At 36.5% G+C, this 72,089-nt stretch overlaps 4 protein-coding genes across 4 annotated transcripts; 2 read left to right on the top strand and 2 right to left on the bottom strand.

Annotated features, from left to right (window-relative positions):
- The first annotated feature begins 339 nt into the window (after positions 1 to 339).
- LOC114319229 (uncharacterized) lies at positions 340 to 4,702 on the top strand. Its single transcript, XM_082900359.1, has 8 exons — positions 340 to 1,233; positions 1,650 to 1,837; positions 1,897 to 2,341; positions 2,549 to 3,055; positions 3,244 to 3,493; positions 3,893 to 3,963; positions 4,271 to 4,400; positions 4,623 to 4,702. The coding sequence occupies exons 1-8, from the start codon at positions 340 to 342 to the stop codon at positions 4,700 to 4,702; spliced, it is 2,565 nt and encodes an 854-aa protein (XP_082756485.1).
- An 8,709-nt stretch (positions 4,703 to 13,411) lies between these two features.
- On the top strand, positions 13,412 to 16,851 carry LOC114319205 (LOB domain-containing protein 22). The gene is made up of 2 exons (XM_028266212.2): positions 13,412 to 14,230; positions 15,775 to 16,851. Exons 1-2 carry the CDS (start codon positions 13,458 to 13,460, stop codon positions 15,872 to 15,874), a joined length of 873 nt encoding a protein of 290 aa, XP_028122013.2. The 5' UTR covers positions 13,412 to 13,457; the 3' UTR covers positions 15,875 to 16,851.
- A 3,112-nt stretch (positions 16,852 to 19,963) lies between these two features.
- Positions 19,964 to 22,793, bottom strand: LOC114319213 (putative leucine-rich repeat receptor-like protein kinase At1g68400). Its single transcript, XM_028266221.2, has 2 exons — positions 21,457 to 22,793; positions 19,964 to 20,833 (listed from the first exon to the last, which is right to left on the bottom strand). Exons 1-2 carry the CDS (start codon positions 22,739 to 22,741, stop codon positions 20,196 to 20,198), a joined length of 1,923 nt encoding a protein of 640 aa, XP_028122022.2. The 5' UTR covers positions 22,742 to 22,793; the 3' UTR covers positions 19,964 to 20,195.
- Positions 22,794 to 37,026: 14,233 nt separating this feature from the next.
- On the bottom strand, positions 37,027 to 38,381 carry LOC114319214 (NDR1/HIN1-like protein 13). Its single transcript, XM_082901785.1, has one exon. It carries the CDS (start codon positions 38,079 to 38,081, stop codon positions 37,299 to 37,301), a length of 783 nt encoding a protein of 260 aa, XP_082757911.1. The 5' UTR covers positions 38,082 to 38,381; the 3' UTR covers positions 37,027 to 37,298.
- Between the last annotated feature and the right edge of the window lie 33,708 nt (positions 38,382 to 72,089).

Here is a 72,089-nt window from a genome sequence, read left to right as displayed (position 1 = left end):
ACCAGCAGTCTCCATATCAACCTCTACTAATATTGGGGTTGATAATGGGAGACTTCTCCTGGAGGAAGCCCAAGCAACGTTGGAAATGGGGGAAATTTTGGGCGTGAAGTACAATATAAAGGAGGATGTTGTGCTAAACAAAATAATTGAGCTCGAGGTAAAGGATCAAGGTAGAATTGGAAGGGGAGCTTCAACTGGGTTATGAAGAATACCTGCTAGGGGGCTGTCGAGGTGTATGAATATGTTCTTATAAAGATATTATCGTAGAACATTAGAGGGCTGGGGAAAAAAGGGAAGCAAAGCAAGCTTAGGGAGCTCTTTTAGGAAAGAAATGTGGACATGGTGCTCCTCCAAGAAACAAAAAAATCTGAAATCTCTGAAGCAGAAATAAAATCCATGTGGATGAGAGACAAAGTAGAGTTTTTGGCTGTGGATTCTGAAGGTTCAGCTGGTGGTTTACTCTGTGTCTGGGATCCAGATGTTTTTCAAATTTCAGAAAGCTGCAGCAACAAGAGATTTTTTCTTCTATTAGGTACATTTTTTCATTCCTTTGAGTGTGTTATTTTAAACATTTATGCACCTAATGATGTAGGCTTAAGAGGAAAGCTATGGGAGTGTTTAGTAAAGCTAAAGGAGGAATTCTCTAAGCCTCGGTGCATGGGTGGGGACTTCAATGAAATAACAAACATTGGTGAAAGAAAAGGGTGTTCAAGAAGGGATAAGGGCATGAGGGAATTGACTGAGTTCATCAATAAATGCGAAGTATCTAATCTGCCTTTCCTAGGAAGAAAGTATACCTGGTGCAATTCATGTGAAGGTGAAAAGTGGAGTCGAATTGACAGAGTTTTAGTAGACCCGAAATGGTTAGAGTCTTTCAAGTTAAAATTATGGGGATTGCCAAGGTTGCTGTCTGATCACAGTCCTCTTTTACTAATGGAGGATGAAAGGGACTGGGGCCCTAAACCCTTCAGGGTCCAGAATGCATGGTTCCTACACAAAAACCTTCACTCTTTTTGGGAAAACAGCTGGAAAGAGGCCAGAATAGAAGGCTGGGCTGGGTTTATTTTGTTAAATAAATTGAAGACTTTGAAGGCAGGCCTAAAAAAATGGAATGTAGAGGTCTTTGGTAATGTAATCAGTAATCTAAAAGCAACTGAGAGTGAATTGCACAACTTTGAACTTGTTGTTGAGAATAGAGACCTTGATGAACCTGAAAAAACAAGAAGAATGGAGGTTAGAGGAGAAATGCGGAGGCTAAGCAAGATGGTGGAGAGACTATGACTTCAAAAGTCAAGATTAAATTGGGCTTTAAATGGAGATAAGAATAAAAGGTTCTTTCATGTTATGACTAAATGTAGACAAATAAGGAATGAAATCAATTCAATTACAGAGGGGGAGGTGATGTATGAAGACCCAGTCAAGTGAAGAAAAGAGTGTTTGAGTTCTTCGAAACTCATTTTTCTGAGGATTGGGTAGGGAGACCTGAATTATGAGGCTCATTCAAATCAATGCAAGGATGCTATGGGTTTGAAAGGCTGGAGGCAGAATTCTCAAAAGATGAAATTAAATCTGCAGTGATGGATTGTGATGGCAACAAAGCACCAGGGCCAGATGGTTTTAATATGGGGTGTTTTCAGAAATTCTGGTAGGTGATGAAGTGTGAAGTCATTAATTTTGTGAATGAGTTCCATAAGAATAGAAGGCTGGTAAAGGGTATAAACAGTTCCTTCATAACCCTGGTACCGAAAAAGGAGAATCCACAAGGGCTAGCAGATTATCGACCCATAAGCTTGGTGAGGTCAAGCTATAAGATCATAGCAAAGCTATTGGCTCACAGGTTAAAATTAGTGATGCCTCACATAATTAGTGAAACACAGTCAGCTTTTTTATCTGTAGGAACATTTTGGATGGGGTGTTAATTACTAATGAGGTCGTAGAGGTGTGGAAAAAAGCAAAGAAGAAGGGCATAATTATAAAGTTGGATTTTGAGAAGGCATACGACTCCATCAATTGGGGATTTTTGTTCTCTATGATCTCTAAGTTTGGGTTTGGTGCTAAATGGTCTAGCTGGGTGAAGGAGTGTGTAACCTCTGCTAGGGTCTCTGTGCTTGTCAATGGGTCTCAAACTGAAGAGTTCAGCCCACAAAGGGGGTTAAGGCAAGGTGATCCCTTGTCCCCTTTCTTGTTTAACATAGCTGCTGAAGGTTTGAATATTTTATTATCTAGAGCCCAGGATTTAGGAACGATCAAGGGTGTGAAAGTGGGCTCAAATAGGGTAGTCCTATCTCACCTCCAATTTGCAGATGATGCAATTTTATTCTGTGAAGCAGCTATAAAAGAGGTGAGCCATATGAAAAGAGTGTTGAGATGTTTTGAATTAATGTCAGGGTTAAGAATTAATTACCACAAAAGTGTTGTGTGTGGGGTGGGGGTTTCAGATGAAACAATGCTCAGTTGTGCTTCAGTGCTGAATTGTAAGTTGAAGTCACTGCCACTCACTTACCTTGGGCTACCCCTTGGGGCTAATCCTAAGAAGAAATCCACATAGAAACCTGTGCTGGATAAAGTCAGAGGTAGGCTGGCTGGGTGGAAAAGGAAGTTGCTGTCCTTCCCTGGAAGGTTGACTCTCGTTAAAGCTGGGACATCCTCACTACTAGTGTATTATCTGTCCCTGTTTAGATTACCTAAAGGGGTTGCTAAAGAGTTTGAGAGGCTTCAAGCTTCATTTCTGTGGGGTGGTTCAACTCTAAGGAGGAAGATTCACATGGCTCGCTATGAGGAACTATGTAAAAGTGTGGAGCAAGGAGAGCTAGGCATTAGGAAGGTGTGTGATGTTAATAAGTGTTTATTGTTAAAATGGTGGTGGAGGTTTGGTTGTGAATTTGGGACTCTGTGGAAGAAGATTATCTGCAGCAGATATAAATTAGAGGAGGGTAGCTGGCTTCCATCCCTTGTTGCTAGTAATAATTATTCAACTGTATGGAGAGGAATCACAACAATTGATGAGCAGTCCACCAGCTTACAACAGATTTATTTAAATAATTACCAGTTGAAGGTTAGTGATGGAAGAATAATTATTTTTTGGACTGATAAATGGTGTAATCACCTTTCCCTTAAAGATGAGTTCCCTGGTCTTTATAGGTTATCCCTAGAGAAAAGTGCTACATTGAAATATATTTATGACAGAAAAGATGCAGTAGTTGTGTGGAACCTAGCTTTCAGAATAGAGTTGTATGACTGGAGGAGGCTCAGTTGCAGAACCTCCTTAACCAATTAGCAGCAGGTCCTGTGCTATGGCCTGATCAGGTGGATAGGCCTGTGTGGTCAGCCTCTAATTTTGGTGAGTTTTCTGTAGCATCATTGTATAAGTTTGTGGTTGGTAACCTTGGTCCAACCCTCAGTGTTAGTAAGTTGGTGTGGTTAAAGTTTATTCCTCCCAAGGTGCAAGAGGATCAAGACAAAGGAGTTTCTACAAAGACTAGGGATCGTAACAGTGAATGGGTCTAATCTATGTAATCTGTGTGTGTTCTGTAAGAGTGAGTTGGAATCTGTGAATCATGTTTTAGTCTGCTGCCCTTTTGTGTGGAGTGTCTGGTCTCATATGTTGAATTGGTGGGGAACCCAAGGAGCATTACCAGGTGTTATGGATCAGTTATTGTTATGGTGGGTAGGTGGGAAGGTGAAAAAGAGGGAAAGGAAAATCTGGAGTGCTATCCCTTTAGCTGTATTGTGGTCAATTTGGAAGCTTAGAAATGAATGCATCTTTAGATTATCTACTCCAAGCAGGGCTGAAGTGTGTGAGTTTATTAAGACCAGGGTAGCCCTGCAGTTGAGGCCACATCTGAAGGACTTTAATTTCTCAATCACTGATTTTATCTTTAACTTCACTCAGATTCGGGTGTGCTTGGGTGGAACTGTGTAGCAGCAGAAGTGCAACAGAAGTTCTACAGCTGTGGGTTGCTGGTGTGTGTGTGTTAGTGTTGTGTGACCTGTATGCTGTGGTGTGATCTGTTGCTAGGGTGGGTGCTAGTGTCCTGGTTGTGTGTTAAGTCTTTGTGACCTCTCTGCCAAGTGTGAAATGCTACACTAATATGGTGAATGTCAAGGTCACTGCTGGTGTGAGTGTTAGTGTTGTGTGATCTATATGTATTTTGTTGCTGTGCCTTGTGTGTGCTAGTGCTGTGTGATCTGTATGATGTATTTTGGTTATGTGTTAAGTCTTGGTGGTTTCCATAAGGGCTTGGTCTACACTGGTCTCAATTTAATTTAGGCAGGGGAGGTGTCTCTAGCCCTATCATCTATCATCTGCTGCTATTTGCTTTCAGTGGTTGGGTATGGCTGTTACTGGAACTCAAGATTCAGTGGTTTGCTGTTGGTGTCTGTGAACTCAGGATTGAGTGGTAAGCCAAAAGGAAAAGCCAGATTCTGTAGAGTTGGCTGAAGAGGTGCAGGCATGCTAATGCTCTGCTGGTTGCTATGTTATCTGCTTGTGTCTGCTCTACTAATTGTGAAATGTTGCACTGATATGGTGAATGCTGGTAATTGTGAAATGCTGGTTGCTATGTTATCAATGGATCTGCTACTATCTGCTATCTGCTATCTGCTATCTTAGATGTTTGCAGTGGTTTTGAGTGGTATGCCAAGAGGAAAGCCAGATTCTGTAGAGTTGGCTGGTTGCTCTGTTGGTCTCTATTGTGTGTAGTAGCGGTGTTGGCATGCTACTGTGTGTAGTAGATTTAGTGGTTCAAAATTCATATCATCAACATTTCATTCAGTATATGTCAATGCTCTGCTAGTTGCTTTGTTGGTCTCTCACCAACTCTAGAGGTGCTTGCAAATGATAGGATGAGCTAGATGGTGCCAACCTCGTTAGGATGATCTAGCCCATTGTGATGTTCTGCACCTCCATTTATCTTTATTGATGTAATTCGCTTGCTCTATGTACTTGTTTATTCCATCAATAAAATTCTTCTTTGCTGATAAAAAAAAAACAACAGCTTACAATGCCTTAAGGCACCACAGGAACCCAACTCTGTCTAAATACATCCCTCAATAAATTTATCATAAAAAAAATCCCAGTAGAATCTTTCAAAATGGCATGCTAGCTCCATCATCATATCTAAATATTTAGCATAACAATCATTAAAACAATAAAGTTATGAATCCAAAATTCATATGTAGATTTTTTTTTTTTTAAACAATAATAATGTGTGGTTGATATTGGATGCTTGAATGCTAAGATTCATATCTAAATAAATTTAGGATAAATTATATTGATAGTCTTTATATTTTATTTTTTATATTATTTTGATTCTTTCACAATTTTGACTTTTAATTTTAAATTTTGTGTCAATTTGGTTCAATTAATAATATTATTAGTGTTTTTAAAAAAAATTATCACTAAATTACACTACAAGAATTAACACTTTTGGCAACAAAAAAATTGGTCGCTAAAAGTCTATTTTTGGTCGGCAAAAGTTATTCGCGCCCAATTTTTTTGGTCGCTACTTTGGTCGCCAATTGAGGGTCGGCAAAAGTAATTCGCGACCAAAATTTTGGTTGGTCGGCAAAAGTTGGATTTGCCGACTAAATTTTTGGTTGCTAATTATTTAATTACCGCGACTAATTTATTTTGTCGCTAAAACACTTTAGTCGCGAAAAGTCGCCTTTTGTCGGCCAAATTTCTTAGTCGCCAATTGACACATTTCACGACCAAAAAGTTTGGTCACCAATTGTGACATTCCGCGATCAAAAATTTTGGTCACCAATCGTGACATTCCGCGACCAAAAAGTTTGGTCACCAATTGTGACATTCCACGACCAAAAAAGGTTTTGGTCGCCATTTGTTACTTTTCGCGACCAAAACTTTTGGTCGGCAAAAGTGAGTTTCCACGACCAAGAACTGTTTTGGTCAGCAATAGATGTATTTTTTGCGACCAAAACTCTTGGTCGGCAATTGTCATTTTTTGTGAAAAAATTATTTATTTGTTGCAACTAATAAATTGGTCGCCAAAGCAGGAAAACAATACACCTGTAATTCCTAATAATTCATTCAATCCATAATAAACCTATAATGTTAAAGCATCATTCAAATTAACTGAATCATTAACATTCAATCATAATGCATAATTCATTAACATTCGACACAATACAACTATTCTAAGTTTTCATTCACAAGTCACATCCATCTAGCATAACAATTTGAAACATAACTATTTGTTATCCATGCGCAGCTATCAACAAATAAAACTACTAATATTTGCTATAAACAAGTAAGGTGCTTAGTAGCTGCTTTAGCATCCTTTATGTTCCTAATGCACTCCACTGCCTCCTGATTTGTCATTACCTGATACCAAAAGTCCAGTCTGTTCAGAGCATACATTACAGGGAAAAAGTGAAATACACACACAAAAAAAATAGGTGCCAATAGAAACCAAACATGGAATGGGACACAAAACTCTGTGTTCCTAGCATGACTGATATGATACAGATCAATTACAGCACCAAATTTCACAAGCAGCAATAGCTAGAAAATGTTTAATATCAGTTGAATCAGCACAGACAGTGAACTGATATGTACCAATGATAACAAATGATTTAGTAAGAGAATTTTAAAATTTGTAGACAAAGTAGAAATGTATATATATATATATATATATATATATATATATATATATATATAATCACAATCTACAATATAAACAGAGTAATTAACACCAAATGACCCCTAATACAGTGATGACGATAGTTTTTACCTTATCCGCTAGTTGAAAGCTCATGATTGCATGATATGAACTCATCAACTTAAAAAGGGCAGCTAGTGTTGTCAATAAACATTGCCTAAACTTGGATTCAGGTATTTGATGGCATAGATCACTGTAGGTAAGTCTGGAACTGGAAAATATTTAAAAACTAAATCAGAACTAGCATGGTTTATGCTAAAACCAAACAATGTATGCAGAGACATAAAAGTAATACCTACTACTTTGCATATTGGAAGGTTTCAGATCCTGCCAAATTTAAATAGTATCTCAGTGAGAATGTCGTTCAATGAAAAAGTGTCTGCGTGTGTGTGTGTGTGTGTCATTCAACCATTATTTAATTATCCACTCCATCAAGGGCTATATGCTCACATAATTAAATAATTCATATATTCCGCTTCTACCATTTCCATTTACGGTGATCATCACTTGTAGATGACTCAAGGTTATAATTTTGCATGTAATACAGTGGCATCAAAATGATAAACATAATGATATACTTGGTTCTATTGATCTTAAGGAAATGTAACACACAAACCACGCCTAGGCCAAAGAAGTCCAAACCCACAAACTATCTCCAAAAGGGCCTGACTCACGAAAGAGTGATGGAGACTTATTGGCTCACTAGGGTGGGACAACTACTGGATGTGGGCCAAATACACTTTTCTGTCCTTTGATCTTAAAGAAGTATAAAAGAAACAGAGAGAAACCATATCGGAACAAAAATAAGTCCAAACTCATGCACTACCTCCAGAAGGGCATAACACTAAGATGACTGGAGAGTTATAAGACCCACTAAAGTGAGACAACTATGCGATGAGGGACGGGATACAGTTTTCTTTCTTTTGTTCTTAAGGAAATCTACAGACTGACAAACTACACCTGGCCCAAAGAAGTCCAAACCAACACACAAACACAATGATATGCAAGTATTGTTTCTTTTCACTTTGTTTATCTCCAGCTGCTTCAGTAATGAATTCAATTGATAATAGAATGCAGCAGCATACCTCCTGCAAAATATTTTTCAAGACAGAATGGGTTACTGAGAGAACCTCCTGCATAAAGAAGCTTTGTATCTTTTCAGCAAGACCAGAAACATCCCCAATCAACGCATAAGCATCAACCACCTATAAAGCATTGAAACACTCGTATCAAGAAAAAAATGAAAACAACAAGAATGCTGAACAACAAATGCATTACAATCTAAGAAGCACGAACACACCAACACATCAATTTACAAAAAATGCAAGACACGACACATGACGGACACGCACTAAATATATGGTTTTATATATTTATTATATGTCATATATAAGAATATTTCATTCAAAGATAATAAAAATTGTAACACAACACTATATTCTAAAGTTTAAAGGAAGAGGATTAATATGTATAAATTGTTACTTTCTTTTTTCTTTTTACCATTGTATTGGCTAAGTTACTTGTACTGTGTTTCGTGTGTGTGTGTGTAAGCAATGGACATGTGTGTCCCCCATGCATCAGAAGTGTGTCTTGGTCTAAAACTAATAAAAAAATAATAATATAACACATTTGACTATATGCCCAACACATGTCAGGAAGTGTCCGATGAGCATTGGTTTGGACATGGACATGCACTTTGGAAGTGTCCATGTTGGTAACAAGTCCATTGAAAAAACCAACCACGTAATGAATGCATAAAAAGATGTCAGAGAGAGCAGAACACATCAAACATTGCAACAATGATTAATCCCCAATCAATAATTACTATAAGAAAAGAATTGTAACAATTATTTAATAATATCCAGTTTTGACTATTGACAAATGATATCTAGTACTGAATATTGATATGAACAATAAAATATTCCAAAAAAAAATAAAACCAAAAGAATTTTAACCTAGAATGATTGAAGCAGAAATTGCATTCCTGATGCAAAATCCAAAAAATCAAAAATAAAAAGACCAACATGTGGGAAACAGAGTATAAAAGCAAAGAAAGAATTGAGAATTGTAACCAATTTCCCCAAGAAATAAAATTTACAAGACCAAGCATCTTCTGGTTGATATAAAGTATACGGATCATTATACAGGCCGAGAAGTTGAACATCTCAATAACAATACCAGATGATGCAGTTAAATCACCATACATGTTCCAAAGTACATTTCCTTATATTACAAAGAAAACCAGGTATGAATTTATAAATAAAAATAATAATTATTGACCTAATTAGGTCAACAATTGATCCAAACCTAGAGCCCGCTTGAGCGCTGATCGAGCAAGGCAATTTGGAGCTTTTTGGAAAATAAAAACGTGCTCAAGCTCGAGCTGGAATCAAGCCCACTTCATGTGGGACCTTCTGGAGTTGAAACTCCAAGAATCCACCTAACCAACTCACTTGGGTTGTTATACATGCCAATACAAAAGTTGTACATAGTTTCTAAGAATCCCATACTTCTTTTAAGAATTAGAAGATCCACAACCTCCATATTTAAATTGCAAATGAAAATCTCATTCCACAAGTAATTTAGTTTAATCTTTCTACACCTATATCAATCTTTAAAATGGAGAGTAAATTAAAAATTTGGAAAAAAAGTTGCAGAGAGTTGTAGAATTCTAAAGAAACAATGTAAAATTTTAGGTGAGAGAATATAGCATGACAATTCCATGACTATAATGATGGATTTTGTTCTAGCAAACGTGGGTGTTTTGCAATGTTTAAGGTGGTATGGATTGAAGCAAATAAGATCGTTAGCTATAAGACACCATTTTGGTTTCCTAAAATAAATTATTGGCAAAGTCCATGGATGTAGTGAGTGGTGATGGGTGGTGCATGGTGGTAGAAGACAACAATGGTAATTGTTGTGGTGATGGTTATAGTGTGATCACTTGCTAAAGATGGTTTTGTTATTTGGTTGTTTTTGTTTCGGCCATGTGGCATGGGTGTCATGTTGGATGGTTGGGTTTGATGAAGAGCGGAAAAGAGAGAGAGAGAGAGAGAGAGAGAGAGAGAGAGAGAGAGTTGAAAGATTAGGCGACAATGGTCTTGTGAGGCTATGGTCGTGAAGTGTGGGTGGCAGTGTTTTGCACTTATCATCATTCATGGGGATGATAATGGTGCGTTTGGGTAAAGGGAGATGACAGCATGGAATCACCGAGTTTACTCAAGAAGTGAATCAGTAATTTAGGAATTTATTATGCGAAAAAGTCATTTTAGATAGAAAGGATAATATAATAAATTCATTACTTTTGTTAGAGTTGTTTTTGATAGGGTGGATCAATGTAATTTTGTCAAAACATAGGGGTGTGACATAATCATATTAAACATCAAGAAAGGTTCGTGTAATTCACTCTTTATTTTATCAGTCATAGTCTTGGTTCCTTAAAGATGAAATTTTAATATTCACAGGTCATGTTTTCTAAGTTGTCCTAAATACCTATTCAAGACAATAAAAATATTTTCAATTTTGAAACCAAACCCTTTTCATTCCCTCTTCCAACCACACGACCAAATAAAATAAAACTTGTAATCCAGCCTCCAAGTAATGTGATGTAATAAGATTTAGTTGTCTATTAGAATGGTCAGTTGTGCATGAGCTAACCATAAGTGCTTAGTTGGGTCTTTAGTCTACAAGTAGGCGGTTTAGGCTCATTATAATCAGTTTGTGACATTTTGAGATTGTATCTATTGAGCTAAGTGCTTTTTATCCCTAATTTCAGCATTTTCTCTCTTATGGAATCCAATTCCTAAATTGGTTTCATCATTATGTCTCTACCTATAAGGGGTCTGTTTAGTATAGCTTCTCGTAAGTTGAAAGCTAATCATCATAACGAAGAAACTAAAAGCATCCTTCTCTCAACTTTTCAATAATCAATTTTTTCAGCTTATTTAATGTATTTTTGCCATATAAAATGTAAGTAGCTACACCGAATACTTTGGCACAAATTCTTATAATAAATAAAAATTATAAGTAGCCCCAATAAATGGCCTCAACTTTATATCCGTTCTTATAAAAAAAATAAAAAGCCATTTATATTCTTTTCATCACATTACACCTCATTTCATTTACGTCTGTTTCGCTTTTCTAATAGCTGCTCCCTCAAGTCTACATGTTCAAAGAAGTTACATGCAACTATGTGCTAATTGAGAAAATTAATTGTGGTAATTTTTTTTGAAATACCTCAAGACATAGTGATGCAGGTAATACTAACACATGAGTTGCCACACATATTTTTACTAAGCACACCACTCTTATCATAACTGTAACAAAAGTGTACCCAAACGACCTAATCTGCTGATGAATTTCGAGGAGTAGGTAAAGAACCCAATTTCCAATCCAACCAATAAAATTCAGTCAAACCCCAAATCAACACTAGTCAAGGTAAAAAATAAAACAATAAATAAAAAGATAATTTTAATTAGATGCATAATTCCCTCTAAGTTCACCAGCTCAATTTAGTCTATTAATCGATATGCAAAATAGAAACCCAAGTCAACACTGATGATGTTGATCAAAATTCAACACTAGCTGTAAGTTCATTAACTCAATTTGGGTACCCAAAAAACTACATTACTGAAGAAACCCATGTAGCAAAATACAAACCCACATAAATATGTATGTAAAATAAGCATAATGAGGGATTAATTACCTAGGGACGATCGGAAGTGGAAGGAAGGAGGCCGAGAGATCGGGCAGAGCGAACTGAGCTAAGAAGCTTCTCTCCGACCTTGAAGAAATCCATGCCGCCCCCTTGGAAGAAGAGCAACGAAGTGAAGAACAAAACCCTAGTTCCCTCGAAACCCCCGTCGCTCAAAGCGAAGAACCTCCTTTGCTAATAGATTTTAGATGTGGCCTTGGTGGCAAATGAGGTAGTATATATATAGAGAGAGGGAGGGGGAGAAACAGGGGTAAAAGGGAAAAGAGGGCTGATGGTGGTTGTTCATGGTGGAGAAGGAATATACTCACGAAATGACTTCTGAGGAGTCCATTAGCAAAGGAGGTGAGAACAATAATTAATTCCATTAGCAAAGGAGGTTAGAATTCAAAACAAGATTGAAAGAAATCTAAATCGAAATCTAAATCTAAATCTAATTCAAAATTAGCTACACATATATTTGTATGTATAGAGATATAGAGAGATATATATATATAGAGAGAGAGAGAGAGAGACAGAGGTTACCATTGTTGCACTTTGATTTGTAATGATGCGCGACAGTGGAAGATCGAGGGTGAACGACGGTGGAAGACCGACAGTGACTGTGAACGGCGAATCAACGATGGTGAGTCTGAGAGAGAGACAGAGAGAGCAAGAAACTGAACTTGTTTGGGTCTATCTACATATTGATAGAAAATAAATTAGGCGGTAATGTAAGAGTGTATTCCCACCAAAAAATGAATCTGTGTTTTTTAAATTGTTTAACTTTATTGCCGACAAAATGTTTTTTGGTCACTAAAAATAAGTATTTTGCCGACCACATTTTTGGTTGGCAAAGATCAAAAATAAAAAAAATTCATTAATATTTGGCGACGAAAATATTAGTCGCAGAAAAGGTATCTTCGACGACAAATCTTTTTAGTCGCCAAATCTCAATCAACGGCGACTAAAATATTAGTTGCTAAATGTATTAATTTGGCGACTGATTTTTTTGGTTGTTGAAAATAAGTTTTTGGCGACCAAATTTTTGGTTGCCAAAGAAAAAAATAATTTTTGTCGACCAAAAGACCATATTAGTCGCAAAAAAAGTACCTTCACCGACAAATATTTTTAGTCGCCAAATCTCAATCAATGGCGGCTAAAATATTAGTCACTAAAAGTACTAATTTGGCGACTAATTTTTTTTGGTTGCTGAAAATAAGTTTTTGGCGACCAAATTTTTGGTCGCCAAAAAAAATGTGACCTTCCGCGACCAAATTTGTAGTTAGTCGGCAAAAGCATACCACTTTCTGCGACCAACTCATTTTTTGGTCGCCAAAATATAACCTTCTGCGACCAATAATATTTGGTCGCCAAAAATATAGATCAATCGCGACTAATTAATATTTGGTCGCCAAATGTCATTTTTTTGCGATCAAAATTTTTTTAGTCGGCAAAAGTGGTTGGCAAATGTGTGAATTCTTGTAGTGTTAGTTGAGATTAACTCACTAAATTGTGTAAGTTTATAATTTTTACTTTTAAGAATATGACACATGATACTTATGTGTATATTTTTCATAAAAAAATGCTAAGTATTGTAATCAATTGGATCAAATTGATATAAAATCAAAAATTTAAAGTTAAAATCGAACTAATTGAAATAATTGAGAGTCTTAAATGACACAATGACCAAAATAAAAGAATTATCATTTTAATTGATTCATAAATCTAAATCACACATTATTTTTTATAGGTATTTTTCTGTACACATCAAAACAATTTTCTTGGAAAAAAAAAAAAAATCTAGTTACAGAAAAGTTATAAAAAAAAAAAAAAAAAGGAAACTTCCAACCAAGAAAGTTCAAAAGTTCGAACACAACCTATAAAATCACGTCCCGTATTTCTCTCACCCCATCATATATCCCTTCCCAAATCTCATAAAATTCTCTCTCTCTCTCCACCCACCCACCCACCCACCCACCACCCCCCCCCCCCCCCCACCCACCACCCCCAACCCCCCCCCCCCAAGTTACTGTCTTTCTCTTTTCAGCAAACCTCGGAAAAATTTCAAGCAAACCCTAAAAATGAGCAACACCATCAATCACAACCCCAACACCAACACCAACACCAGCACAAATATTAACGACACTCCTACAAATACCAGCACAAGGGTTGGACCAGGAGGCTCCACCACTGGCTCACAAGCTTGCGCCGCGTGCAAGTACCAGCGAAGAAAATGCGCACCCAATTGCCCTCTTGCTCCCTACTTCCCTGCACACCTACACAAACAGTTTCTCAACGCTCACAAGCTCTTTGGAGTTGGCAACATCATGAAAGTTCTCAAACATATTCAACCTTGGGATCAAGAAACCGCCGTGAAGTCAATCATAGCTCACTCCAATCTACGTGCCATCGACCCTGTTGGCGGCTGTTATAGGAGAATTTGTCAATTACAAAAACATATTGAACAATATGAGGCCGAACTCGAGCTTGTTCATCAACATCTTAACATGTGTCGCGCAGCGCAAGAACAAGAAAACCCTAATGTTGATTCTTTGAGTGGTTATGATGCAACGTGTAATCAAATGATGGGTTCTCATCGAAGATCTGATTGTGATCGACGCATTGAAGACGATGAGTTGGTGTTTTTTGATGAAGATTGTTATAATATGTTAGGGTTTGATGTGGCGAGACAATGTGCAATTAAGGTGGATGTGGAAGCTTCGTGTTCGTCGATGGGGGTGAACGGTAAGCAAGTTTTTGTCAATGAATCGGAAGCTATCAAACCACTTCTTGGAATTTTTGATGAAAAACAGCCTATTGTTCCATTTGAGTCCAAAGAATCAATTGAATACAGGTTTGTATTTTTTTTTTGCCACTGTTATTCAATATTTTCTTCTTTTTTTTTTAATAATTGATGATGAGCTTGAAACAAAAGATCCAAAGGGCAAGCATGGTAGAGGATTTTCTTGAGATTTTGTTAAATTATTGAATATAATTAAACCAATATTGGTGTGACTATAAACATCATAATTTTTTGGAAAAAAAAATAGAATGCGAAATAAGTTGAATAACTGATTTACTTCGAGTTTGAAAAATTTTGGGGTAAACTTTATTGCGCTAGGATTTGGACTTTGTCACACGGTGACAATATGAATTATTTCGTTAATGCTAATTTTGACTAAAAATTGTTGTTCTATGAACTATTTGAGAGAGCTTTTATTTCAATATTTCAGTTTAACTTCTATATTTGCTTAACATCCTTCTTTCTCTTTGCCACCTCCACAATCTATTCCCATTAATTCTATTTTTATTGACTTGCTCTCCCTTCTTCTCTACCTCCAAATTTTCATCCTATAATTACTTGATCAAAATCTTTCCTCTATTTCTTTTCCTTCTTTTTGTCTTACTAAACAAAAGTCTTTTACTGAGGCTCTCAAATCCCAAGCCTGGTTTGCTGCGATGATGGAGGAGTTTCAGGCTCTTTGAAAGTAGAGTACTTGGACCTTCGTTCCACTGCCTTCTCATAAATAGGCTATTGGGTTCAAGTGGGGTTTCGTCTAAAAAGAAATTTTGAGGCTATTATAGCCAGACATAAAGCTAGATTAGTGGCCAAGGAGTGTCTTGAAGAAGAAGGTATTCATTACCATGATACGTTTAGTCCAGTGACAAAGCAACCCATCATTCGGATCTTTTGGTGTTTGGCCCTTCATATTAACTAGGCTATTAGGCATTGGACATCTTCAATTAGTGATTTTCTCCATGGCATTTTGGAAGAAAAGGTCTACTCAACCATAGGGTTTCACAAATTCATTGCATTCCCAATTTGTTTGTATGATTAACAAAGCTCTATATGGCCTTAATCAAGTCCGTCAACCTTGATTTTCTGCTTTCTCCTCTTTTCTTCTCAATTGGTTTCACCAATAGTCACTGTGAGTCCTTCACTTTCTGTTCAGAAGACTTCTTCTACAATGATAATTCTTCTCATTTATTTTGATCACACCCTTATCACCAGGAATGATTCAGCTCATATTGCCTGATTGATTTCTCACATGCACTCCGTGTTCTCAATAAAGGAGTTATAGGGACATTTACTATTTTTTGGGCATTTCAGTAGAGTCCTCTGATTTTGGTTATTTTTGGTCCCAACAAAAGTATGCCATTGGAATGATAGTTGGTGTGTATCCAATAGCCATTTTACCACCCTAAGCATGAATTGTGATTTTATAACTGGCTATTGTTAATTATCCCAAGTGTCAAAGCCAATTGATTACTTGTTTGCATGAGCCCATCTATCTTGCTAGCATACATGTCATGTGTGTTAATGATATACAAAGTGACAATAATGTTCCAAATAATAATTTCTTATGGGCCATTTTTTAATATAAGTTTGTCTTGCAGGGAGCTGAAAGAAGAAGTCGACTCATCAGTCCAACTGAAGCAAGAACATGATCTAAAGGGTAATGCTTATCTATTTTCACTCACCAATTCTAATGATTGATTTACTGCTAGAATATGAATTTTTCTTTTTCTTTTTTCATTTTTTTTTTTTTTTTTTTTTTTTTTTTTGTGGAAAAAGAAAACACCGCTTCTCTTGTTTCCCTTTCCTATTGTAATGATTGAATTAGTGGAAGAAGATTTTCTCACAGGAAGACCATACGTCATTTCTTGAATTTTAAGAGTTTTTTTTCCCCACTTCCAACATAGATTTACACCAGAATAATACTAGAGGTCTCAAAAGTTTTACCGAAATTTTTACCAAATGTCTTACATAGGTGTGAGACTCATACTATGTGACTCATGTGATTTTCATATAGATCCCACACTTACGTAAGACATTTGGTAAAAATTTTAGTAAAATTTTTGAGATGTCTAGTATTTTTGTTTACACAATAAACAATGCAGTAGGTGAAAGAAAATGTTAAAATCCATACATAGCAACCCTCTTTCTCATATTACTATTCATTTCTTCCTTCTTCTTTTTTTCCTTATTTTTTTTTTTCTTCTGTAACTTTCTTTGTGAATTGTTGTTCAGATTCTAGAATAGAAAAGAAAATAACCTAGATGATGCAATTCTTTTTCTACACTACTCATTTTGTATTGAACAGGATGTTTCATTTTGAATTTAGCAATTAGTTTCTTACAAGTTCCTCGTGATAAAGGAGTGTGGTTGCCTCGCCAATGTTGTTTCAAGACAATTTTTTTTCTTTCCCCATTGTAGTGCAATCAAAATTCAAATTTGCCAGAGAGATTGTTTACTTTTCTTGTTCTTGTTCTTTTTTTTCTTTTTCCTTTTTTTAAATGATGATTGCTTTAATTATCTCATGAGTGTGCAAGTTGGTCTTCTCTAGCTCATACGGCATGAATTGTTATGAGTTGAATGGTGATCAGAAGTGTTTCGAAATGTTTTCATAAACATATTTTGTTAGTGCTTGATTCAGGACAATATTAAACATTTGTACAGATGCTTCACTTGCATTCCATTGATTTACAATTAATTTCTCTGTTTCACATTTATCTGATATTCCCCTCTATTTTATTGACCCAAAAAAGAAAAAAAAAAATTATCACTAACCAAAAAAAATTCACAGAAAATTAAATAAAAGGCAGTCTTGGAGTATATTGCACTCAGTGGGCCAACAAAGAGTTTCTAGTGCAAGCTATCTATGAAGCAAAAATTCATTAGGGAATTCATTTTTACACAAGCTTGAAGATTGGTTGGGCAAAAATATTGCTGGTTCATGAATTTTTTTGTTAGAACCTGTATGCACACTTAGCCTATATTTCATGGGGTGTATTTTATAGAGGCCAAACAAGGATTGCCACAATAAAGATTTCATGGACCAATGGCAAGACTAGTGTGCAATATAGAACACAAAAGCTATTACTTGGCAAAAATGGCCAACCCTTGTAGGACCCCATGCCAGCCCATTGACACCCAACCCCACCTCTTAAAAGAAAAACTGGCTCCTCTTAAATATATGGCTATCTGACATCATGTAAGAATGCACAATTCTTGTGACATTGTGGCCCTTCTTTTGTTTCTATTCCCTCTCTCTCTCCCTCCCTCTTCCTCTCCCTCTCCCTCTCCCTCTCCCTCTCCCTCTCCCTCTCCCTCTCCTTCTGGTCCCTCAGTTTTTCTGGTGTTGTCATGGCCTTGAACTGCTTTGCATCCACCATATCAATAGTGTTATGTATCAACACTGTATTGGTAGCAACTTAGCAAGTATGAGTAATGGCATATATTAAACTAATATAGTATTGACATATAAGATAATAAATAAATTATGATGAAAAAAAATGGTTATTATAACATTGAAATTTTAAACATAATATGTAACTTATTTATATATATGCACTAGAAGTCAAAAACTCGTCACTATAGTTTATAATTGTAGCTTATAATTTTTACATCATTCTATGACTTTTATATGAAAAATTTATTTGCATAACATTTAGCTATCAGAAATGGTAAGTGACAGAAAATAAAGATTACTTTGTTTTCAACAACATGGTGTACTACAGCTAGTCGTCTATGTAAATCATCTTACCTGCTTGATTTATTGTGGAAATTTAAAACCTACCCCCATTTAAAATCATCCTATCTCCACCACCCCCACCCACCTTTCTTATAACCATATGCAACTGGGCCCTCCACATACCAATCCATGTAATTTATGGTGTTGATGGGTATCGCCATTTTTATTTTTTTATTCATTAAAATCATAGTTTACATAATTGGGTAGATTTCAAAGAGTAAAAACTAACAATTTTTTCTTGCTTACATATGTAGTAGTTCAATTATTCTCATCATATTTTTCTAATGATTCTCATTTTAATTACTAAAATTTCATTACAAAATGTCATATCTGTAAGTAAGTAAAATTAGAGATAATTATTAATTTGTATAACAACTTCTAATTTCATGTGCGCATATATTAGGGGTGGGCGCAGGTCGATCACGGAACCCCCAATCAGCCATTTGTCCGCCAGATTGGCAAATTGAAGAAAATCAATCCGCATCCGTCTCACAATCCAACGGATGTGGATTGAGCAGATTGATGGATTAACGGATTAATGCGAATCGGTTTGGCGGTTTCAAATTTTATAAAATTTGAATATAATTCAACTTGTGCACTTCCTAAAAAAATATATATTACAGTCAATCACTGCATGCCTCATCCAAAGAAAGAAAGTTTGAAACCTTAGGGCATGTTTGATTGGGAGGATTAGAGCATGGGATTGGGATTATTAATCCGTAGGCCCAATTATCCTATATTTGTTTTAACATTTTGGTTTAGGATTATTAATCCAATGGATATTAATCCAATTGGATAGTGAATACCATACTAATTTAATAGGATTATTAATACTCACTATTAGTCTTGTGAATCAAACATGACCTTAGAATATTAAAATTACTGCATGTCTCATCCACATATTATAATCACAGCATGCCTCATCCATATAAAGTATTACAATTTGTGCTTCTTAAAATACAAAAAAAAAAAATTCAAACTACCAAAACCATGAACAGAGCAGTAGAAGAAATTGTATGCCTCTGTATTATTATATTTATATCTGTTTTTTAAAACAAAAATCAATCAGCATATATCATCTTTTTTATTTATTATTTTGAGAGTTAGATTTTAAAATAAAAAAATATAGATAAATAATACATTTATTTTCAATTCAAAAAATATATTCAAATTGAAATTTTTTTTTATCAGAATATTTTAAACTCTTTTTTAATTGAAAATACAAACAAAATATCTAAACAAATTGAAAATACAAAGTTTTATAAATTATTAGATATGTTTACGGTTTGGCGGTTCGATTGCGGCTAAAGGAATCTCAAATTCGTCATCCGTCCAAAACTACAGGGATTGGAAAAAAATCAATCTGTAACCGTCAGCTCGTCATCACGCATCTGTCCAAAATACGGCGAATCGGTTCGGGTCGGTCGTTTAGTTGGATCGGTATATCCGCTATTTACCTTAGCATATACCACTTTACTTAAAAAATAAATAAATAAAAAATAAAATAAATAAATAAAAAAGACCACCCATAAGACCGATTATGAAGGTCTGAGGTTTCTTCTTGATCAAGAAGGCAATTCTTAACTCACATATGAAGAGTTGAGAGTTTTGCTTTCGTCAAAAATAAGAATTAAGGGGTTGTTTGGAATAATTTAAATAAATATACTTTTTGATTTTTTATAATAAAAAAAAATATGTCAAAAAATAAAGAGATGATGTGATAAAAAAAAATAAAAATTATTTAGAGAATGTCAAACTACTCCTAAGTGATACTGACAATACTTCTTTAACCGTTGCGCTTAGAAGTGATACTGACAATACTTCTTTAATCGTTGCGCTTAGAAGTAAGTCAGATATATAAATTGTATTTTAAGAAAAAAAAAGAAAACCAATCTAATTTATTAGTCTGACCCATCATGATTAATTTTGAAATCAAATTTAATAATTACTGAATAATAGTCGGAGTACAGTGGTGGTTTGACTCGGTACACAGAGCACTTCCCATGTGACCTTAACTAATTCAGAGGTTGGGAAATTAAGCTTGTTAGTGATTCAGGGTTTAAATTGATGTTTTTACAAATTGCTCATTTAACCATGTGTTGTATATGCACTCCAATTACAGAACAAGAAAACACAAAAAAAAAAAAAAATTTATTTCACACACAATTCATAGTCAAGAAACATCAAATATGCTCATCGACAACAATATGTCCGACAAAATCAACTCTAAGTTATATATCTAACTACTACATATGTATTAATGTGAACTCTCACTGGCTGGTATCAACTACTAGTGAAGTTGGGAGTACTTTCTGACAGAGAAGAAGGAGAAGAATCTGAGTACACACCACAACCACCACCACCACCACCACCACCACCTTTTTTCATGATATCTTCAATCATCTTCTCCACCACACCCATCTTCGGTCGATCTCTCTCTGACTCAGCCAAGCAAAGCAGAGCCACTTCCAAGAGCGCCACCATCTCTGCCTCCATCTCTCTGTACCTCAACAGCTCAAAATCAAGCACTTCCCACAGCCCCTTCTCACGCATTGTCCCTCGAACCCATTTCGCCACATCTCCTCCTCCACTAATTGATGTCGCTATTTTTCCTGTCAAAATCTCCAACAACACTACTCCAAAGCTATAAACATCGCATTTCTGAGAAAATTTGTTGCCATAGTTGTTGTCGATGATTGGTGTTGGGAAGAGCTGGTGTAGGCCTATGTCGGAGATACAAGCGTTGCCAAATTGGTCGACAATGATGTTTGATGTGGTGAGGTGTCCATTGAAGAACTTGGACCTCTTGTTATTGTTGTTGTGGTTGTGTGAATGGAGATAAGCAAGGCCTTGGGCTGAACCAGAGGCCAGTTTCAACCTCGTAGTCCACTCTAATGGTGTCCTTCCGGGTCCTCGATTTCCTACATCAATTTCAAATTGTATCACATAATGTTGATTTTGAAACAAATTAAAAAAATTAAAGGATCAAATGTACTAATTTTTTTGTTTAGAAATAGAGGGATAACTGCCCACAGTTGAGGGGTAAAGTATAATTTGTCCTAAATTTTTTTTGTATACAATTCATATTTGTACAGAATTACCCAAAAATAATTATTTTAACATATCATATCATGTTGTGATAAAGTTTTTAAAACCAACAATATAATGATAGTTACATTTATTTACTAAAATTTATTTATCATGTGATGTTTTATTAATTTATATATCTAACCATTCATCTTAATTATTAATGTAGCGATGATACACTATATAATAAATAATATATAAAATTATTAATTTGGGACACGACAAGAAAAATAAAGACATAAAATTTTAGTGCACTACTTATTTTGTTAAATTTTTGTGCATTATCGATTAATGATTATTACTAAAGAAAATATTTTCCAAGTAGATAGTGTATTCATTTTGCATGATTCACACTTCACACTACATTAAACTTTTTTTGAAAAATTGATTGTACTTGTAGTATGTTAGTGTTCTACAACAATTCATATGAAAATGAAATGGGAAGAGAAGAACAAACCATGCAATAGAGAGTGTAGGCTTCCATTAGGTAGAAAATCATAGACCAAAAGCAACTCCTCCTTGGAATAATAGTATGCTCTAAGGCTCACAACGTTAGGGTGGTGTCTCAAACCACCAATCTCCTTCAAAAACCCATCAACCTCCTTCCTCTTCCTCCTCTCTCTCCTTCTCACCCTCTTCACCACCACCACATCACCACCGTCCATCACAACCTTGTAAGTGGTCCCCACACTCCCTTTTCCCAACATCTCAGCTGATGCTTTCAATAACTCATCCACCTTACCAAAACCCTTACACCCCTCAAAACACACCATCATCATCTCTTCACTCTCTCTCACTACACCACCACCTCTTCTCACTACACCCTCATCACTCTTTTTTACTTCTCTTTTTCTATAACCCCTCTTATAACAGCAGCACGTGACTGTCACGAGCGTAGCCATTACTGCAACTACATCGACACTGATAATCATCAGCACCACCCGATTGCTTAAACCCTTTTTTCTCTCCCCTGAAGCCCCAGTTTCCACAGAATCACTCCTGGCCGTCTGATTAAACCTGATTGTGGGTTTCGGGCAATCGGACGGTAGTGGTTTGCCGCAGAGGTTCTTGTTGCCGGCGAACGAAGTCGCCGGAAAATTGGAGAGCGAAATTGGGATTTTGCCGGAGAGGCGGTTACCGGAGACGTTGAGGTCTGTAATTGAGATCGAAGATAGGTCGCTGGAGTTGAGGGTTCCGGTGAAGGAGTTGAATTCGAGTTTGAGGGTGAGTAGGTGGGGAAGCTGAGTCAACTCGGTGATCGGGATTACGCCGGAGAATTGGTTGTGGGAGAGGTCGAGGCGGCGGAGGCGGCGGAGGTGGGAGATTCCGTATGGGAATTTTCCGGCGAGGAGGTTGTGGGAGAGGTAAAGGTGCTTGAGTTGGGGCCAAGAGGAGAGGTTTTGGGGGGCGGAGGAGAGGCGGTTGTGGTGGAGGCTGAGGAGGCGGAGGTGGGTGAGGAGAGTGAGGGGTTGGATTGACCCAGTGAGGTTGAGATCGTTGAGGACGAGTTTGGTGACTCGGTGAGTCGAGGGGTCGCAAGTGATACCCAGCCATGAACATGGGTCATCAGAGGAGGCGGTGGACCAGGAGGAGAGAGAATTTGATGGGTCTGAAGAGGATTTGAAATCTAGCAAAGTGGTGAAGTCTGGGTTCATAATGCTAGAGTTAGAGCGAGAAAGAGACAGGAGACAGAAAGTGATGAGTGTGGAGAAGAGAGAAAACTGTTTCGGCTTCACTGACATTTTCTCGCTCGGTTTTTCCTTCTCGGTTGTTTGGGGAAAAAAAAAATGGAACACGACTGGTGTATTTATATATATGTACAGACTGTGATATGGTGAAATGAGTTGTAATGCTTACTGTGGGGATGATGTGTTGTTTTGATAGCGTGGAAACATCTCGAGCGTTCATCTTATTTGGTGTTTTACTTTGGCGACGTGGCAACATTTTATTTGTTAAGGGTTGAACACTGGTCCTGTAATGCAGTGGTATAATATACACCAATTAATATATCCAATAATGAACAAATTAATATTGAATAAAGGTTGGGACCCCTTTTAACCCTCTTTCTTTTTTGATTGGTCATTTTTTTTTTCTTTTTCTTTTTTTTCTCCTCTTCCAATCACCACCCGCCACGTATATGCAGGGTAATGGAGCTTAAAATTTGAAGGGATCTAAATCATTATTGATTAATATTACATCACTTTTATGAACTCCACCTATCATATCAATTATAAATATTTAAAAATTTTAAAATTATATCAGATCATTAGTTAATATATTACTCAATACATTGATTAGTATCTAAGTATTTTCCAATAGCATTATTCTTTATTATGACGTGGCTTTTTGACTCCTGATTCTCCTATGTGAAGTTTCCTCGACCACCTGGAGTGCATTACTGTTTACGACCGTTAGATGTGGGTCCAATTTTTATTTTTTATTTTTTATTTTTTATTTTTAGATTGGACCCAAGTTTATTCACAAACACACCTCCGAACATCTAGCTTGAGATGAGACAGTATTTTGGGCTTAATTGGCTTATTTTAGGATTCATTTTGATGTGATTATTGGTGTTTTGAATAGTTTATTTTTTAATATTAATTGAATAAAATATTAATGTAAAAATTTAAGATAATTGAATATTAATAATTATATATTTGAATTATATTTATTTTAGGAGAAATTGTATACAAGTAAGAGAAAAAGAAAAAAATTACAAACACATAAACAGCGCAAGTGCATCCCTGATAGGGTGCAAATAAAAGGTAGTAAGAATGTAAATGTCATTTGTATCCCTTCATATGTTAATAATTTTTTTTCCATTCTTGCACCTATATGTAGTTCCTCCTTTATTTTAAGATTCTCTCACCTTTACAAGCCATTAGAAAGCATGTGTGAGGTACGCGTGCTCGTAGTTCGATTTTTAATTTTGATCCACCCGCATATGTGTATGTGTGATAGGGTGTAATAAATTGTTGTCAAATTTCATCCATTTCAAACCCATTAAATAAAATAAAAACATTTGAAAACTCACAAACTCCATCTAAGATAGGATAAATGAAATTAACAGTCTAGATTTAAAATAAAATAAAAAAGTGCGGACTAGTTTTGCAGGTGCGGGTAAAACCCGCAATCTGCAATAATGTCATATTTCAAACCACATCCGCCTGTATTGTGTCTGCGAAATTATCTATTTATATGCGGATCGATTCAGGTTGGACAGGTTGTACAATTCAGATACCAATGTCCAATCCTAGTGTGAGGTAATGTTAGAGAATTCTCCATATCACTTATCTAAACCACTCAAAATTGATTTATAGCATCTAAAGACTCTTTCACTCATCAGTATCAATTAACTTTGGATTGAATGTCTCTAAAATTCTAACACGTTATAGATTTGAATATTTTAAGTGATCACTTGTGGGTTAAGTTGTCTTATGAGATTTAATTCTCTCAGTCTCTTATTTTTCTAGCACCTTCACATATGACTGATTATATATGTAGAAGAGTATTACAAACTTATCTCACAACACTTTTTTAAACCGCAATCCAAATTTAATCCGTATACTTTAAAATCATCTGGAAAATTAATTTTGTGTTCTAAATATGTCACAAACATTAATAGTGTAAAATTGTTGGCTTATTTTTCCTACAAAGAAAAATATCGTAAATGCGAGCGTGCCAGTAAGGATTACAAATTAAATTCAAGTCAATTATCAAGTGATTACGTTGACGGTTCTTTTGCCTCAACGAAAATGATTTCAAAATTACCAAGTGTAAAGAAAAGAAAAATTAAAAGAAGAAAGAGGGAAACGGAGAAAGACGATTGAGTGAACAACCAAAGTAATAATTACTTACCTCTATTTTTATGCTTCGAAAAGGAAGTGCATAAAATGTTTTGAAAAATAAATGCTTCGAAATATAAATCTATGTTAAACTACTCCTAAGATAAGAAAAATCATAAGAAATATTGAATTCAATTGTCTTTGATTTGAGTTATGAATTCATTACAATGTAGCCATTGATGACTATTTATAGAGGAAAAAATACAGCAATAACTATTTAGTAACTACTCATTTCTCTCATCTGCATCCTTGTCTTTTGTATGTGTCATTCCACTCATCTACTTTGTCCTTCATGTTCTTCATCATCTCCATAATTTCTTTTAACTTCCAAATAAATAAGAGGAGGTCACGTGTCTTAAAAATAATAACAATAATAATACTAATAATAATAATAATAATAATAATAATATTTTATGATGCAAACAAATATGAGGCCAAGAATGCATATTATGATTTACATATAAATGGAACCAACATTAACATTGTTCTTTTAGTAGACACAGCTCAGCCCAGAATTTAAATGTCCTGGTCCAGTGGTATCAATGGTCCAAACCATATTACAGCTGGGACTCTGGGAGAGCTTGAGGAAGCCCAACTCAAGTGTTACCCAACCTTTCACAGAGTGACTTTCAAAGAGAAGCTCCAAAGGGCTAAGCCCGATCAGAGGCCGAAAGTCCTATATTTCTAAGTCCGTAAGTAGGGGGACATTCTATTTCAACCCAAAAAATATTTCAGTATCCTCAATTTAAATTTATAAATTTTAATTCTTATTATATTTTAATATAAATTTACCAGTAAGGGCAGTACATATTAAACTTTAAAATATTTTTTTTTTCTCCCTCATGGTACACCTTAATCCATTGTTCCTATTCAAATTTCTATATCTTCTTTCCCAAGTGATCAAAGTTATTTTGCCTTCTCCTTCTTCTTCTTCTTTTTCTTCTTTCTCACTCCAAAACTTCAATCCATCCAATCAAAACTCATCATTATCATTAATATTATTGTTTTTTATTATTTTGAAACTCTAAACCCTAGAAGAAAATTTAAACAATAAAACAATGAATGAAAGTGATAATCAAGATAATTTTTTGAAGCAACCCATCAAAGAGGAGGTAAGCATTCATATAAAAATCAAAATATAATTATTAATTTATGTATTTTTTTACATGTCTCATTACAATGTTAAATCTTTCAATTTTTAGAATCATATAAATAGCATTACAGCTTTAATAAAAAAAAATTTAAAATAATCTTTGAATTCAATGATCATATCTTCACACAAAAAAAGGAGTTATATCCTGTGACACTTTTTAATAATAAAAAAAAAATCTTCCATTTTACTCTTTCTTTCTGTTGAACTTTATGTTTGTTCTGAAAAAAAAAACAAAAAATTATTTTCTTCTTGCATATTTTTTATGTACATCCGCTTAAATTGTAAAAAAATATGGAAACAAATTCAATAAAAGAGATAAACCAAGCAAGGTAGTAGAGTATTTTCTCATTCAAGTATTTTGTCAAACACATAGTAATCAACAAATTGTTATAGTAAAATATCAAGAGAAAAAAGAGAAAAAAACAGAGGCAAGGAGATGAAACTTAACAATGGTGACTCTGATTATGGAGTCCTTTGTCAGTGCCTCCTTTGTATCAGTTTGAAAGGTTTTTCAAATACTTTTTTTTTTTAATTTGATTATTATTTATTATTTGAGTTTATTAAGGATAACCTAGGAAAAATGATAGGATGCACTCAGAATAATATAAAATTTTAAATAATTAAAAATAATATATTTAGAAATAGAGAGTACTTAATAATTTTTTTTGAGGTAAATAGAATCCCCCGTAAGTAGGGCCTATGATTTAGAAATGTAGGCTGCCTGGCCTGAGCCCATTCTATTGATTGTTAAAGTTTATAGATTTGGGCCTTGAATTTCATAATTGACTCAACACAAGTCAACTCATTCAGGCTTATTTAACCAAGATCAATGAAATACGAGAAAATATTAAAGAACAAATACACAAAAATTATAAATCACACACACATATAAAAAAATACAAAATTTATGTGATTCATCTCAAAATTAAAATTACATCTACCGTCTCTATAATTCAACTATTAAAAAAATATATATATATTACTCACACACACGAAAATATATATATATATATTACTCACACACACGAGATAACTAAGAAGTTAGAAATACAAATATTTTAAAAATTACTGGTACTCCAAGTTTGGGTCCGCAGGTAAACCAGCCAACCCCACCTTCATCAGTTGGACGCCCGCAAACCTAATCAATTTATCGCAAAATTATATCATTACCTATAAAAAAAATTCACATAATCTCAATAGAACCTTCAGTATTATTTGTCACATTGTGATGCGGGGCATTAATTTTATTTTTTGGATGATAATGCATGTATTATACGACAAAACCATCTCATCTTGTTGAAATATGCCCACTTTTTATTTGTTTTTGTTTTACTAATTGCAAGTGAAGTCCACGCCGACTCTTTACAAAGATGAGGACAAAGCATAGCATGTATAAAAAAAAAATTTTCCTCTGTCCTTTGAGATTAAAATAATGTTAAAAAAAATTATTTTTTTTTAAAAAATAGAATATGTATTGTAAATTTAAAATTAATAAAATATAAATTACATTTACAATAATTTATTAATTTAATTTTTAAAATTCAAAACATTTTTATAAGATAAAAGTGTCATGTTTTACAAAGATGGTTAAAAAATATTTTTTAACTTTTTATAATTTTTTCGTGAAAAAAAAAAATTAAAATTTAAAAAATAAATTTTAACGCACTTTTCAAAATACTTAGGTGCCGTTTGGTAACACTTACGTTTTCAGTTTTCTGTTTATATTTACAAAATTTTTTAAAACTCAAATAAAAACTTGTTTGATAAAATTTTTGATTTATAAATCAGTGGTCTCAGTTTATAAATTTGGCCAAAAAATGAGAACACCAAAAATGTGTTTCCGTTTTGAGTTTTTAGTTTTTTTTTTTTTTACCACCCAATACTAGTCACCACCCGCCACTATTTTCACCATCGTCTTCCGCCACCACCACCCACCTCCCACCCCCTACCACCACCACCACCACCACCACCTGCCACCACCACTCACCACCCACCTGCCACCACCACCCACCCATCGCCGCCACCACCACAACCACCACCACCACTACCCACCACCCATCTGCCATCCACCTGCCGCCACCCGCCACTACCATCCACCGCCCGACACCACCACCTGCCACCTACTTGCCACCACTACTCACCACCCACCTGCCACCACCATTCACCACCTGCCACCCACCACCACTAGCCACCTACCACCCACCCACCCACTCGCCACCACCACCTACTACCAACCACCACCACCACCACCACCCACTTGCTACCACCTACTACCGTCACCCACCCATCCACCACCACCACCCGCCACTACCCGTCATCCGTTACCCACCACCCACCACTTGCTACCACTACCCCCACCACCACCACCACCACCACTACCCACTCGCTACCACCCACCGCCCGCCACCGTCACCCACCGTCACCACCCCACCACCCACTTGCCACCACCCGTCATCCGCCACCCACCTGCCACCACCACCCACTCGCTACCACCCACCACCCGCCATTGTCACCCACCCACCACCACCACCTGCCACCTACCCGCCACTACCACCGACCTGCCACCACTCACCATCACCTGCCATCCGCCACTCACCTGCCACCGCCACCCGCCACCACTACCGCCACCACCACCACCCACTCGCTACCACCCACCACCCGCCACCGTCACCCACCCACCCACCACCCACCGTCACCACTTTCTACTACCGTCTTCCGCCGCCACTTGTCACCACTTGTCATTTCTCACTCTTTTTTATATTTTTAAATTTTTTTAAATATTTTGTCAATTACTAAACGTGTTTTCAGTTTATTTTTTTTTAAAAATAAACAAAAATTAATTTATAAAATTTTTATAAATATAAACTAAAAACGTAAACGTGACCAAACACACCATCAATATTAAGCACAGAGCATTGGCCTAGAGTGCTTTAAAATCATCACTCTCAAAAGTGAATTGGTATGATCGCCACGAGGCTACACGCACTTCTCTCTCTGTCTCTCAAGGTGACATATTCCAACTGTCTTACCGAAAAATGCTTCGGACCATTTGGGGTCGATCTCTAGTGAGGTGGCGCGTCGTGATTGGATAAAAAAAAAAAATTATTTTATTTTATTTTTTTGAGTTTCAACCAGTAAAGACTCGTCACCTCACTGGAGGTGCAACCCCGCTGGGGCCTGCAGCATAGTTGGTGTCTTACCAGACCAAAAAAATCAGATTCCAGAGTGCACTCCAAATTAAAAAAGAAAAAAAGAAAAAAGAGTGCACTCCAAATTTAACCCCCTCTCATCGCACTCTTCTTCGGCAACACAACCGACACAAAATCTCTGTGCCGTTTTGGATCCTATAAAAAACGCAGCGTTCTTGATAAAAAGCTTAACGTTGGAAGTGCCAAAAAAGCTAAACCACCATTTGGAAAGACATATAAAAGCAACATCTAAATTTACCAACCTATCTTGTGAAACATTTTAATTAATTAATTCAAAAATCAAAAAGTAAAGATATTTTAGTCATTTTGGATGATGTAACACTTTTGAAAAATATTAAATCAAAAATAAAAAAAGTCAGCTTTTTATCAACTTTTCAAATCACTTCTAAAAAAGTCAAAAAACTTGATAAAAAATCAAAAACTAACTTTTTACCAACTTCTCGAAACACCTTGTATATTTTTATATATCTCGTACAGACTGTCACATGTTTACAATTTAACTAACTAAAAAATAATAATAATAATAAATTAAAAAAATTAATCTCAATTATGTTTGTTTTATTTAAGTAGTAAGAAACTTAGACTCCGTTTGGTAAGCCTATCAAATTATAATTTTACCCATTGATTTGAGTGTGTTATTTGTTTTGAGCTTTCAAACCATAACTCTACACCCATTTCTCAAAACTCAATTCAAAATATAATCATTACTTTTCAAAATTCATAACCAAACACATAATTCAAAACTTTTTTCAAAACTCAATTCAAATCAATATTTTAATTTTTTAAATATTTTTTAAATATTTTTAATTTTGTTAAGATTTTAAAAAATTTAATATTTAAAGACGTTAAGATTTTTTTAATTTTTTAATTTTTTGAATATTTTTAAATATTTTAATTTCAAAATATTATGATTTTTATTTTTTAAATTTTAAAATATTTTATAAAAATAAATTCAAAATCTATTTTATAAAAATATTTTAATTTTTTTGTTATGAGGTTATGATTTGAGTGTAGAGTTGTGAAAGTAGTATGGACTTTCGAGGTATGTGTTTGGTTATGAATTTTAAAAATAATTTCTTAATTGAGTTTTGTTTTATGTGTTTGGTTACGATTTGAGTGTAAAGTTGTTTTTAAATTTAAAATATTAACATTTTAAATTATTTAAATTTTTTGAATATTTAAATTATTTAAATTTTTACGATTTAAATTTTTTGAATATTTATTTTAATTTTTTACTTATTAAATTTTTTAGATTATTTAAATTATTTAAATTTTTTTAATATTTATTTTGAAAAAAAATTTATTTCCTTTGTAGTATTTTCAATTAAAAAATTGATTAATGTTATTTTCTGTTAATAATAAATTTTTTTAATTGAATTTTAAAAAGAGTTTGGTTATGAATGTTAATCAGAATTTTCAATAGTATGAAAATAATGTGTTTTGTTATGAGTTATAACAATTTGAATTAAATTTTGAAAACTCTTTCCAAAACTCATGACCAAACAAAATTTTTTACTTCACATGTGAAATTAAACTTTCAAAACTCAATTACACACTCAATTCAAAAACCATAACCAAACAAATTTTCTACAATCAAATCATAATTTCACAGCTCACAAACTCAAAATACAACTCATACTCTCAAATCATATTTACAAAACTCTACCAAACGCAACCTTATTTCTTACACTGATAATTTTAATTTTAAATCTTGTGCATTATGAGAAGAATCAAGTAAATATTTGAATTTCTATCATTAGTACATATATTTTTGAAGTGTCACTTAGATTCATCAAAATATGAGTTTCTCTTTATTTTTCTCATAATGCCATCACAATTAAAGGTTGTTTGAAAAGTATTAAATAAGTATATTTTTTATGAAAAAATATACACAAAAGTAGAGAGGATGTAATCTGAAAAACATAAAAAGATCAAATAAATAAATAAATAAAGTGTACTATTGTAGTAGTTCACAACCTCTTAATATTTTCATTTAGTGTTTTGTAAAAAAAAATAAATAAATAAATTATATCATTTGAACAGAATTATTAAATTATAGGATAAATTACAAATACATCCAATGATATTTGTTTAAAATATAAATTATTTCTTGTAATTTTGAAAATTATATTTTATCTTTTAAATTTTTTAATGTTGTTACAAATTTATTTCAATTAATAATTTAAATAATTTTATTATTGTATAAGAGAACAGTCAAGAATTTTATTTTTTAATTAATTTTATGAAATAATAAATTTTAATAAGAGAATGTTTATAATTATTTTAATTATATAAAATAATTTATATTTTAAGTAAATAATATATAAAATTATAATATTTTGATATCAAATATTATGAATATGCTTTTAATGCAAAACAAATATGAGCACGAGGAGAGAGTGATTGGCATGCACGCAAAGGAGGAAAGCCAGCCTCAAATGGGTGGGACCCACCTACCACAGATCTCACAGACAGACATCAATTGAATACCTTCCTTTCCTTCTGGTTCAACCACTTTGATATCCATTTACACACATGTACACACTCCACATTTTTTTTGATGTTGAGAAATACAGGCACCGTTTGGGAAGGTGGGTTGGAGGCTTTTTTGGCTATTTTAGCCACAAAAAACAAAATAGGCTATTTTAGCCATAACAAACAAAACATCACATCCAACCCATAATCATTACATTCTTCTCTCACAAAAAAACTCAAAAAAGTCAAAAAGCCAAAAAGCCCTTCCCAAACCAAGCTTTTAAGCCCAGGCTAAAATAGCCAAAAAAGCCAAAAAGCCAAAAAGCCAACCCACTTCCCAAACGGAGGCACAGTGCTGTTAGGTAGCTCGAAACTTCATTGGTCAGAATGGTTCAATTGCTCAAAATGATCTCATTTTGGGCAAAAAAAAAATTTTCTTTATCTTTTCTCTTAATTAACTTTTATTAAATAATTAATAAAAGAGTTAATTATTTAAAAGTCCAATTTATAAATGTTATGGTAGCTTAAATCTTATCTAGGATTTTTTGAATCAATAAGTCTTATTTAGTAAAATTAAGAATATTATCAGTTTTTTCTAATTTTTAAAATTAAGAACGTTATCAATTTTACATAGTAATATTTAAGATAATTGTTTCACTAACTGATAAAAAAAAACAAAGCATAAGAAATTAAACGTTTTTGTTCTTCTACTTATTGGTTTGATACAATTATCCAATAAAACCAAAAACATTATCAATTTTTTCTAGTTTTAAAACTGAAAACATTATCATTTTTTATTTTTAAAGTTTTTTTTTCTTTGCAGTTTTGCATATCAATGTTTCATCATCATACTCTTTTATAAATACAAAATTTTCAACTTTGCACCAAAAAAAAATTAGTTTTTCAATTTTTTTTAAAAAACATATACACATAATTTTTTTTTTTAGTTTTTTTAATGTGAAAGTTGATATTTTAAAATTTCGAAAATCAAAATAAATGGCAAATTATCATGTTCATTTATAGATAATCATAAATAATGAATAATTATTGTTTAAAGGACAATTTCAATTATTAAAAATTTAATAGGACTTGAAGATCTAAAAAATCTTAGTTATAATTTAATGAAGTATAAGTTAATAAATTAGGACTTGTGTATAAATGTCCTTAATAAAATAAAAAATAACTTTCCTATGATTTTTTTTAGGGAAAATTAGTCTAAAGTCCCTCTTCCACTTTTGATAATGGAAAAGATCCACAATATTATTTTGTGATGTCTAAAGTCCCTTAATCCTACACCCATATATCCAGAGAAATTCCAATCTCTCGCTTTCTCCTTCTACACACATGAACACATTTCTAAGCTTTTCACTTCAACCATTAGATGTAATCTATCTCTCTCTCTCTCTCTCTCTCCCTCTCTCTCTCTCTCCCTCTCTCTCTAATTCGATCAACCATGAACCGTTTCAACATCAATTCGAAGGGTTGTTCAACACTGATTCGGAGGAGCCAGTCCGACGCACGCCCGTCGTCATTGCCAAGTTCGCCGTCGAAGAAATCATCACGCAGAGAGATCTCTGTTCACTCTCATCGATCTCGATCTCATGATCATCATATTGCTGACTCCGACGAATCGAGGACAGAAGAATGGAATCATAGTGGATCGAGAGTGCCAAAACGAAGGCTCTGTGTCGCTGAGGTCTATTCCAGCGCTGAGTATTTGTACATCGTTACTTTCAGGCTGCTTGTTCTCATCCTGATAGCATGTGCTGACCGTGGTTTCAAGTTTCAGGGCATTTACAGTAATTTTCTTTGCACCACGAATTTTTATCCTAGCCTCTCTTAAGGCACTTAAAGCCACCTTAAAACTATACTCTGATGCCATCCCTTCCTCCACACAGTTAATCGCTTCTTGATATAAAACATTGTATTGTGAATTCTTGCCTCTTTGAGCATTTCCGTGCGTCTCAACAAAGGGTATTACATCTAACATTGCCTCATCCTTGGCATTTCTTGTCCATCGAGTCATCATATAGTGTGGTGGAAGCATAAAGATGTTTGTGGCTTTGAATACTGCAAACACGTGTCTACATAGTATTCTTTCAAACTCAAACATCAGGCAACTACAAGTAACTTTTTGCTCCAATAGATCAAAATCAATGGAAAACACTTTATGTTCCTCATCAATTCTGATTTGAACTAAATTTTTTCTGGATTAGTCCAGAGAAATTCTTTGGTTTGGACTGATTTTTTTTTTTATTTGAACTGAATTTTCTCTGAGTTAAAGAGAATTTCTTTCGAAATATTTCTTTAGGAATTTCATTGATTTTGAGAGAATTTCTCTGGCTTAAAGTGATCCAGAGAAATTCTTCATTCATTTTCTCTGGAAAAAATTTATATCCGGAGAAATTCTGGACCAGAGAAATTCATAGCATTAAGTTTAAAGAAAATCTATCACAAACTTATAGAAGAACTATTAATTTGTTTGTGCAGGAAATTGTGATTGAATCAGCAGCAACAGAACCAAAGACAAATTGATCAAATCAGAGTTTTATAGTTACAGAGAAATTCTGGACTAAAGAAATTTTAATTTTTTCTGGGTTGAACACCGAGAAATTCTTTGGAAGTTTAGAATTTCTCTAGACAAAATTTCTCTTGATCAAATTGAGAAACTTTAGACATTATAAAAATATTAAATATCTGTTATATTATAAAATCTTAATATCCGGTACATTAGAAAAAAATCCCTTTTTTATTTATAATTATTTTTTATCATACGTACTGATTTGCAATCTTTTACATAACGAATACTTCATTGACTTGGGTACTTACAATGCTTTGGAACTCCAATATAATTATTACATGATCGAAAACAATTATTATTTGCTTTCATAAATGACAGGGCATCATCAACTTCAAAGTAGCAATTCATGGATCTAATTTTTCACTAACCATCATGGTAATATCATCATAACAAATAGGGTAAAGAGTAACCGTTTTTTCATTAATAAGATAGTTTACATTAACTCATTTCTATAAACAACAATGTTTCATCTCCCATTTTCTCCCCACTCCCTTTAACTCCCTCTCTCTCTCATCGGTTACATTTTCATTTTTTTTTTCCTACTCCTCCAATCACCACCCGCCACGTGGCAAGAGGGGGGGTGAGGGAGTGACCCCCAAAAAGGGGTCCCAAGCATTATTCTTCTATAAAATAATACACAAATATTTTAGGGCAAATTATATATACCCCCTCGAGGTTTGGCTAAATTACAGATACCCCCCTGAGGTTTCGAAAATTACATCCCGCCCCCTGAGGTTTGTATTTTCATAACAATTTGCCCCCTGAGGTTTATATTTCATAACAAATTACCCCCTAATTTCTTATGCAAATATAGCATTCATGGGGGAATTCGTAATTTCTCAAACCTCAGGGGGGTATCTGTAATTTAGCCAAACCTCGAGGGGGCATATGTAATTTGCCCAATATTTTATGCCCCCTTTCCCTCCACCCCCTTTGACCCCCTCTCTCTCTCTCATTAGTTACATTTTCTTTTTCTTTTTTCTTTTTTTCTTGCTCCTCCAATCACCACCCGTCCCGTATCTGTGGGGGTTGTGGGGGTGGTGAATGGAGGGGGTCTCTATCATGGCTCAAAATAATATTCAGATAATCACATTTAAATATTATATTAATATTATGGGCAAATTACATATATCTCTCGAGGTTTAGCAAAATTACAGATTCTCCTTGAGGTTTGAGAAATTACAGATATCCCCCTGAAAGTATTATTTGCATAACAAATCAGGAGGCAAATTGTTATGAAAATATAAACCTCATGGGATAATTTGTTATGAAAATATAAACTTTAGGGGGGTAACTATAATTTTTGAAACCTCAAGAAATATCTGTAATTTAACTAAATCTCAAGGGAAGTATATGTAATTTGCCCTAATATTATTTAATACAACATTTTATATTATACTAACCACATTTTTTTCCATAAAAAAAAAAAAAAAAACCCAAAGTAGGTTCATATAAAACTCATATTAAATATTATCCAAAATTTAATTGTGATTAAAAATAGAGAAATCGATTATAGAATTGAATATAAAATATATATAGACAAATAACATTATTTGTAAGTGGATTGTATTAACAAACATTAGGGGTAGACGCAGATCGGTTGTGGTCACAGAACTTTCAATTCGTCATCTGTCTGCCAGATTGGTAGATTGGAAAAAATCAATTTGCATCCGCCCTTCAATCTGGTGGATGTGGATTGAACGGGTTGGTAAATGGATGCGAATCGGTTTGACGGTTTAAAATATTATAAATTTTCAACATAATTCAACTGTGCACTTCTTCAAAAAAAAAAAAATTGCAGTCAACGACTTAAAAAAAGTATTACAATTACTGCATATCTAATCTAAAGAAAGAAAATTTAAAACTTTAGAATATTAAAATCATTGTATGCATGATCCACATATTACAATCACAGCACGTCTTATTCATATAAAACCACCAAAATCATGAACAGAACAGTAATAGAAATTGTATGTCTCTGTATAATTACATCTATATTTTTTTTTTGAAAACAAAACCAACCAGTATATATCATGTTTTTTATTTATTATTTTTAGAATTAGATTTAAAAATAAAAAAATATAGATAAATAATACATTTATTTTTTTCAATTCAAAAAATATATTCAAGTTAAAAACTCTTTTTTAACAGAATATTTAATTTTTTTTTCAATTGAAAACACAAACAAAATATGTAAACAAATTGAAAACACAAAGACTTACAAATTACTAGGGTTGCTCGTGATTTGGCGGTTCGATTACGGCTAAAAGAACCTCAAATTCACCATCCGTCCAAAACTATGTGGATTAAAAAAAAAAAAAATCAATTTGTAATTGTCTATTCGTCATTATGCATCTATTTAAAATGCAACAAATCAACTTAATTCGATTGATTTGGACGGATCAATATATTCGATACTCACGACTACCATGAAATTCTAATGGGTTAACGTAATAGGTGCAGTTTGGGGTCTAGGAGTCTAGGTTCATTAGGTGCAGTTTGGGATTTGGAGAGTCTAAGGCTCAACTCATTGAGGTCACGCCCGAGAATTTTACTCAAATTTCTCAATCTACGTAAGGAAGCACTCTGCATAGGTGTCAAAATTATTTAACGTATAAATTGGTCCGAATATCAGTCATCAAAAAAAATTCACAAACAGTATAAAATGTTGTCCATATTTGATATTATAATCAGTTTTTGTGTACCTCGCAAAATGAAAGAGAAAATAAAAAAAAAAAATAGAAATAAGTAAAAGAGGACCAAGTACGAGGAAATTGCAATGGTGGCTGAAATAATTCTCATTCTCATGGCATTACAAAAGTTCACTACACAAAATGATCCAAAATTCACTTACACCAGAAAACCATATTAATATAAGCAACATTGAAATTTTATGAATGTGACCCTCCATTTTCCTCTTAATTCTACTAACAACCCCATTTCTCAAAAAAGTTCACAAACCCAAAACAAATATAGATATAAAAAAACAAACAACAGTTGAGTTGCTCTGGACATCTGGTACAAGATCAGAACTCATCAGAAAGTCCATTTCCAGATCTTGATTCGAAGATCAACCTTACATTTAGCATCAGAAATGGAAGCAATTGATGGAGACTTACCCTTTGGTACAACACCATGAATGCCATCACAAGTGACTCTGATTCTCACTTTCTTGCTCTTCAAGTTCTCCATTTTCATCACCACTTTCGTGTCCATCACTACTTTTATTGGCAACCCAATTTTCTTCTTCAGATCCGACCTCAGAGACTTCACCGAATCGGCATCGACGACTTGCGAGCTAGTCGACAGCGAAGATCGAATCAGCGTGATGTTTTTGGGGTCACTGGTGAATAATGGGAAGGACCCATTAGCAATTTCGAGGTTGTTGGAGAGGGCGGTGATGGAGATGGGATCGTAGAAGTAAGTGAGCTTTTTGTTTGGGTTTTTGGCGGATATTGTGAGGTTGAGGGTGGAGGAGAGGTGGGTGGTGTCGTCGGCGGTGGTGGAGAGGTTGAATTGGTAGATTTTGAGGGTGGTGACGGAGAATGTGGGGCGGCGGGGGTTGTAGAGGACGTAGACAACGCAGCCGGCGATGGCGGCGAGGAGGAGGAGGCCGGCGAGGATGAGGATGGACCAGAAGCAGCAGAGGCAGAGGCAGCGGCGGCGGCTGCGGCGGCGGCGGGGGGTGGGTTGGGGGCGGTATGGGAGGCGGTTGGGGTTGTAGAGGTGGGATTTGGGTGGTGGGTTGGTGGCGCCGGTGGCGGTGCCGTTGGTGGTGGTGGTGGTGGGCTTGGCGGAGGGGTAGACTCTGTCTGTCATGATTTGAAATGGTTAGGGGTAGATTTGGAAGAGAAAAGAAGAAAGAACATGAAATGGAATGGAAGGAGGAGGAGAAGAAGTGAGAGGGAGTCTGTTAAATTATAATGTAAGAAAGGACTAATTTTGAGAGTGTTTGGAGAGGAAGAATCGTAAAAAGAAAGTGGAGAGAAAGTTAGAAAGAGAAAGGAACTCTCTCTACCCACAAGGGATGCCTCCACCTCACCAAAAGTGGAATGTCACACACTCACTCTCTCTCTGTCTCTCACTCTCTCTCTAATTCTATCTACGAATGCAGTGATTGAGTTCATATGAAGCACATATAATGTTTTTGTTCTCATTACATCTTCTTTTCTTTTTTTTTCTTTTCTTCTTTTTTTTTTTTTTGTTTTTTTGTTTTTTTTGTTTTTCATATTAAGATCATTTCTAATCATGTTTTAAATTTATTATTAAATTTAAATTTGATGAAAAATGATTACTTTTTCAGCTCCAACAGTTTCATCAAATTGATATCAAATTCAGGATTTCACTTTTCTTTCATCAAATTGAGAGCCAATGTATGTTTTATCAAATCACTGTTTATTGTCATTAGATTTTTACCACTGGATATTTCCCAGATGTCCTCCGAATGACTATCTCAAGGCAAAAGTTTGTGAAAAAATTACACTAATCGGTCGACCGCCCGGTTATCCTCTTGGCCGTCTGCCCTGTCAACCTCCCGAATGACAACCTCAAGAAGAAAAATTATGAAAAAATTGCACTGTCTAGTCGACCGATGGTTTGACGAGGCTGCAAAATCTTCCGTTAGAACATTTAATATCAAAGAGAGTTTTTCTTCAAATTTTTATTGAAATTTGATGAAAAAATTGGTAATAAAAAAATATTCATCAATCTTTTAAGTGAGTGAATAAAATTAGACTCTGCGGAGATTCTGTACTTTATTTTGATGGCACGTGATGAGATCTATTGGATGTTTTAGTAATGGATCACTTTCTATGACTTGAGTTAAATTTGACAAACAACCAGTTACCCTGGTGCCATGATACCTCCACAAACCGTCATTTTTTTGTTTAAAAAAAAAAATTTCTAAATACCAAAAAATGGAATTCAGTATCTTGACAGAGAATTTTCTCCGTTTAACAATTTGATAATCTATAATCTTTCGAAGTTTTTTCTTTCTTTTTTTAAAGATTTGATCTTTTAAAGTTGTTGTATTTCAAAACTCCAACCACATTGCATTGTTCAAAATGTATTACAAACATATAAACATAAATTTTGAGTACATAAGATCTTGTCTATTTTTTTTTTCTTTTCCACATATGGCTTTTTTGTGAGAATATTACTTACATCTTGTGAGTATTGAAAAAGTCTATTAACACATAAAGTTTCAAATACATGTGTATAGATGCGAACAATTTTTTTATCTTACATTTGTATATTCTGTCTTTAAAATTTTTTGTATTTTTAATTTCACTGGTGAGTGTTTTGTAATTTGTTTTGTGACATATTTCTGTGTATGTAAAAATTCTAATAAGATGATAAAGAAAGTTGCTTTGATCATACTATTTGTTTGATCAGTTGCATGGGTAGGAAATAAATGATGTTCATAGATTTGGAAATAACTTAAATTGGTTAAAAAATGCCAAGCCATTTTGGATAGCTTGAAGAAGCAAATGGGGCCGCACCGACTATCCATGGGGACTCATTAGTTAACTAATCCTAGTCATCATTAGTTACATCCATTAATTTACAAGTCAATTAAACTATTAAGTAAGATTCATAAAATGCTCCTCTCGAGATTGGAAGATCTAATATTTAACGCCCTCTTGAATTCTAAAAAATATAATAATAATAATAATATTATGATATCTATATATTTTTTATTATATTTGATTAATTATGTAATATATCATCAATAAATTGATTTTTGTTGTTTATTATGTGATATTTTATTATTATATTGATAATAGAGATATACAGTGAGATTCAACAAAATGATAATAGATAAGATGATAAATAATTTTTAATATATAAGTATTATGTATAACGACACTGTTAACAGAGCTCGCAGCTTTACAATTGTATTTGTAGCTAATGCCACCGACACCATAAGACAAAATATTAAACATTGTTGGCATTTTTTATTGAAATTTTTTTGGGTGCAGATAGGATAGGTGTCATATGATACTTTTCTCTTCTCTTATTGGTTGAGAGAGTGGGAGCTTACATTTATGTAGTGGGTGATGAGGAGACGACATGGGAGACCATGATATTTGTGATTGGTTGAAGGCACCATTTGACATATCACATGATACCCTCCTAACACCCAAGAATTTTCGAATTGGTGTCCCTCTCTCTTTTTTCTTTTTTTTCTTGTTAATCCCCATCCCCATTTTTAAGTGCATTCATTTTTATACCTAATAATTTTTAGAGATCAAACATCTAGCTTATTCTTAAAGATATGGAGAAGAAAAGGTATTAAGGTTGTATTTAGTTCATTAATTTAGAAAGAAAAATAATAATAAAAAATAATTAAAATGTAAATAAAATGTAATTATATTTCAAAACCATTTTTTTTATCAAATATCTTTTCAAATTCATTAACCGCAACTTAAGTGATTGAACAGGTAAACAGATAGAGTTAAAAAAAACCTTTGCACACGTTTACGCTATGTTTGGTAAGTTAGGAGAGAAAAGAAAAGAAATGATTACTTAAGTAATAAGAGAAAAGAAAAGAAAAGAAATGATTGTAATTCCTCTCCTTTTTGTTTGGATAAGTAAGAAATAAAAGAAAAGAAATGATTGTGATTTCTCTCATTCTTGTTCGGTTAGATTTCATTAAGAGAAAAGAAAAGAAATTATTTTATGTTATATTACCAAAATAACCTTTTTATATTTTCAATCATTTTATTTCTTTTATTTTTATAGGGGTAAAATTGGTATTATGAAAATATAAACATTTGTGGATTTCTTTTCTCTCCCAATCTCTCCACTTTTGGGAAGATTGAAAATAAGGGTTATGAGAGAAATGAGTTTCTCTCCATTTCTCTCTATTTCTTCCCATTTCTCTCCACTTAAGATAACCAAACAAGGAAGAGAAATACATTTATTTCTATTTCTTTCATTTTCTCTCCAAATCACTCAATCCAAACACAGTGTTAAACCCCAACCTCTCGTGTAAGAAGATTGGGCTTTCGCAAAGAAAGTAGATTCTATGACTATATAGTTCAAGCCCGTGGTCCATCAGAGGCTCTATTTAAATTATTTAAATAATTATTTTTTAAACTTTTCAAAAGTAAATTATTTATAAAAATAAATTTAGATTGGTGTCATAAAATTAGTCAAGGATTTAATTACATTTGTTTAGGGTTGTTTTTTTTAAAAAATTTATTATTGTTTATGATTTTAGGATAAATTACAAATACATCATTTGAGATTTGCTTAAAATATGAATTGTCTCATGTGGTTTGAAAAATTACAAATACCTTCCTTTTAAAAAATTTTATTTGATAGAATTAATTGAAAAAGTGCAATTTCTAACTGTTTACTTATACAATAATAAAATTATCTAAATTATTAATTGAAATAAAATTTTACCATTATTAAAAACTATTAATTAATTTGATGATTTATTAATAAAATGACCTATTTGTTATGAAATTAAAAACTTTCGGAGGCATAATGTAATTTTTAGAACCACAAGAGATAATTTATAATTTAAGTAAACCTCAAGAGTGTGTTTGTAATTTTCCCATTATTTTAAAGATTAATGTGATGAAATAATGTCACTTAATTATCAGATCAATCCAATTTTTTTTTATGAATAGTTGACAAACAAGATCCTAAAAAATTAATGAATCCAATCATTGATATAAAAGCTCAAAGTGAATTCAAGTGTATGAACTAGACCAATCTATTATATACGAACTAGAGACAGGCTGAGTCCAAAAAACCGAAAGAAAAAACTTGTAAATAAAAATACCCTCCAAACAAGACAACATCACACTGTATAAAATAAAATAAAAAATCTTTGAGAGATTACAATCATATAGATTGTTACTTCTTGAAATCCATGTGATGGAGTGATATTTCAATCCAGTTCTCACTCTTATGATGGATCAGAAAGTTATTTTCTTTTTGTTTTTTGTTTTTTTCAATTTTTAAATTTCCTACAAAAGTTTCGTTTCAAAAAAATTCTCAAAACCTGAAAATTATTCTCAAAAAGGAGTTAGCTTCTCTCACATGATTATCGTAATCACGTGATTTGATCACAATTCTATTTAAATAAATGAACATAAAGGATGATTTTCAAAATTGTCCAAAGATATATATAATCAAATTATATAATTATGATTATTGAATCAATATTTTTTTTTTCATGAATAATTTAGAGACAATATAACTTATAATATGAATGGATTAAATTATCGACCAAAAGCCATAATGAAGCCTAAATATGCTGGACAACACCACCCCAGTCTACCCATAAACATGAAGCTAACTCCTTCGAAGGAGTTTTATTAAAATACCTATTTTAAATTATTTTTTGAATTATCAAAAAATATTTTCACACAGAAATGAAAACCACGTACAAATATTATTGTTATTTTTTGTTTTTAAAAAAAATGAAAAATAAGACCAAGATGAACATGCATATGCATACCATGTGTGACACAATGCAGCCGTCCAAACAACACCCAGATGCATGTGAAGGCATGCGTATGCTTGCGCCTTCTCCAGCCTTTTCTAATTTTAAAATTGTTAGACAATTTTTACTATATTTAAAAAAAAAAAATTTATTTGTGTACTTAACAATAAACGGAATACAGAAGAAATAAAGAAAAATAGAGAGATTGTTTGATTACAAAAATCAAATCAAAAAATAAAATAAAATAAAAAAAAATAGATTTTTATTTTGTTACAAAAACAAAATCAAAATCTGAAATAGAAAAATAATAAAACAGAAAATAAATTAATAACTTACCAAATTAATTTCTTAGACAAATTTTCTGATCAAGTCCAGTGTTTAACACTATGTCCTTAAGACAGATTCGTCCTCTCCACGGTGCTTTCAGAATGTGGACGTTTATCTCCCAGGATAAAATGATCAACAACAAACAATAGCAGCACTACAAACTGTTTGTACAACGAACACACTGTGTTTATACATTTTCTCACAAGAAAATAATGTAGCAAACTATAGAGAGTAATTGTAGAATTTATTGGACAAAAATTGAGTGAAAAAATCAAGTGAGGACTAGTCTATTTATAGGTGTAATGGTGCCTCTTAGATTTGAAGTCAACAAGTATAGTACATGTTTGGTTTAAATTAAACAAATAAAAATATGTTTGAATTTAAATTAAATAGGTAAGGGAGGAAACTGAATATGTTCGGACAAATTCAAAATTTGTATAGAAATGTGCAAATTTTCCAGCCAAAATTTGAATTTAAACAGTCATATTTTTTTCAGAATTAATTTGGAATTCTGGACATATTTTATTTTACCAAAAAATAAAATTAAATTTGGGCTGGCAAGCTAACTCAACCTCACACCACGCACCTAGGTCCAGCCCAGCCCGACGACGCCTTGTGTGTTTATTTTTAGGTCCAATGAGTCTAGCCCAATTTGCTCATAATGTCCATATCTACAAAACTTGGGTTCCCCTTAGGGCCTATCCAAAATTCCAAACTCAAGCCTTATAAACCCACTCAAAGTATGCCCACCAAATCAATGTGGGACAAGTCTTAAACCATACCTTTAAGAAATTTTCACCAAAACTCCATTTCTATGAACTTACTTTGACTTCAATTTTTCATTCACCTGATAATGGTTTTGAGCAATCAAATATATTACGTGAATCACAACGCAGTTTAGAATACGTTACCGCTTTGACGTGCCAACTTTGACGCATGAATCCCACTTAAAAAATAAATCAAAGTTGAAGAAAAATTTTCAATACCATTTCTAACAAAAATTTATAAGCAAACTTCAAATTATTCATTTCTTTTCCTTTCAATATTTAACTTATTAAATTACTTTTTACAATATAAGTGATAAGCGAAGACTACATTTAGGCTTCATTTGGATGTGACTAAAAGTCTATTTTGCTATTTGACGAACTCATTTCTCCTCCCCCACCCTCCAATCTCAGTTTATAAAAACTTTAGTGGTTGGCCAAATATCTTTGTTAAATTTGATATGAGAGTTGACTCCTTTCAGTATGGAGACCGTTAGAGTAGCATAGCTAAAAAATAATTTTCGACTTTATAACAAGTAAAAGAATGATTTTTTATGAATTTCACCAAATTGTTGTTAATTAACTATTTCAAAAAGTCATTCAAAAAGTTAAATAAGTATAGGTTTATCAAACAATCGAACTTTTTTAGCATTAACCTTTTTGTATCTTTATTTTTAACTCATCAATTAATATTTTTATCTAACTCTTAAATAAACAAATAAAAATCTTAACGCATTTGCATAAATTATCAAAATAATAAAATTAAATATATAATGTTAAAGGCAAACACAAATGGTTTTAGGCTGTGCCATGCATGTGCAAATAAAAGGTTGTTAATGTGCTTCTTCATCATCATCATCACTGTGCAACCTGAAATAAATAGGTGAGCTTGGGAGAAGAACATGTTAATCACAATTTTCACTTTTAAGTGAAGCAAAAACCTTTTGAAAGATCTGGCCCAGCCAAGAATCTTGAATTGCAAAATAGGAACCATGCAACATGAAAATATAAATACAATAGAGAGAGAGAGAGAGATCATTTGATCTTTGCTATGTTACCTGCACTTCTGCATCTGTAGGAAAATTTCAGGTATCTACAAACTGTAGAAGGGCAAAAAAAAAAGAAGAAAAGGACGACCCAGAATTTTCATACGTACAGGAGGGCGGAAATATACATACTAACAAAAATTTTAAATAATTGCAATATTAATTTTTTTACCGACATATAAAAAGTAAAAATAAGATGAGAACATATACAAATAATTTTTTTTTTTATCCATATTGAAAAAGATAGTAATTATAAAAATAATTTATTTACTAAAGTGAGATATCTTAAGTTATGCTCACTACAAGAATAGTGGGTATAAAACATGGAACTTTTTGCGACGGAGTGTATCCCATCGAAAAAAGTGATCTTTTGCGACGGCATTTGAAGGCGTCTCATACGAATGTCTTATGCAACGGTAGTTTCCTCGTCGCTAATAAGCACACAAGAAATAGTGTCTTAAATACGGAAGTATTCGCGACACACTGTGTACCGTCGCAAAAATTTTTTTTTGGGACGGGTGAAATTTATCGTCGCAAATAGTGGACATTTGTGACGGGAATTCTCCGTTGCAAAAAAAAACCTTATTAAAACGGCGTCGTTTTAATTAATGGATTTTATCATATGTGACGGTTTATCTATACCGTCGCAAATAGTACTGAAATATTTCATTTCCCTCTTTCAGCCCAAATGGCGCTCGATCAAAATCCCCAAAATATTTTCATCCCCAAAATCCCTAACACCGTTCTCCCTCAAAACCCCCAAAATCCCTAAGACCATTCTCCCTCAAAACCCCCAAAATCCCTAAAACTTTATATATTATTTTCGATTCCCAATCACAAAGACGAGTTCGAGTTCGAGTTCGTGTATCACAATCACAGAGACGAGTTCGAGTTCCCAATCACAGAGACGAGTTCGAGTTCCCAATCACAGAGACGAGTTCGAGTTCGAGCTCGTGTATCACAATCACAATCACAGGGAGTTCGTGTGACGGGTAGGTTCTTGACGAGCGATGACAGCGAGTGTTCATCGACGATCTCTCTCTCGACAAGAGACAACGGCTAGCGGTGGTGCGGCGACGGCGTATTACGATCTCTCTCTCTCATGCGAGCTCAGCCAGTATGCTCTCTTTCTCTCTCTCTCTCTCACACACACACACACACACACACATTGATATATATATATATATATATTTTTTTTTCTTCCCCTGTATGCTGATAACTAGTGACATATGTTAACACAATGATTCTGTTCGTGGTACATGATGATTCATGTCGGTTTTCACTTCTTACATAGTTACAAAAACATGTCTTTGTTTGGATGGTCCATGAGAAAATGATTGTTTACACGTTTTGAGTGTGTAAATAATAAATAAAGAGTAATGGTAAAAACTTATACATTTATATTCAGAAATTATTTTGGTTAGATTTTAAAACTGTGTAGTCGATGTCGATGAAGGTTCAATTGATTGAGATAGAAAGTCACTTGTTGTGCTCTCATCTATGTAACTACCATCCATTTTTTTGAGAGAGAGAAAGGGAGGAGAAAATTTGTTTTGAGAGAGATATATGAAGCGGAGAGAGGAGTTTGAGTCGGGTTTGATGGAAGGCTCGTGTATATATATAGGGTCTACCCTTTGTGTTTGTTGGATAAAGTTGTTTATTTTATTATTATTTTGTTGTTTGCTAATACAAGTTGTATGTAGTATTGGTAAATGAAGATGTGGAGATGTGGGTGTGGTGGGCCAACCCAAGAGATGGTAAGGAACTAGGAAGATTCGTAGTTAGAGAGAGAGAGAGAGAGAGAGAGAGAGAGAAATCCAAGGAACATACACACTATAGTTGACCCTACTCCATACCCACACCCCCTTCCCTAATATTTGCTCCCTCTCTCTCTCTCTCTCTCTCTCTCTCTCTACATGTATAGTGATTAGTTATGTGGTAGTAGTTTGTATGTAATGTGTGTTGTGTATGTTTGTGTTGATTTTGTTGGCATTTTGTGCCTGAACTTATATGTGTATTGGGTTGGTGTACATTTGTGTGTTGCCCCAATTTGAATGACACTAGGGAGTCTGTTGAACATGTGTGTGTAAATCAATCTTATGGTTCATTTGTGCAATGTATGGACATTAGTGTTTGAATGGTTGTTAGAAATGCTAAATGCATGTGTTGTGCTGGTTTTTGTTCTGATTTGATTGGTTTCTGGACTGTAGTGCGGGGACATAATTTTTGAATGACAATACGTGGCCGAGATGGCACTGAAGTGTCAGCCGAGGTGCCACGTGTTCTGGTCATGATGCCGAGGTAATCTTGGCTAGGCCGAGGTTATCTGCGAGGATACCAGAATCCGGGATAAGCGAATAAGGGACAAGAGTCCTAGATTGGGAGAAGACTTCAGTTTGGATGAAGATAAGACTTAGAGAGTTTATCCCAATCTAACTGGGAGTCCAGGATTAGCATTGAGCTAGAATCCATTGGAGTTAGGCTTTTATTGAGATTAGGTCAGTGTTGGCTATAAAAGAAAGGCACCCTCATGGGTTTAAGGTATGCTTTTTGTATTCTGAATAGTGTTAAGAACTTTTGCTATCTTTGAGAGATAACTGACTTGATCGTCGGAGTGCCCCCGGATGGACGAACCACTGCTGGAATCTCTTCTTTTTATGACAGGTCGTTCGGGCTTGATCTATTTTGCCGGTGTTCTCCAGCTGAGTATCCGTTTGGCAGTGTGGTCAGAAATCGACTCACACTTTGAATGACTCTTTTCTTTTTATAAAAAATGCTAAATGCATGTGTTGTGCTTGATTTAACTAGTTTCTTTTCAGATTGGCTCTAATGTTTAGAGCAAGCACGTCTTTTTATTCTTCAATGACTGAATTACAACTTAATGAATATGCTATTCGGAGATGGGTTTTTTTTTTTATTTTTTTTTAGCACAAGAAAAGTACAGAAGAAGGAAGAACATGATGCGCTTTTTATTGAAATCAATACACCTTTTAACCTTTTCATCTATTGTCAAGAGACTTTGTACCTCAATTCCAATATTAAACAATGCCACAGGGCACTCTTTAGCATTTGCCTTTTTTAATAGTATTTAATTCAAAATTTCGGCTTCTTTTAATATATTTTCATTCAAAATCAATGGGTTTATGCCCCTTTGATGTTAAATTTTTGTATGTTTTTTTGTTCCACATTGCATGGGCATAAGAGTTAGCTTTACATTCGAGAGCCCTTCCAGATCTTTGCAAGTATGGATCCCACCAAAATGGGGCTGCATGTATGGATAGTATGCTCCACTCTCAAGTATTAATACACACAGAACTGAGTGAGGCCTTGTGTGGCTTTCTTTTGTTTGTTCTAGAATTGTAATTCCTCGTATACTCAAGTTTGATGTGAACAGTTGTTAACAACAATGGGAAACATCATCAGTGAGATTTTGTGAGGATTCTAGTTGGGTACCTATTATTGTCCATTATTGGTGTACTTAATTTCCTAATATTATTGCTGTTGATTTCCTGGGTCATGTATTTCTCCACTAACTACTAGCTTGTCATCTCTAGAAATTAAACAAAATCAAATTTTTGTATTTGCTTCCGTAGCAATATATATATATATATATATATTATGCATAATGTGGGGACATAATTTTTGAATGACAACACGTGGCCGAGGTGTCACTGGAGTGCCAGCCGAGGTGCCACGTGTCATGGTCATGATGCCGAGATTATCTGCGAAGATGTCGGAATCCGAGATAAGTGGATAAGGGACAAGAGTCCTAGAATGAGAGAAGATTTCAGTTTGGGTAAAGATGAGACTCTTAGAGAGTTTATCCTAAACCTACTGGGAGTCCAAGATTAGCAGTAATCCTAAGTCCAATAGAGCCAGGCTTCTATTGGGACTAGAATTAAGTTTGCTATAAAAGAGAGGCACCCCCATGGGTCTAAGGTATGCTTTTGATATTCTGTCTAGTGAGTTAAGCACTATTGGTTATCTTTGAGAGATATTGAGTACTGACTTGATCGTCGGAGTGCCCTCGGGTGGACGAGCCACCGCCGGAAACTCTTCTTTTTGTTACAGGTCGTTCAGGCTTAATCTATTCTGCCGGTGCTCTCCAGCTGGGTACTAAGTTGGCAGTGTGGTTACAAAATCACCACACAATTTGGCGCCGTCTGTGGGAACGAAAAGAGAATAGATAGCCAACGACAGACCGAAAGAGAAAGTTGGGGACGACACCCCTACTAAAAATGGGAAACATATTGACTTAGACGTTGAAGAAATCAGCTGCAACGAAGAGACTCATGATAAGAATCACAGAGAAGAGGACGTCGGCCAGAAGGGCGACGTGCCGAAGAAATCGGATCGAAACAGATATTACAATGAGGACGACCTCCAGGTATGGAAAGAAAGATGCTTACGAAGGGACAACGAGATGAAAGAAATGGCGAACAAATTGGCGAACCTGCAAACAATTGTCAATTTCATGATACAGAACAACGTCATGCAGCCACCATTCCCGTCACAGGATATGCCGATTCCAGCAGCCAAGAAAGATGCCCAGGCAAGGGGGCAGAAGACAACTCCTACGACTCCTCAGCACGATAGGACCAAGGAACATTCTCACCGGCCTTCAAAGGAGGTCGGACGAGGAGAATCAAGAAGAGAAGATTCACAGAGAACACATCGCACCAAGGAAGCTGACTCCAAAGAACATCGGCATGTTCAGGGGAAGGACCTCTGTTTCGACGCGACCAATGGAGGGAGGTCCAAAAGGACTCGCAATGACACAGGAAATAGTGCACCAAAGAGGCTGAAATCCGGAGATAGCCGAGCTCCTGGATGAACCAAGGAGGATCTGAGGGATTACGTCCAGAGAAAGCAACAAGATGCTGAGGTGACCTCACCTTTCAAGCCGAGATAACACTGGATATGAGAATACAAGAGCTCAGCCCAAGTAAGCCGATCCCGGATTCCAGATCTCGGATCCCAGATCCCAGAAGACAAGATCTCGGCCTAAGATGATTAAGTCCGAGAAGAGAAGAGTTTACCGAGATGATGTTTAACGCTTGTTGAAACTTGAGAAAAGTTTACAAGTTGAAGTTAAACTGAGATGATGTTTAACACTTGTTGAAACTTGAGAAAAGTTTACAAGTTGAAGTTAAATCGAGATGATGTTTAACACTTGTTGAAACTTGAGAAAAGTTTACAAGTTGAAGTTAAACTGAGATGATGTTTAACACTTGTTGAAACTTGAGAAAAGTTTACAAGTTGAAGTTAAATCGAGAAGATGTTTAACACTTGTTGAAACTTGAGAAAAGCTTACAAGTTGAAGTTAAACTGAGATGATGTTTAACACTTGTTAAAACTTGAGAAAAGTTTACAATTTAAAGTTAAACCGAGATGATGTTTAACACTTGTTGAAACTTGAGAAAAGTTTACAAGTTGAAATTAAACCGGGGTCCTGATTAAAGGAAGGAATGATATAGGTTCCATCACCTCAGGATGACGAGGTAATAGAACCTAGGGGGCAGTTGTGGGGACATAATTTTTGAATGACAACACGTGGCCGAGGTGTCACCAGAGTGCCAGCCGAGGTGCCACATGTCATGGTCATGATGCCGAGATCATCTTGGCTAAGCCGAGATTATCTGCGAAGATGTCAGAATCTGAGATAAGCGGATACGGGACAAGAGTCTTAGAATGAGAGAAGACTTCAGTTTGGGTAAAGATGAGACTCTTAAAGAGTTTATCCTAAACCTACTGGGAGTCCAAGATTAGCAGTAATCCTAAGTCCAATAGAGCTAGGCTTCTATTGGGACTAGGATTAAGTTTGCTATAAAAGAGAGGCACCCCCATGGGTCTAAGGTATGCTTTTGATATTCTGTCTAGTGAATTAAGAACTATTGGTTATCTTTGAGAGATATTAAGTACTGACTTGATCGTCGGAGTGTCCCGGGTGGACGAGCCACCGCCGGAAACTCTTCTTTCTGTTGCAGGTCGTTCAGGCTTAATCTATTCTGCCAGTGCTCTCCAGTTGAGTAATAAGTTGGCAGTGTGGTCAGAAATTGACACACACAGATAACCTTTCAAGGTTCTTAATCTATCTATTTATTTTTTTCTTTTGAAGCATTTTGGTGTTGGATAGTTGAATTGAAGTGTCTATAAAATGTTCCCCGGAATACATTCTCAGAGCTTTATAAGGCATCTGTTAATGCTTGCCTCAACTGATATGTTCCTTTTTTTTTTATATTATCTGAATGAGTTATTTCACAGTGCTGTTGAATTGAATATTTCAATAATATGTTTCTTTGGTCAAAATATTAATTAACTTTTTTTTCATTGTGATGTTAAAGTAGATATTGTTTATAATCTCAAATTTTAGGTTATGTATTATTTCCACACCCTTTGAAGAATATAATTATTCCATAACTTAGTTTCTTTGCCAAAACCCAGTTTTTTTTTTGTGACAAAGTTTCTACTTTTTATGAGGTTTACATGGAATGAATGTGAAAGTTTATAATAATAGTATTAAATGGATTTTTAAAACATTGCTTCTATCGTATTAAGTTTTAGTTGCTTAGTTTGCCACTCTTTCTTTAATCTAAGGCAGTCCAGAACTCAATTTCATTAAAACTAAATACTTACATTACAGTGTGAAGAAAGCATGTTGCCTTTGGCATCCACTCGTATTATCCAAATTATTGGACCACAATGAAAGTTCTTCTCCCTCATTAAAAATTTGTTCCATAATTTTTTTTTAACTTCAATTATTGGAAGTAAATGAGTTGAAACTTGAATGTATGATCATGCTGAGGTTTCCATTCTAACTAATTCTCACAGGGAGGGTCTCTTGAACTTTCTTAACTTCAGAATCATGGTTTTGGAAGATAAATTTTTTTCTAAAGGTAAAACCTTGATCCCTCACCCCGCGTTTTGTTGTTGCTTATGTCTATATTTGTCCTACTTATCTACTACTACTGCATTATTTGTTACTTACATCATGATAGTAAAATAGAAGAGGAAGTTATTGTTATATGATGTTGATTAGAATACTGAATTTGGTATTATACTTGTAATCTGTTTAGTTTGGAACTTTGGATGACTTTTTTTAAAGTACATCTCACGAAGTTCTGAGGAGGGGAGTTAATACAGGCACATCACCTCTTTTAAGAAGAGGATCTCTTGTCTTGATTTTTTTTAAATAGATACTCTACATTATGATTTAAAATTTTTGCGTGAAATATTGATTATTCAAGAGATTGAAACTTCCTTGTTCTGAAATATTTGGAGTTCAAATATATGCATTACTAAAATTGGGGATTGAAACTTCCTTATTCTAAAATATTTGGAGTTCAAATATATGCATTACTAAAATTGGGGTGGTGGTGGTGGTTGTCACTGTGGCAGTAATGAGAGCTACATGGTGTGCTTGTGAAGGGAATGCTGAATTTATGCTTGGCCAAATAAATATGAGGATTTATGAACTTCCCTCCAAAGGAATTTTGGATTGAATTTGACACCTTGAAATTCCTCCTTTCAATTGATTAAGGATCTGGAAATTCATTTCCCTAGGATCCTGGATATCTATTTCCCTGCCAAAGCAATCAAAAGATTAGAAACAAGTGATTTCCAAATATTCGTCGTCACTCCAAATATTTTGCTTCTATCTTCCTCATCCATATGCTAAAGTAGTGATTTTTGGTAGCAGCTTGCAGTCTACTGGTTTATTTTACATTTTCTATAAGTGATTTTCTCTTTATGATTAACACATTATGTATTGACTATAATAGGTTCCTGATGCATCGAGTGGCCACCGGACATTTAGGGAATCTGCAGGAGATGAGAATCCATATACACCACCATCAAAAAATCAGGTATAAAATGTATCTTTGCATTCTAAGCTAAGAATAACCATAAATTAACTGTACACAGCCTAAAAGGATAGAGGCTAGGCATGAAACTTGGCACACACGACCGCCTAGACACGAGAGACTTGTGGGAGAAGACGGGACTCCAAACGGTTTCTCGGTTTGGGAGTTAGAGCCGAATTTCACTCCAGGTAAATAGTTCATTAAAAAATTTGAATTCGAGGTGTTGACACCCCAAAATCACCAAACGGCGTCGGATTAGCATGAAACTTGGCACACACGATCGCCTAGGCACAAGAGACTTGTGGGAGATGATGGGACTCTAATCGGGTTCCTGGTTTGGGAGTTACAGCCGGATTTCACTCTAGCCAAACTAGTTCCTTAAGAAACTTGAATTTGAGGTGTTAACGCCCCAAAATCACCAAACGTGGTCGAATTAGCACAAAATATGGCACACATAACCGCCTAGGCACGAAAGACTTGTGGGAGAAGACGGGACTCCAATCGGGTTCCCAGTTTGGGAGTTAGAGCCGGATTTCACTTTAAGCAAATTAGTTCCTTAAGAAAGTTGAATTCGAGGCGTTAACGCCTCAAAATCACCAAACGGGGTCAGATTAACACGAAACTTGGCGCACACGACCGCCTAGGCATGGGAGACTTGTGGAAGAAGACGGGACTCCAATCGGGTTCTCGGTTTGAGAGTTAAAGCCGAATTTCACTCTAGGCAAACTAGTTCACTAAAAAACTTGAATTTGAGATGTTGACGCACCAAAATCACCAAACAAGGTCGAATTAGCACGAAACTTGGCACACACGACCGCTTAGGCACTAGAGAATTGTGGGAGAAGACGAGACTCGAACCGGGTTCTCGGTTTAGGAGTTAGAGCCGAATTTCACTCTAGCCAAACTAATTCCTTAAAAAACTTGAATTCAAGGTGTTGACGCCACAAAATCACCAAACGGCGTCGGATTAGCATGAAACTTAGCACACACGACCGTCTAGGCACGAGAGACTTGTGAGAGATGACGGGGCTTAAATCGGGTTCCCAGTTTAGGAGTTAGAGCCGGATATCGGTCTAGGCAAACTATTTCCTTAAGAAATTTGAATTCGAGGTGTTGACGCCCCAAAATCACCAAACGGCGTCGGTTTAACACGAAACTTGGCACATACGACCGCCTAGGAACGAGAGACTTGTGGGAGAATACGGGGCTCGAATCAGGTTCCCATTTTGGGAGTTAGAGCCGGATTTCGGTCTAGGCAAACTAGTTCCTTAAGAAATTTAAATTCGAGGCGTTGACGCCCCAAAATCACTAAACGGCGTCGGTTTAGCACGAATCTTGGCACACACGACCGCCTAGGCACGCAAGACTTGTGAGAGAAGACGGGACTCCAATCGGGTTCCCGGTTTGGGAGTTAGAGTCGAATTTCACTCTAGACAAACTAGTTCATTAAAAAACTTGAATTGGAGGTGTTGGCGCCCCAAAATCACCAAACAGGGCTGGATTAGCACGAAACTTGGCACACACGACCACCTAGGCATGAGAGACTTGTGGGAGAAAACGGGACTCCAATCGGGTTCCCAGTTTGGGAGTTAAAGCCGAATTTTATTCTAGGCAAACTAGTTCATTAAAAACTTAAATTCGAGGTGTTGACGCCCCAAAATCACCAAACGGGGTCGGATTAGTACGAAACTTGGCACACATGACCGCCTAGGCATGAGAGACTTGTGGGAGAAGACGGTACTTCAATCGGGTTCCCAGTTTGGGAGTTAGAGCCAGATTTTACTCTAGGCAAACTAGTTCATTAAAAAATTTGAATTTGAGGTGTTGACGCCCCAAAATCACCAAACGGGGTCGGATTAGCACGAAACTTGGCACACACGACCACCTAGGCATGAAAGACTTGTGGGAAAAGACGGGACTCCAATCGGGTTCCCGATTTGGGAGTTAGAGCCAGATGTCACTCTAGGCAAACTAGTTCATTAAAAAACTTAAATTCGAGGTGTTAACGCCCCAAAATCACCAAACGGGGTCAGACGCCTAGGCACGAGAGACTTGTGGGAGAAGACGGGGCTCGAATCGGGTTCTCGGTTTGGGAGTCAGAGCCGGATTTCGGTCTAGGCAAACTAGTTTTTAAGAAATTTCAATTCAAGGTGTTGACGTCCCAAAATTAACAAACGGCGTCAGTTTAGCACGAAACTTGGCACACACGACCGCCTAGGCACGAGAGACTTGTAGGAGAAGACGGGACTCCAATCGGGTTCCCAGTTTGGGAGTTAGAGTCGAATTTCCGTCTAGCCAAAATTATTTACTTAATTATCTTTGTAATTATATAGTAATTAATTTTTTATGTTTTTTTGTAATTAAAATATTAACACATAATTATATTGTCATTAATTATTTTTATTTTTTGTTTTTAGATATTTCCCGAGTAGCAGTTTGTTTTTTGTGGAATACAGGCGTGTGAAGATTACGATTAACTTTTGTTTTTGTTACCTACGGAAGAATTATGAGAGAAACTTTTGTTTTTGATTTATGTTATTTTGAATTGTGAATAACATTATGTATTTAAACATTGTATATGTATTATGCAATATTATGTAGTGAGATAATTTTGCTAATGGTTATTATGAATGCAAGAATACTTTTAGTATGGGGATATATTTTCTGAGTCCTAACACGTGGCGAAGGTGACGCCGACGTGTCATCCGAGATGCCACGTGTCCAGGTTGTGACGCCGAGGTGATCTCGGTTAGGCCGAGGTTATCTCCGAAGATATCGAAATCCGAGATAAGCGGATAAGGCACAAAAGTCCTAGAATGGGGAAAGACTTTAGTGTGGATAAGGATAACACTCTTAGGGAGTTTATCTTTATCTCTTGAAGAGTCCAGGATAAGCACTGAGCAGAAGTCCATTGAAGCTAGGCTTCTATGGGGACTAGGATAGAGTTAATTATAAAAGAGAGGCACCCCCGATAAGTCTAAGGTACGCAATTTTTATTTTGAATAGTGAGTTTAGCACTATTGATTATCTTTGAGAGATATACTGACTTGATCGTCGGAGTGCCCCCGGGTGGACGAACCACCGCCGGAACCTTCTCTTTCTGTTGCAGATCAGCCAGGTGTCATCTATTCTGCCAGTACTCTCCAGCTGAATACTAAGTTGGCAATGTGATCGGAAAATTACTCACACAATTTGGCGCCGTCTGTGGGAAAGAAAGGAGAATAGATGGCCAGTGACGGACGTAAGGAAAAGATTGGGGACGACACTCCTGCTGAGAGTGGCAGACCTAACGACCTTGACGTCGAAGGAGACAACCGCAACACAGAAACTCGTGACCAAAATCACAGCAAGAAAGATGTCGGCCAGGATGACGACATACCAAAAAAGCCAGATCGAAGTGGGTACTACAATGAGGATGACCTCCAGGTATGGAAGGATAGATGCCTGCAGAGGGACAAAGAGGTAAAAGAGATGGCAAACAAGTTGGCAGACCTGCAATCGGTCGTCAATTTCATGATGCAAAACAATGTCATGCAGCCACCATACCCGCTGCAAGACACGCCGATTCCAGTGGCCAATGCCCAGAAGGGAGGGCAGAAGCCAATCCCAATAGCCCTTCAGCACACCAGAAGCGAAAAAAACTCTCACCGGCTTTCCAGGGAGGTCGGGTGAGAAGAGTCGAGGAGAGAAGAATCACGGAGGACGCATCACACAAAAGAGGCAGACCCCAAAGAACATCGGCATGTTCAGGGGCAGGCGCTGTGCTTCGACACAACTAATGGAGAAAGGTCGAAGAGGACTCACCACGAAGCTGAAAGTAGTGCACCAAAAAGATTGAGATCAGGAGATAGCCGAGCTCCTGGACAGACAAAAGAGGACTTACGAGATTACCTCATGAGGAAGCAACAAAAGCCCGATGCCGAGGTAAACTCCCCAGATAAACCGAGGACACCATTCTCGGTAGAGTTGGACAAGTTTGAGGCACCGAAGAGATTCAGTATGCCGAGGTTCCAAATATACGATAGTAAGTCAAACCCCAACTTTCACGTTGGATTATACTTGAACTCAATGGCATTATATAGTGGGAACGAGCCGTTGTTCTGCAAAGTGTTCCCCTCATCCTTCGGGGAGATTGCATCAGATTGGTTTCACAAACTACCGAAGGGAAATGTGAAGACCTGAGAAGGCCTGGCCGAGATGCTTGTGGCCAGGTTCATGACAAATAAGCTGCAGCCATTAAGGATGGACGCATTGATGGCTCTAAAGATCAGTAAGGAAGAAAGCCTTAGGGCCTATGCAAAAAGGTACTATGAGGTGGTGGTCGTATCTTTCAAGAACGGCCTAAAAGACGACTGTCCACTACGAAAATCTTTGGCAAAGACATTGCCAAAAAGTATGGAAGAGCTCATGGCGAGAATCAAGAAGTATGCCAGAGCCGAAAAAGATACATCGGGGACCACGGAGGCAAAACAAGAAAAGGGAAATAGCTCGCTGAAGCGAGGCCGAGATAATAACGGATCCAGCAAGCAAGAAATAGGACTGAGGGCTACACAGGCAGTTACGACTGTGTTCCAAATCCCAATTCACAAAGTCTTGGACCAAATTCAGAACCAAACCTATTTCAGAGCACCAGCTAGGGCACCAGGAGAGTTTATGGGAAGAAACCTTGGTAGACATTGTGCTTACCACAATGAAGATGGGCACATGACTCAGGGTTGTAAAGCCCTGAAAACACACTTAGAGGACCTGGTATGGCAAGGCCATCTGAGGGACCTTGTCGATGAAGCCAGGACAAGGGAAGAACAAGCAAGATTGCCTCAGGCAACAGCAGCTCCACCTCCCCCAGCACAGCAACCACAAGCAGGAGGACCTTGGGTAATTAATGTAATTCACTCGAAGGTCAACGAAAATGAGATTAGGGAGGAGACCCAGAAGATGAAGCACTTGCAGCATGTCTACCAAGTCGGGGAGAAGAGACATCGGGCAGAGGAGTGCCAAGGACCAGTGGTGTCCTTTTCTGAAGCTGACCTTGAGATGGTGCAGCATCCGCATAATGATGCCTTGGTAGTATCCCTCCAGGTTGGGGAATGCCAAGTAAAGCGCATCCTGATTGACCAAGGCAACTCTTGTGACATCATATACGTCCGATGTTACAAGGAGCTTGGCCTTCACCCAAACGACATGGAGCAATCCAATATCCTAATGGTCGGGTTCAATGGAACGCCGACATGGCCACTGGAAACAACCTGCCTGGAAGTGCAGGCAGGCACCAGGAAGATAACAATAGAGTTCACCGTAATTGGCACACCCTCCCCTTACAACATCATTTTGGGAAGGCCATGGTTACATGCAATGAGGGCTGTTCCCTCAACATTGCATCAACTGTTGCGGTTTCCAACAGAACATGGGATTGAGGAGGTCAGAGGAGATCAGTTGCAGGCAAAGAATTGCTCCATGGCAGCAATGAAATCCACCTGCAGCATAAGAGAACCAGAGAAGGCAGAGATCGAAGACGAAGACATGGAGGTCTTAGAGAATGTCGGCAAAGAGCCAGCCGAGAAGAGTGAAGAAGCACTGAAAAAAGTCCTCGTCCAGGAGGGGGATGAAGAATGCTTCTTTCTTCTCAGCTCGGGCTTAGCTGAAGAAGAGGAAAAAGAATTGGAAGCTTTTTGAGAACAAATATTGAGGTGTTTGCTTGGACGCCTTACGAGATGCCTGGCACTGACCCCGAGATCACTTGCCATAAACTGAATGTTGATAGGTCGGCAAAACCCGTAATTGTAATAACCCTCACCACTACTTACCGATAAACATTGATTACCGTCAAACTAAACTGATTATGACTGATAATTGAACTGATTAAAGTACTGAACTGACTGACTGAAAACTGGAACTGAATTGACTGAGTATGTATGTTAATCTGTATTCTATCTGTTTGACTGTTTGACTATCTGTTCATGTTTTAGTGTTTAACCTGCTAATTGAAGGCCTTATCGGCGGCCGAATTCGAAATTGATTAGTGTGCCTTGATCAGTAGAATTAATGTGATTTTATGGTGTATCTATCTGAAATTTGATTTAGTATGATTAAATTAGATTAAATATTGACGGATTGCAAGTTTTGGACTTAATTACCATTAGACCACTTAGTGGCCACTCAATACAACATATTTGAGCCTTATACTTGACCACATAACACATTTGCTCAGCCTTTCTCCTTGCCATAGCCGACCAAGAGAGAAGAGAGGGAGAGAGTGAGAGAAATTGGTTTCCATCTTAGGTTTTGCTTGCTAATTGAAGGTTGATTGTTAATCTGAGCTCCTAAATCTTGAATACAAGACTAAGGTAGGAAACTCATCTTCTTATTGTTGCCATTGAGCTAGTTCTTGCATGATTCATGCTTTATTGTAGAACTAAGTCATGTTTTGGTTCATTGTTGTTGAATTGAAGCTCAATCCTCGCATGCATGGTTGTATTGTAGATGTTGAGTTGTTTTCATAGCAAAATGTCACATGCATGTTCACAATTATGTTTAAGTCCATGATTTCATCATGTTTTGGAAACAATTGGCTCCTTAGAGCATCAAATCGAAGCTTTGAATTGATTTGAATTCTTGCATGTTCTCCATGTTCATGAAATTGGTTTGAAATTGGGTTTGAATTAAACACCCTTGGGCTTTGATTTCTCAAATTGAGTTTTGAATCATGTTTAACTATGAGTTTATAAGAGTTTTCCAGAAAATGGGCCCAAAAGGATCAAAAATTATGCTTTTGAACTTGAGTTTGAGCTTGGAGGTGCAATCTGGAATTTCCAGATTTTGCACTCCCGCTCGAGCGGGGAAAGTGACGCTCGAGCATGGAATCCGAGCATCCAGTATCTCTGCATTGTTTTACAATCCGCTCGAGCGGAGGACAGGGCGCCCGTTCGGAGTCATGTGTCTCAAGCTCGAGCGGGCATCGAGCGTCCGTCGAGCGGAGATTTCACCCATCTAGTACTTTTGCAGTACGCTCGAGCGGTGGATTTGCCGCTCGAGCGGGTACCTTTGTCTGCATGTCCGCTCGAGCAGAGTGACCTACGCTCGTGCGAGACCCTTGTTTTCTGAAAAATCTGAAATGCTTTTAAAAGTGCATCTTTGCATCCTCATCTCATTCTAGGCATTCTTAGGCCTAGTTTATAGCATCTTAATGAGGACATAGATGTAGAACACACCGAGGCAATTAGGGATTAAGTTATTATCTTTCCCAGCTGTGTAGCTTAGTGTGTTCAATCTGTTAACTGTGTAGGGTTGGCGACTGGGGAGACACGCTCTAGCATACTATAGCCCAAACTCTGTGAGTAACGATTGTGTAAAGATATGTTCACAAATGATTATCTTCTGAACAACTGAACTGTACTGTTTTCTGAACTGATTATTATTAACTGAATAAATGTATGTCCTATATTCTGAACTGTATTGTGGCATCCTTAGCACCTACTGTTTACTGTTACTGTTACTGTTACAAAGATCTCTGTCGGTTCCCTTGTTGGAACCACTACTGTTACTGACTGATGGCCATCATTTACTGCTCGGTCTTTTAAGACCTATTGTTTACTGTACTGTTATGCTAATGGATGTACCACATATGACTGTACTGACTGAACGACTGAAATACTGATTTAATGAATTGTTTTCATTACTGTAAGGACATTCATTCTTAACCTCTTTACGCATTATGTTATTCACTGGACTTTAGCTCACTGCTCATATATATATGTAGGTGTTCAGGCATCGGACTGCGGCTAGGAGCGTCAGGGTTACTCCAGTTTTGTCAAGCCAACTACCGTGCCTCACTGCGAGGTTCCAAGCCTATCATGCTAAGGCTTAGGGGTGTTTTAGGACTCCCCCTTCTGCACTGTCTTGCTGTTTTGTTAACCGAACGGATTGTATAGACTGAATATTTACTGTACCGTTACATAGGGATTGAGTCCCTATTCTAAATGATTGTATATACTGTGTATACCTTTCCACTGAATGTATATATGTTTGGAAGTCTTTTTGCATGCAGACTGTCACAGCTCATTGGGCATTATTTCTTTACTGTTTTGGCTTCCGCCAGGCCCTGTACTCCGTTTTACTGTACTACTGTTAAGCAGGCCTTCGGTAATCTCGGATTACTGGCCGGTTACGGTGCTAAACCCATAGGGCCGGGTTTGGGTCGTGACAGTAATCCAACGAGCAAGAAGACCGACGTTGGTACACGTCGAAGCAGTGAAAGATGAAGTAGACAGATTTCTGGAGGCAAGGGCCATTCGAGAGGTAAATTACCCGACATGGCTATCAAACACAGTGGTGGTGAAGAAAAAAAATAGTAAATGGAGGGTCTGCGTAAACTTTACCAGCTTGAACAAAGCCTGTCCCAAAGACAGTTTTCCTCTACCCAAGATTGACCAGCTGGTAGACGCTAGTTCGGGGCATTGAAGAATAAGCTTCCTGGATGCCTACAGGGGATACCATCAGATAGCCATGCATCCCCCAGATGAGGAGAAGACTGCGTTTATCACCCCAAAAGGTCTGTACTGCTACATAGTGATGCCTTTTGGGTTGAAAAACGCAGGAGCAACTTACCAAAGACTGGTAACCAAAATGTTCAAAAACCTGATTGGCAGAACGGTGGAAGTTTACATCGATGACATGGTCGTGAAGACCAAGGAACCTAAAGGTTATCTGGCCGACCTGAAAGCAGTCTTTAACATCCTTAAAACATATCGGCTCCGACTCAATGCAGTGAAGTGTGCATTTGGAGTGGGATCTAGTAAGTTTTTAGGATACCTGGTGGCTAGAAGGGACATTGAGGCCAGCCTAGATCAGATTAAGGCCATCCTGGAATTGAAGAGCCCTACGTCGGCAAAACAGGTACAAATGTTGAATGGAAGAGCCACAACCCTGAATAGGTTCATAAGTAGAAGCTCAGACAAGTGCAAACCTTTCTTCAACTTAGTGAAGAAAGCCACAGATTTTTTTTGAACAGAAGAATGCGAGGCCGCCCTGGCCGACTTGAAGAAGTATTTGACCACAGCTCCAGTTCTTTCAAATCCAGAACCTGGGGAGGAGTTGTTTTTGTACTTAGCAGTCTCAGAACACGCAGTAAGCGCTGTGGTAATTTGAGAAGAAAAAGGGGAGCAAAGGGCTATTTACTATGTAAACAAAACCCTGGTCGATGTAGAAACAAGGTATCTACCCTTAGAGAAATTAGCACTGGCTTTAGTAATGGCTTCAAAGAAACTGAACCATTACTTCCAGACCCATAAAATTATGGTGCTAACAGAACAGCCCTTGAAGTCTTTGCTACAACAAGGAGACCTGACAGGAAGAATAGCCAGATGGGCAGTGGCCTTGAGGCAGTATGACTTGGAATACAGACCCAGAACAGCAATCAAAGGCCAAGTTTTGGTCGACTTCGTGGCCGATTTCACACCAGAATCTATCATACATCGGGCTTCATTGAGCCGAAGTGAACGATGTCCAAACAAGCAAAGAGAAGCCCAGCCAAATGCAACAGAACAAAGAAAAAAGGAAAAACTCAGACCCTGCAGCATTTACATCGGCGACTCTTTTCGACTGTTTGTCGATGGGAGCTCAAACCGACAAGGAGCGGGGGCAAGAGTAGTGCTGGTATCTCCAGATGGAGAGATATTGGTATAGTCCATTCGATTGGGGTTCAAGGCCTCAAACAATGAAGCAGAGTATGAAGCATTGATTGCAGGACTAAAGTTGACAGTGGCAGCGGAAGCAAATAAAGTGATAGTCTTCTGTGACTCCCAACTCATAGTCAACAAGACAACGGGCGAGTTTGCAGCCCGAGATGAAAGGATATCAGCCTACGCAAAGGAAGTCAACAGGTTAGTGGCCTTGTTTCAGAATTGCCGACTACATCAGGTTAGCCGAGATGATAATAGTCACGCTGATGCACTGGCCAATCTGGTTAGTGCAATACAACTTGGAAGAGCAAGGACGATAATGGTTGAATACCTGTTGGGCCCGAGCATTGAACCATCGATCGCAAAACACGAAGCAATGTGTGTGGACATGGGACCAAGCTGTATGGATGCAATTATAGCATTCTTAAAGGAAGGGAAGCTGCCAGATGAAAACAAAGAGGCACACAAGATCAGATTGAAGTCGGCAAGATTTAGTCTGACAGCGAAAGGACATCTCTACAGAAGATCCTTCACTGGACCCTTTTTGAGGTGCGTACATCCTTCACAAGTTAAAGATTTTTTATATGAAATCCATGAAGGAATTTGTGGAAGCCACACTGGGGGCAGAACACTTGCCCATAGGGCCATTACCCAGGGATATTAGTGGCCTTACATGCAGAAAGATGCAGAAATCTATGTGAAGAAGTGTGAAAAATGCCAAAGGTTTGCACCACTGATACACCAGCCAGCAACAGACCTGAACCTAGTATCCAATCCTTGGCTGTTTGCCCAATGGGGCATGGATCTCGTTGGGCAACTGCCCCAAGCAACTGGACAAAAGAAGTACCTGCTAGTAGCAACAGATTACTTCACTAAATGGATAGAAGCTGAGCCCCTAGCCAAGATTCGAGATGTGGACGTGAAGAACTTCTTATGGAGGAACATCATCATTAGATTTGGGATTCCGAGAGCAATAGTTGTCGACAATGGAACACAGTTTGACAGTAAGCTAATCAAGAGCTTCTGTGCAAAGTTTAAAATCAGGAATTACTTTTCTACCCCGAGTTTTCCTCAGAGCAATGGACAAGCAGAAGCATCCAATAAAGTCATCTTGGATGGGATTAAGAAGCGGTTGCAAGCAGCAAAGGGAAAATGGGTGGATGAACTGCCAAGTGTACTCTGGGCATATCGGACTACGCCAAGAAGATCAACAGGGGAATCCCCCTTTGCCATGGCTTATGGCACAGAAGCTGTCATTCTACTAGAGGTCGGCATCCCAGGACTTAGAACCCAGGGAATAGAGAATGGGACTAATGATGTACTCTTTGCCCGAGATCTGGATCTTTTAGAAGAAAGAAGGGAGAAAGCTGCAATTCAACTAGCAGCATACCAGCAGCAGCTTGTCAAGGCTTACAATAAAAGGGTTAACCCAAGGAAGTTCCAAGTCGGCAACCTAGTCTTGAGAAAAGTCGTCGGCAACAAGAAGGATCCCAGAAAGGGCAAGCTTGGGAAGGACCCTGTAGAATCACTTCGATATTGGGCAATGGGGCATATCGACTTGAAGATAATGAGGGCAAAGAGTTGCCAAGACCCTGGAATACTTGTAATCTGAAATTTTTCTATCATTAAATTTCCCTTGTTTTTTGCCGACATAATGAATAAAATTTTAGCAGAATTCTTCTACATTTATGACTGATAAGATACTTGCCGATGTTTCTGGAATACATGTATAATAAGAACCCAAGTGGAACTTAGGTTCACCTTAAGGGGCAGAGAGAAGAGAAATGATGTTTAACACTTGTTGAAACTTGAGAAAAGTTTACAGGTTGAAGTTAAACCGAGATGATGTTTAACACTTGTTGAAACTTAAGAAAAGTTTACAAGTTGAAGTTAAATCAAAATGATGTTTAACACTTGTTAAAGCTTGAGAAAAGTTTGCAAGATGAAGTTAAATCAAAATGATGTTTAACACTTGTTGAAATTTGAAAAAAGTTTACAAGTTGAAATTAAACCGAGATGATGTTTAACACTTGTTGAAACTTGAGAAAAGTTTACAAGTTAAAGTTAAGCCGAGATGATGTTTAACACTTGTTGAAACTTGAGAAAAGTTTACAAGTTGAAGTTAAACCGAGATGATATTTAATACAAGTTTCAACCACTTGTTGAAATTTTATGAAAAAATTTACAAGCTAAAACCAAGGTTATGTTAAGAAAGGTACTTAGGTACTTGTCGAGGTGAGCCATCAGTTTGTATAACCGAGGTATTCTGCCCTGAGAAGGTTACATAAATATTGAAGTATATACTAAAGATATGCAAAATATTCTAAGTATGGAATAACATAAGAGCAATACAGAGAAGACAAAGACACAAGCATTCAGAAAAGAGAGTTTATATATCGGCGATGTAAAGAGTTTACATTACTTCAAAAAAAAAAAAAAAGTACAAAACACAAAGGAAAAAGACATTAAAGTCAAGACTCTTCAGCGGTGACGGACGGTTGGGTCTGAAGTTCGGATGACTAGGAAGACACCTCGACCACCTTTTCCGCTGCAAGCTCAGCATCAATTTCTTGAAGGGTTTCGTCAAGGCTCTTGTTAGCAAGAAGCACGTCGGCTGATGCCTTCTCAGCTGTAGCATCTTTGGGAACCTCCTCACCCTCCTCATCTTGAGTCAAGTCCAGGACTTGCTCATTCAGAAATGGGGACTTGGTCCCATCAGCCTCCTTTGGTTTCCTCACCAGGGTTTCCTCCTCAGACTCAGATTTGTCGTCGGGTTGACTTGGAGTTGGAGGGAATGGAAGAGGAATGACGTCAGCATTTCTGAGGGGCAAGTCCTCGGGGACTTCAAGCTTTTTTAGCAATGTCATCCAACCAAGGGTAAAAACCCTTGTTGCATGCTTGCTTTACTTGCTTTTCATAATCCGCCATGACATCGGCCACACCCTCATTGTAGCCCTTCTCATCGGCTGCCTTGAGCTCGGCGTCCTTCGTGGCCAAGGCATCCTAAAGTTCTTTTTGGGCTTGGGCTATCTTCTCCTCGGCCTCTTTCTTCTTGGCCTCAAGAACCTTCTTGATGGCCTCAACAGATTCTGTCTTTTCTTCGGCATCAGTTTGAGCTTTGATGGCAGCCTCGGCCTGGTCTTCCAACTTCTTCATTTTTTATTGTAAGCCTTTGTTGGCCTTTTGTAGACTGGCAACTTCCCTCTTCTTATCGGCTAGTTCTTTTCGGTTCTCAAAGGATTATATTGAGAAGGAATGAGCATGCTGGATGACCTGAAAGTGAGCAAGACAAAAGTTATTAGAAAATTTTCTAAGTGCAAGAAAGAAAGAAAAATGACCAAATGAAGAAACGCACTTGGACAGAGCGCTGAAGCATCAGAGCATAATTCTCATACTCACTTAACTCGGCGTTTCTGTCGAGATCGCCGAGAAGGAGCAGAGCGGTACTGAGGGCGACAGCAACATTTATGTCGTCAGCACTATCGCTAACCTTGACTGGCTTATCTTCCAGTGTGATTTGAGGGGCCCAGGGGCATCCTGCTTTGAAGACCCCGAGGTGGCTGCATTGGATGACGTCGACTTTTTTGATTTTGGGGATTCAGATGGTTGGGCCTCGGCACGCCTCTTCTCCGCGGCAGATGGGGACTTATCACTCTCAGCCAGTTTTGAGATCGACAAGGTGTCCTCAGTGTCAACCTGAGTCACCTTTGCCTTTGGCTGAGCCTTCTTTATTCTTTTTGGCTTCGCAGGAGGCTGGGATTGCGCTGGTGGAGCATCAATGGTTGATGGGATGCTGGCCAAGAGATCTTTGGCAACTGCTTTTTGACGACCTATCTCGGCAGAAAAAACGGTTCGTCGCCAGCGTTGGCGTTGGGATATCGAGATCAGATATGGAGTCGAGGTTGACGGCTGCTCGGCTGGATCAGAAGTTGATCCTTGATCTTGCCGAGATGTGGATGCAGCTTGAGGAGTTGTGGCAGAAGGAGGAGACAGACTATTCTTCTTCTTTTCTTGGGGATGTTGGGAAGAGCTGACTTGTACGTAGGAATGAAATTGAGAAGAAGAGGTGTCTTCCGTTTGAAAACTGGCAGATCCAAAAGCTTCCTTAAGTCTTTACTGGGAAAGAAAGACTGACAGAAGTCCTTTGGTGGCTGAGGAAGAGCTGCAAGCAAAACAGACGTTAGAAACAGATAAAGTATTAAAGACTTTGAAAACAAGTAAGTATGAACGGAGGGCTCTTACCATTGCCCTCTACAAAAACTGTTCGAGGCAGAGGATAGAGATAGAAGTCCTTATTTGGAGCGAACTCCCAATTCCCCGAGATAATGCAGTAATCGTCTCCAGCTCCCTTGTTGGAGTCTGGGAGGTCGGCTACGATTTTGTACTCCGTGGACCTCGGCTTAAGGTGGTAGACATAGCCTGTATCTTTTTTGAGGCCACACATGGTGTAGCAATACTGGATATCGGCTAAGGTAATCCTAGCGTTTTCTTGTTTAGCTAAGGTTATTATGCCATTAATGACTCGATAGGAATTGATGGCAAGTTGCATTGGGTTCAACTTATAATAATGAATGATCTCACGAAAAAGGATATTGAGTGGGAGTCGAAGTCCGTACTTGATGAAAGCTATAACAGGAAGAGGCATGGAATCAGCTGTAGGTATGATAGAGTCTTCCTCCCCAGCCAACCTCAGATGAACGTCGGCCAGGATGTCAAACTCCTGCCTAAAGTGCTCTAATTTGCTCGGGGTGTCTACCCTATGTTTCCACATACCCATGATATCGGCTTAACTGAAGGGGTTGGATTTCAGAAGGATGTGTTTCTAAAGGGTTTTATGGACCTTGGCAAAAACCTAAAAATTTGCTGGGTAAAGAATTTGTGGAAATTGTTTTAGTTTTTCCTAAAAAATCGTAAGTTCTACAAATAAATCCCAACCCTAGATCTATGGAAATGAAGATTGAAGGCACGACTCTGGAAAACAAAAAAAAAAACAAGAACGTGTTTCAGAATTAAGAACAAGGGTGAACTACCAAGAACACTGTGTGACAAAGTATGTAAAAGGATACAAGGCCCAGAACAATAGCGAAAGCAGAAAAGTTGTGAGCAGTGCGAGTATTCAAGACATGAGAAAAGAGCAAAATCGTGAAATAAATACACTCAGAGGCATGATTCATGAATCAAATATTTGAGTAAAACAGCAATGGCGACTAATGATAAAACAAAAATTTCTTGGAGCACAACAAGAACTAAAACTAGGTGGAATGGTGACTTACCAGAGAAAAGAAGCCGATGTTGAGATCGCCGAAGTCAGAAGAATGGTGGCAGCGGAACAGATTGACAAGAACCTCGCCGGAGGAAATGGACGGAGCAAGTTGCAGAGGTTTGGAAGCTTAAGCAATAGAGGATCTTGAAGGGAAAGTTAGAAAGAGAAAAGAAAGCTTCAGAAATGAAAGGTGAAGAGACGAAGAGAGAGGATACGAGTTTTTATCAAAAACTTGAAACGGCGGCAAAAAGGGCAATTAATGCGTCTGGAACAACGAATGTGTCAGACGACGCATATAGGCGCGAGATAACTTGCGAGCGCGTACGGAGTACGATCCCGTAAAAGGAAGACGCGTGGCTGAAACGGTTGAATTATTTTGCATGACAGCTTATACGCGTGAAGGAGATCTTGGAAACTTTTAAACCTTAAAGAGACATGTCGGCCTATAATGATGATCTTGGCTGAAGCCGATGTACTGGCAGGAAGTACCGATATAGGTTCCATCACCTCAGAATGCCGAGGTAATAGAACCTAGGGGGCAGTTGTGGGGATATATTTTCTGAGTCCCAACACGTGGCGAAGGTGACGCCGACGTGTCAGCCGAGGTGCCACGTGTCCAGGTTGTGACGCCGAGGTGATCTCGGTTAGGCCGAGGTTATTTCCGAAGATATCGAAATTCGGGATAAGCGGATAAGGTACAAGAGTCCTAAAATGGGGAAGGACTTTAGTGTGGATAAGGATAACACTCTTAGGGAGTTTATCTTTATCTATTGAAGAGTCCAGGATAAGCACTGAGCAGAAGTCCATTGAAGCTAGGCTTCTATGGGGACTAGGATGGAGTTAACTATAAAAGAGAGGCACCCTCGATGGGTCTAAGGTACGCAATTTATATTCTGAACAGTGAGTTTAGCACTATTGATTATCTTTGAGAGATATACTGACTTGATCGTCGGAGTGCCCCCGAGTGGACGAACTACCGCCGGAACCTTCTCTTTCTGTTGCAGGTCAGTCAGGTGTCATCTATTCTGCCAGTACTCTCTAGCTGAATACTAAGTTGGCAGTGTGATCAGAAAATCACTCACACATTTAATATGGATGAATTGTTATTTTTATACTGGCATTTTTATATTATTATGTAATTATTGGTTTCTTTTTTAGTTATTTTTCATTTAATATAGATAATTTTCATATTTTTAATAATTATATTACAGTTTTTTTTTTTTTAGACGGCATCACATTGCCATCGCAAATGATATTGGCAGAGTTGAGACAAAAACCTTTTGCGACGGTATTCTTTGCCGTCGCAAATAATCTTTTAGCGACGACATGTCGTGCTGTCTCAAATAATTTTTTAGCCATGGTAGGTATCCCGTCGCAATAAAAACACTTTTGCGATGGCATTTTTGCCGTCGCAAATAACACTTTTAGCAACGGTAACACAGTGCCGTCTCAAAAAATCTCATACTTTTACATATTAATGGCGACCGTAGAATTCCGTCGCAAAAAGGCAACTTTGCCGTCGCAAAAAAAATGGCGACGTCATTGTGCCGTCGACCTTTTAGCAACGCCCTTTGTTGCGACCTCCCACTTGCCGTCACTAAAAGTCATCTGTCGTCGCAAAAAAGCTTTTGAGACGGCATTTTGAGTATTTGCAACGACAAAATGCCGTCGTAAAAAATAAAAATTGTTGTACTGGCTTGACACTCTGTGATAAAATCAATTTTAAAATTTGCATAATGTCTTCATCAATAAACATGATCAAATAACTAGCTAATACCTTATTTTATTATCTAGAAATAAGGCTTGTTATCAATGGTAAAAACTTGTTAATTTTATTATGTTTTGACTAATTTTTTTAATTTTATACTTTAATCTAGTGTTTTATAGATATAGAAAATTAACCACTTAAATTCTAAAAAAAAAATCAAGAGAGGATAACCACTTAAAATATGTAAAGAAAAAAATAATAATTAGAGGGGGCGAACCTCTATTATTTGGAGATAATTATAGTTGATCCTAATATAATAACGGAGGTTTTTGAAATCGTAGAGGAGACGATTGCCCCCTCTTGCACCTCTATAAGTCCATCCTTGCTAATGCTCCGTTTGTTGGAATATGTTTTTTACTATTTTTTTTTTTTCAAGAAATAGGCTTTTTATAAAATATTTTTCTATGTTTTGTGATCTTAAAACTAATATATACGCATGATATCCATTATGGTGGCGGGGTGGTGGCGACAATGCTAGTGCAATGGAGGTGGAGGTGGTAGCGGTAGGGTGGTCTTGTTCTTGTGGTGGTGGGGTGGCAGAGATGATAGTAATATGGTGACATTAACATTTCAAAAGTTAAAAAATATTTTTTATTCAAATAAATTTAATTTTATCCTACCAAACATCAACTTTTAAAAATATTTTTTTTCTAAACAAAAACCGGGTAGGAAATCCATACAAAGCAATGCTAAGAAGAATGAATTGAGAGAGCCCCTACAACGAAACAGAGCCTAAGACAACCCAAGATCCTTTTTTTTTTTGTGTGTAAAATACAAAAATAATTTTTAATACAAAAATCTTATTCAGAATAATATAATATTAATGGTGTTTGTAAAATTATGAATCAAATTTGATGATCTATTTAATATAAAATAAAATGAGGATAAAGATTCATGTAATTCGTTATTAAAATTTTGTTTCCAACTTGTTAGTTACTGTATAGAGTCAAGGAACGCACATATAATCAAATCAAAAAGTCGCAAGTCAAGAACAACTTCAAATTTAATTGGTTGGGTGACCAAGATTTAAAACGTTTTACACGAAAACTATCTTACTTGACACAGATATTTTATCAACCTTGACATTTTAGTTTATTTTTTATTTTATTACACATCAAGTCTTACTAGTACCACATAGAAATTTTAATGAATGACTTGTTTTATGAATAAAAAAATCATAACCAATCTATATATATATATATATATATATATAGAAAATGCATGAATATTTGGTTTTGTAGATGAGGGAGGGAAAGATGGAGCTTCCTCCTAAATACTGATGAAAGGGAAACATATTTGATTGAGTTTTTAAAATTTAATTTTAAAATTAGTTTAGTAAATAAAATAAAATAAAAAACTATTTCTATATTTTCTTTTTGGATTAAAAAAGTTTTAAAAATATCTTTTTTTTGCTGTTTATTTTTTTTAAACTGGTTTCTAATTTTTCAATAAATTTCATAACATAAATTTTGAAAGTTCAACCAGACATAGAGTTTCTTGGTGATTGGTGAGAAAATATGCAACGTGATATTTAGGGACTATTGTATAATTTTATGTTTCTTGAGAGATGAATCTTAATTGTAATGACCCTCATTCTCGTCTTAGTCATGTCTATGTGCATCTGTATGTTTTGTTTTGTTAAGCTTGCACTTGTGGTTTTGACTTGTTTTGCCTAAAGTAAGGGTTCCGTCTTGTTTTGTACCTATGTGTTTTGACTTTAGTATTGTTTGTATGTTTTGTCCCTTGCTTGGTGTGTGTAGCCAAGGTCATCTTAAGCCTAGGTCACGCCTTTAGACCTTTTACACCTGGGACCATCTTGGAACCACTTTGGCTGACCTCCACCTTCACCCTGGCATATTGGCCGAGATGTCATCGTCTAGGCCGAGGTATGCATCACCGAGGCCGAGATATGTATCATCTAAGCCGAGATCTTATTCTTTAGGTATTTTAAATCTTCGATGCCTGCACCTGGTGATCTTGTTCCTGGACTAGTATGACCTAGACCGAGGTGTGGCACATCTAGGCCGAGGTGTGGCACAGCTAGGCCAAGTGTTAACCTTCCTAGCCGAGATCATTGAGACCTTACTTGCCGAAGCCTTGTCCTAATCCGAGGTCCTTACCTGCCGGAGTGCCTATGTCCCCTTACTTGTTGAACACCCTTTGTCATGATCTTGTCTTGTCATTCAGTCACCTTTTTGAGGAAACCCAATCCGGTAGTGCCACGTGCCCCAGCAGAGGGTTAAGTCAGCCGGCAGTGGGAGAAAACATATCATTTTGCGTCATATTTTGCATGGTAGAGAAAGAAGCTCTAGGAAGAAGAGGAAGAAGTTCTTAGAGTGAGAGTAAATTTCCAAGCTTGATCCTTAGAGTTTGAGCCATTAGATCCGTGTTCTGAGGTGAGAATCTTGATCTACTCTTGTTATTCTTTATGTTTATTCGATCGCATTACATGATTTAGTATGATTCATGAGCCATGCATTGGTTTAAAGTTATTTTAGAAAGAGAAAATAATGTTCTTGTGTTCTTGAAAGAAAACCATGTTTTGATCCGAAAGTTTGTATCAGGATCCATGTTTTTGTGTTTGTTTTCATAAGATCTTCAAGTATGGGTACCCAGGTCCATGTTTTCGAACTCATCTCATGAAATCTCAGATTTT

Source organism: Camellia sinensis, chromosome 13 (assembly GCF_055761805.1).
Source record: "Camellia sinensis isolate YWXY chromosome 13, ASM5576180v1, whole genome shotgun sequence".
In the NCBI taxonomy this organism is placed as follows: Eukaryota; Viridiplantae; Streptophyta; class Magnoliopsida; order Ericales; family Theaceae; genus Camellia; species Camellia sinensis.
This window is presented reverse-complemented; position numbering and strand designations above follow the sequence as displayed.

What these genes read in the sequence shown, in the direction of transcription:
- LOC114319205 (XM_028266212.2), top strand. Translation starts at nt 13,458, where the DNA reads ATGAGCAACACCATCAATCACAACCCCAACACCAACACCAACACCAGC. An exon ending in AAAGAATCAATTGAATACAG is followed by an intron (nt 14,231 to 15,774) that starts GTTTGTATTTTT and finishes TTTGTCTTGCAG; the next exon opens with GGAGCTGAAAGAAGAAGTCG.
- LOC114319229 (XM_082900359.1), top strand. Translation starts at nt 340, where the DNA reads ATGGTGCTCCTCCAAGAAACAAAAAAATCTGAAATCTCTGAAGCAGAA. An exon ending in TAAATAATTACCAGTTGAAG is followed by an intron (nt 3,056 to 3,243) that starts GTTAGTGATGGA and finishes GTATGACTGGAG; the next exon opens with GAGGCTCAGTTGCAGAACCT. An exon ending in TGTGAACTCAGGATTGAGTG is followed by an intron (nt 4,401 to 4,622) that starts GTAAGCCAAAAG and finishes AGATGTTTGCAG; the next exon opens with TGGTTTTGAGTGGTATGCCA.
- LOC114319214 (XM_082901785.1), bottom strand. Translation starts at nt 38,081, where the DNA reads ATGACAGACAGAGTCTACCCCTCCGCCAAGCCCACCACCACCACCACC.
- LOC114319213 (XM_028266221.2), bottom strand. Translation starts at nt 22,741, where the DNA reads ATGTCAGTGAAGCCGAAACAGTTTTCTCTCTTCTCCACACTCATCACT. An exon ending in CCTACACTCTCTATTGCATG is followed by an intron (nt 20,834 to 21,456) that starts GTTTGTTCTTCT and finishes AAATTGATGTAG; the next exon opens with GAAATCGAGGACCCGGAAGG.